The sequence below is a fragment of the Salvia splendens genome, chromosome 21 (genome assembly GCF_004379255.2).
Source record: "Salvia splendens isolate huo1 chromosome 21, SspV2, whole genome shotgun sequence".
Classification (NCBI taxonomy): domain Eukaryota; kingdom Viridiplantae; phylum Streptophyta; class Magnoliopsida; order Lamiales; family Lamiaceae; genus Salvia; species Salvia splendens.
Window position 1 is genome coordinate 14,382,315 of NC_056052.1, and position 72,089 is coordinate 14,454,403.

General features: G+C 35.5%; 1 protein-coding gene across 1 annotated transcript; it reads right to left on the reverse strand.

Annotated features, from left to right (window-relative positions):
* Nucleotides 1-39,000: 39,000 nt before the first annotated feature.
* LOC121784262 lies at nt 39,001-54,174 on the reverse strand. The gene is made up of 6 exons (XM_042182427.1): nt 53,649-54,174; nt 53,465-53,561; nt 53,148-53,367; nt 51,568-53,105; nt 39,539-40,138; nt 39,001-39,457 (listed from the first exon to the last, which is right to left on the reverse strand). Exons 1-6 carry the CDS (start codon nt 54,172-54,174, stop codon nt 39,001-39,003), a joined length of 3,438 nt encoding a protein of 1,145 aa, XP_042038361.1.
* Nucleotides 54,175-72,089: the final 17,915 nt, after the last annotated feature.

Consider the following 72,089-nt stretch of genomic DNA (forward strand, 5'->3'; position numbering starts at 1 on the left):
AGTTTTTAGGGTATTCTTCGCACTCATAAATATCGATTTCTTTGTTTTGATTATATTTTTCAGAAAATGGATTACGGCCAATTCACTAGTTTCATTTTAATTCCTTTAGAGTTTTTAGTGTTTTCAAAACTTTTTTAAAAAGGCCATTGATATGACTACGTTTTTTGGATAATGGACTCTGGCCATTTCACATTGTACACGAAAAAAATAATTTAATTTATTGTGGCAAAATTTTAAATTTTCTAGTTTTCATTTTTTGTTCCATTTTAGTTTTAAGGATTTTCTGAACACTTATAAATCGCGATGTCCGTGTTAGGGCCTAGGATTTACGGTTTAGGGTTTAGGATTTTTAGACGTTGTATTTCGGTCGAAAAACACATTTTACTATTTTTTGGGGCTTAATTTTTATTTTCATAGCTTTCATTATATTTCCTTTCGAGTTTTTAATTTTTAATAGCAATTTTGGTGATAATTTTTATTTTCTAGTTTTTCATTTTTTTCCTACTGAAATTTTAGGGTATTCTAAACACTTATAATTATCGATTTCTTTTATTTAACTATACTTTTCATACAATGGATTACGACCAATTTTCTAGTTTTCAATTTATTTCCTTTAGAGTTTTTAAGGTTTTCTAAATTCTATTAAAAAGTGTTGTTCTTGGTTTTACTACATTTTTTGGATAATGAATTTTGACTATTTCACATCATATAGGGAATAAAATTAATTTACTATTTTGTGATTATTTTTAATTTTCTAGTTTTCATTTTATTTCCTTTTGAGTTTTTAGGGTTTTCTAAACACTTATAAATAGTGATGTTCTTGTTTAAGGTCTAGGGTTTAGGGTTTTTCTATAAAAAAAAACTCATGTATAAAGGAGGAACTTAGTAATGATATCAAGAGGGCTCGAACTCGGCACCTCAAAATAATAATGTTTAAGCTCCATGCCGCTAGGACAAAGGCTCTGGATGGGTTTGGGTTTTGGGTTAGAGATTAGGTTTAGGGTTTTTTGACGATGGATTTTAGCCGGAAAACACAATTAACTGTTTTTTGAAGCTTATTTTTAATTTCTTAGTTTACGTTTTGTTTCGTTTTGAGTTTTAAAATTTTAATAGCAATTTCGGGAATAAATTTTAACTTTCTGGTTTTCATTTTATTTCCTACTGTGTTTTTAGGGTATTCTAAACAATTATAAATATAGTGATTTCCTTGAGTTTTGACTATAATATTTAGACAATGGACTAAGGCCAATTTTCTAGCCTTTATTTTATTTTCTATTGAGTATTTAGGGTTTTCTAAACTCTTATAAATAGTGTTGTCCTTGTTTTGAATACTGTTTTGGACAATGAATTTTGGCCATTTGACATCATATATGGAAAAAAATTATTTTACATTATTTTTGGATTATTATTTTTAATATTCTAGTTTTCGTTTCATTTCCTTGTGAGTTTTCGGGATTTTCGTAACACTTATAAACAACGATGTCCTTGTTTAGGGTTTTGGATATGTGGTTTAGGGACAAGGTTTATGGTCTAGAGTTTAGGATTTTTGGACAATGGATTTTGGCCGAATAACACAATTTACTGTATTTGGGGCCCAATTTTAATTTTACTAGTTTTCGTTTTATTTCATAATGAGTTTTTAGGGTATTCTTCGCACTCATAAATATCGATTTCTTTGTTTTGATTATATTTTTCAGAAAATGGATTACGGCCAATTCACTAGTTTCATTTTAATTCCTTTAGAGTTTTTAGTGTTTTCAAAACTTTTTTAAAAAGGCCATTGATATGACTACGTTTTTTGGATAATGGACTCTGGCCATTTCACATTGTACACGAAAAAAATAATTTAATTTATTGTGGCAAAATTTTAAATTTTCTAGTTTTCATTTTTTGTTCCATTTTAGTTTTAAGGATTTTCTGAACACTTATAAATCGCGATGTCCGTGTTAGGGCCTAGGATTTACGGTTTAGGGTTTAGGATTTTTAGACGTTGTATTTCGGTCGAAAAACACATTTTACTATTTTTTGGGGCTTAATTTTTATTTTCATAGCTTTCATTATATTTCCTTTCGAGTTTTTAATTTTTAATAGCAATTTTGGTGATAATTTTTATTTTCTAGTTTTTCATTTTTTCCTACTGAAATTTTAGGGTATTCTAAACACTTATAATTATCGATTTCTTTATTTAACTATACTTTTCATACAATGGATTACGACCAATTTTCTAGTTTTCAATTTATTTCCTTTAGAGTTTTTAAGGTTTTCTAAATTCTATTAAAAAGTGTTGTTCTTGGTTTTACTACATTTTTTGGATAATGAATTTTGACTATTTCACATCATATAGGGAATAAAATTAATTTACTATTTTGTGATTATTTTTAATTTTCTAGATTTCATTTTATTTCCTTTTTCATTTTTTAGGATTTTCTAAACACTTATAAATAGTGATGTTCTTGTTTAAGGTCTAGGGTTTAGGGTTTTTCTATAAAAAAAAACTCATGTATAAAGGAGGAACTTAGTAATGATATCAAGAGGGCTCGAACTCGGCACCTCAAAATAATAATGTTTAAGCTCCATGCCGCTAGGACAAAGGCTCTGGATGGGTTTGGGTTTTGGGTTAGAGATTAGGTTTAGGGTTTTTTGACGATGGATTTTAGCCGGAAAACACAATTAACTGTTTTTTGAAGCTTATTTTTAATTTCTTAGTTTACGTTTTGTTTCGTTTTGAGTTTTAAAATTTTAATAGCAATTTCGGGAATAAATTTTAACTTTCTGGTTTTCATTTTATTTCCTACTGTGTTTTTAGGGTATTCTAAACAATTATAAATATAGTGATTTCCTTGAGTTTTGACTATAATATTTAGACAATGGACTAAGGCCAATTTTCTAGCCTTTATTTTATTTTCTATTGAGTATTTAGGGTTTTCTAAACTCTTATAAATAGTGTTGTCCTTGTTTTGAATACTGTTTTGGACAATGAATTTTGGCCATTTGACATCATATATGGAAAAAAATTATTTTACATTATTTTTGGATTATTATTTTTAATATTCTAGTTTTCGTTTCATTTCCTTGTGAGTTTTCGGGATTTTCGTAACACTTATAAACAACGATGTCCTTGTTTAGGGTTTTGGATATGTGGTTTAGGGACAAGGTTTATGGTCTAGAGTTTAGGATTTTTGGACAATGGATTTTGGCCGAATAACACAATTTACTGTATTTGGGGCCCAATTTTAATTTTACTAGTTTTCGTTTTATTTCATAATGAGTTTTTAGGGTATTCTTCGCACTCATAAATATCGATTTCTTTGTTTTGATTATATTTTTCAGAAAATGGATTACGGCCAATTCACTAGTTTCATTTTAATTCCTTTAGAGTTTTTAGTGTTTTCAAAACTTTTTTAAAAAGGCCATTGATATGACTACGTTTTTTGGATAATGGACTCTGGCCATTTCACATTGTACACGAAAAAAATAATTTAATTTATTGTGGCAAAATTTTAAATTTTCTAGTTTTCATTTTTTGTTCCATTTTAGTTTTAAGGATTTTCTGAACACTTATAAATCGCGATGTCCGTGTTAGGGCCTAGGATTTACGGTTTAGGGTTTAGGATTTTTAGACGTTGTATTTCGGTCGAAAAACACATTTTACTATTTTTTGGGGCTTAATTTTTATTTTCATAGCTTTCATTATATTTCCTTTCGAGTTTTTAATTTTTAATAGCAATTTTGGTGATAATTTTTATTTTCTAGTTTTTCATTTTTTTCCTACTGAAATTTTAGGGTATTCTAAACACTTATAATTATCGATTTCTTTTATTTAACTATACTTTTCATACAATGGATTACGACCAATTTTCTAGTTTTCAATTTATTTCCTTTAGAGTTTTTAAGGTTTTCTAAATTCTATTAAAAAGTGTTGTTCTTGGTTTTACTACATTTTTTGGATAATGAATTTTGACTATTTCACATCATATAGGGAATAAAATTAATTTACTATTTTGTGATTATTTTTAATTTTCTAGATTTCATTTTATTTCCTTTTTCATTTTTTAGGATTTTCTAAACACTTATAAATAGTGATGTTCTTGTTTAAGGTCTAGGGTTTAGGGTTTTTCTATAAAAAAAAACTCATGTATAAAGGAGGAACTTAGTAATGATATCAAGAGGGCTCGAACTCGGCACCTCAAAATAATAATGTTTAAGCTCCATGCCGCTAGGACAAAGGCTCTGGATGGGTTTGGGTTTTGGGTTAGAGATTAGGTTTAGGGTTTTTTGACGATGGATTTTAGCCGGAAAACACAATTAACTGTTTTTTGAAGCTTATTTTTAATTTCTTAGTTTACGTTTTGTTTCGTTTTGAGTTTTAAAATTTTAATAGCAATTTCGGGAATAAATTTTAACTTTCTGGTTTTCATTTTATTTCCTACTGTGTTTTTAGGGTATTCTAAACAATTATAAATATAGTGATTTCCTTGAGTTTTGACTATAATATTTAGACAATGGACTAAGGCCAATTTTCTAGCCTTTATTTTATTTTCTATTGAGTATTTAGGGTTTTCTAAACTCTTATAAATAGTGTTGTCCTTGTTTTGAATACTGTTTTGGACAATGAATTTTGGCCATTTGACATCATATATGGAAAAAAATTATTTTACATTATTTTTGGATTATTATTTTTAATATTCTAGTTTTCGTTTCATTTCCTTGTGAGTTTTCGGGATTTTCGTAACACTTATAAACAACGATGTCCTTGTTTAGGGTTTTGGATATGTGGTTTAGGGACAAGGTTTATGGTCTAGAGTTTAGGATTTTTGGACAATGGATTTTGGCCGAATAACACAATTTACTGTATTTGGGGCCCAATTTTAATTTTACTAGTTTTCGTTTTATTTCATAATGAGTTTTTAGGGTATTCTTCGCACTCATAAATATCGATTTCTTTGTTTTGATTATATTTTTCAGAAAATGGATTACGGCCAATTCACTAGTTTCATTTTAATTCCTTTAGAGTTTTTAGTGTTTTCAAAACTTTTTTAAAAAGGCCATTGATATGACTACGTTTTTTGGATAATGGACTCTGGCCATTTCACATTGTACACGAAAAAAATAATTTAATTTATTGTGGCAAAATTTTAAATTTTCTAGTTTTCATTTTTTGTTCCATTTTAGTTTTAAGGATTTTCTGAACACTTATAAATCGCGATGTCCGTGTTAGGGCCTAGGATTTACGGTTTAGGGTTTAGGATTTTTAGACGTTGTATTTCGGTCGAAAAACACATTTTACTATTTTTTGGGGCTTAATTTTTATTTTCATAGCTTTCATTATATTTCCTTTCGAGTTTTTAATTTTTAATAGCAATTTTGGTGATAATTTTTATTTTCTAGTTTTTCATTTTTTTCCTACTGAAATTTTAGGGTATTCTAAACACTTATAATTATCGATTTCTTTTATTTAACTATACTTTTCATACAATGGATTACGACCAATTTTCTAGTTTTCAATTTATTTCCTTTAGAGTTTTTAAGGTTTTCTAAATTCTATTAAAAAGTGTTGTTCTTGGTTTTACTACATTTTTTGGATAATGAATTTTGACTATTTCACATCATATAGGGAATAAAATTAATTTACTATTTTGTGATTATTTTTAATTTTCTAGATTTCATTTTATTTCCTTTTTCATTTTTTAGGATTTTCTAAACACTTATAAATAGTGATGTTCTTGTTTAAGGTCTAGGGTTTAGGGTTTTTCTATAAAAAAAAACTCATGTATAAAGGAGGAACTTAGTAATGATATCAAGAGGGCTCGAACTCGGCACCTCAAAATAATAATGTTTAAGCTCCATGCCGCTAGGACAAAGGCTCTGGATGGGTTTGGGTTTTGGGTTAGAGATTAGGTTTAGGGTTTTTTGACGATGGATTTTAGCCGGAAAACACAATTAACTGTTTTTTGAAGCTTATTTTTAATTTCTTAGTTTACGTTTTGTTTCGTTTTGAGTTTTAAAATTTTAATAGCAATTTCGGGAATAAATTTTAACTTTCTGGTTTTCATTTTATTTCCTACTGTGTTTTTAGGGTATTCTAAACAATTATAAATATAGTGATTTCCTTGAGTTTTGACTATAATATTTAGACAATGGACTAAGGCCAATTTTCTAGCCTTTATTTTATTTTCTATTGAGTATTTAGGGTTTTCTAAACTCTTATAAATAGTGTTGTCCTTGTTTTGAATACTGTTTTGGACAATGAATTTTGGCCATTTGACATCATATATGGAAAAAAATTATTTTACATTATTTTTGGATTATTATTTTTAATATTCTAGTTTTCGTTTCATTTCCTTGTGAGTTTTCGGGATTTTCGTAACACTTATAAACAACGATGTCCTTGTTTAGGGTTTTGGATATGTGGTTTAGGGACAAGGTTTATGGTCTAGAGTTTAGGATTTTTGGACAATGGATTTTGGCCGAATAACACAATTTACTGTATTTGGGGCCCAATTTTAATTTTACTAGTTTTCGTTTTATTTCATAATGAGTTTTTAGGGTATTCTTCGCACTCATAAATATCGATTTCTTTGTTTTGATTATATTTTTCAGAAAATGGATTACGGCCAATTCACTAGTTTCATTTTAATTCCTTTAGAGTTTTTAGTGTTTTCAAAACTTTTTTAAAAAGGCCATTGATATGACTACGTTTTTTGGATAATGGACTCTGGCCATTTCACATTGTACACGAAAAAAATAATTTAATTTATTGTGGCAAAATTTTAAATTTTCTAGTTTTCATTTTTTGTTCCATTTTAGTTTTAAGGATTTTCTGAACACTTATAAATCGCGATGTCCGTGTTAGGGCCTAGGATTTACGGTTTAGGGTTTAGGATTTTTAGACGTTGTATTTCGGTCGAAAAACACATTTTACTATTTTTTGGGGCTTAATTTTTATTTTCATAGCTTTCATTATATTTCCTTTCGAGTTTTTAATTTTTAATAGCAATTTTGGTGATAATTTTTATTTTCTAGTTTTTCATTTTTTTCCTACTGAAATTTTAGGGTATTCTAAACACTTATAATTATCGATTTCTTTTATTTAACTATACTTTTCATACAATGGATTACGACCAATTTTCTAGTTTTCAATTTATTTCCTTTAGAGTTTTTAAGGTTTTCTAAATTCTATTAAAAAGTGTTGTTCTTGGTTTTACTACATTTTTTGGATAATGAATTTTGACTATTTCACATCATATAGGGAATAAAATTAATTTACTATTTTGTGATTATTTTTAATTTTCTAGATTTCATTTTATTTCCTTTTTCATTTTTTAGGATTTTCTAAACACTTATAAATAGTGATGTTCTTGTTTAAGGTCTAGGGTTTAGGGTTTTTCTATAAAAAAAAACTCATGTATAAAGGAGGAACTTAGTAATGATATCAAGAGGGCTCGAACTCGGCACCTCAAAATAATAATGTTTAAGCTCCATGCCGCTAGGACAAAGGCTCTGGATGGGTTTGGGTTTTGGGTTAGAGATTAGGTTTAGGGTTTTTTGACGATGGATTTTAGCCGGAAAACACAATTAACTGTTTTTTGAAGCTTATTTTTAATTTCTTAGTTTACGTTTTGTTTCGTTTTGAGTTTTAAAATTTTAATAGCAATTTCGGGAATAAATTTTAACTTTCTGGTTTTCATTTTATTTCCTACTGTGTTTTTAGGGTATTCTAAACAATTATAAATATAGTGATTTCCTTGAGTTTTGACTATAATATTTAGACAATGGACTAAGGCCAATTTTCTAGCCTTTATTTTATTTTCTATTGAGTATTTAGGGTTTTCTAAACTCTTATAAATAGTGTTGTCCTTGTTTTGAATACTGTTTTGGACAATGAATTTTGGCCATTTGACATCATATATGGAAAAAAATTATTTTACATTATTTTTGGATTATTATTTTTAATATTCTAGTTTTCGTTTCATTTCCTTGTGAGTTTTCGGGATTTTCGTAACACTTATAAACAACGATGTCCTTGTTTAGGGTTTTGGATATGTGGTTTAGGGACAAGGTTTATGGTCTAGAGTTTAGGATTTTTGGACAATGGATTTTGGCCGAATAACACAATTTACTGTATTTGGGGCCCAATTTTAATTTTACTAGTTTTCGTTTTATTTCATAATGAGTTTTTAGGGTATTCTTCGCACTCATAAATATCGATTTCTTTGTTTTGATTATATTTTTCAGAAAATGGATTACGGCCAATTCACTAGTTTCATTTTAATTCCTTTAGAGTTTTTAGTGTTTTCAAAACTTTTTTAAAAAGGCCATTGATATGACTACGTTTTTTGGATAATGGACTCTGGCCATTTCACATTGTACACGAAAAAAATAATTTAATTTATTGTGGCAAAATTTTAAATTTTCTAGTTTTCATTTTTGTTCCATTTTAGTTTTAAGGATTTTCTGAACACTTATAAATCGCGATGTCCGTGTTAGGGCCTAGGATTTACGGTTTAGGGTTTAGGATTTTTAGACGTTGTATTTCGGTCGAAAAACACATTTTACTATTTTTTGGGGCTTAATTTTTATTTTCATAGCTTTCATTATATTTCCTTTCGAGTTTTTAATTTTTAATAGCAATTTTGGTGATAATTTTTATTTTCTAGTTTTTCATTTTTTTCCTACTGAAATTTTAGGGTATTCTAAACACTTATAATTATCGATTTCTTTTATTTAACTATACTTTTCATACAATGGATTACGACCAATTTTCTAGTTTTCAATTTATTTCCTTTAGAGTTTTTAAGGTTTTCTAAATTCTATTAAAAAGTGTTGTTCTTGGTTTTACTACATTTTTTGGATAATGAATTTTGACTATTTCACATCATATAGGGAATAAAATTAATTTACTATTTTGTGATTATTTTTAATTTTCTAGATTTCATTTTATTTCCTTTTTCATTTTTAGGATTTTCTAAACACTTATAAATAGTGATGTTCTTGTTTAAGGTCTAGGGTTTAGGGTTTTTCTATAAAAAAAAACTCATGTATAAAGGAGGAACTTAGTAATGATATCAAGAGGGCTCGAACTCGGCACCTCAAAATAATAATGTTTAAGCTCCATGCCGCTAGGACAAAGGCTCTGGATGGGTTTGGGTTTTGGGTTAGAGATTAGGTTTAGGGTTTTTTGACGATGGATTTTAGCCGGAAAACACAATTAACTGTTTTTTGAAGCTTATTTTTAATTTCTTAGTTTACGTTTTGTTTCGTTTTGAGTTTTAAAATTTTAATAGCAATTTCGGGAATAAATTTTAACTTTCTGGTTTTCATTTTATTTCCTACTGTGTTTTTAGGGTATTCTAAACAATTATAAATATAGTGATTTCCTTGAGTTTTGACTATAATATTTAGACAATGGACTAAGGCCAATTTTCTAGCCTTTATTTTATTTTCTATTGAGTATTTAGGGTTTTCTAAACTCTTATAAATAGTGTTGTCCTTGTTTTGAATACTGTTTTGGACAATGAATTTTGGCCATTTGACATCATATATGGAAAAAAATTATTTTACATTATTTTTGGATTATTATTTTTAATATTCTAGTTTTCGTTTCATTTCCTTGTGAGTTTTCGGGATTTTCGTAACACTTATAAACAACGATGTCCTTGTTTAGGGTTTTGGATATGTGGTTTAGGGACAAGGTTTATGGTCTAGAGTTTAGGATTTTTGGACAATGGATTTTGGCCGAATAACACAATTTACTGTATTTGGGGCCCAATTTTAATTTTACTAGTTTTCGTTTTATTTCATAATGAGTTTTTAGGGTATTCTTCGCACTCATAAATATCGATTTCTTTGTTTTGATTATATTTTTCAGAAAATGGATTACGGCCAATTCACTAGTTTCATTTTAATTCCTTTAGAGTTTTTAGTGTTTTCAAAACTTTTTTAAAAAGGCCATTGATATGACTACGTTTTTTGGATAATGGACTCTGGCCATTTCACATTGTACACGAAAAAAATAATTTAATTTATTGTGGCAAAATTTTAAATTTTCTAGTTTTCATTTTTTGTTCCATTTTAGTTTTAAGGATTTTCTGAACACTTATAAATCGCGATGTCCGTGTTAGGGCCTAGGATTTACGGTTTAGGGTTTAGGATTTTTAGACGTTGTATTTCGGTCGAAAAACACATTTTACTATTTTTTGGGGCTTAATTTTTATTTTCATAGCTTTCATTATATTTCCTTTCGAGTTTTTAATTTTTAATAGCAATTTTGGTGATAATTTTTATTTTCTAGTTTTTCATTTTTTTCCTACTGAAATTTTAGGGTATTCTAAACACTTATAATTATCGATTTCTTTTATTTAACTATACTTTTCATACAATGGATTACGACCAATTTTCTAGTTTTCAATTTATTTCCTTTAGAGTTTTTAAGGTTTTCTAAATTCTATTAAAAAGTGTTGTTCTTGGTTTTACTACATTTTTTGGATAATGAATTTTGACTATTTCACATCATATAGGGAATAAAATTAATTTACTATTTTGTGATTATTTTTAATTTTCTAGATTTCATTTTATTTCCTTTTTCATTTTTTAGGATTTTCTAAACACTTATAAATAGTGATGTTCTTGTTTAAGGTCTAGGGTTTAGGGTTTTTCTATAAAAAAAAACTCATGTATAAAGGAGGAACTTAGTAATGATATCAAGAGGGCTCGAACTCGGCACCTCAAAATAATAATGTTTAAGCTCCATGCCGCTAGGACAAAGGCTCTGGATGGGTTTGGGTTTTGGGTTAGAGATTAGGTTTAGGGTTTTTTGACGATGGATTTTAGCCGGAAAACACAATTAACTGTTTTTTGAAGCTTATTTTTAATTTCTTAGTTTACGTTTTGTTTCGTTTTGAGTTTTAAAATTTTAATAGCAATTTCGGGAATAAATTTTAACTTTCTGGTTTTCATTTTATTTCCTACTGTGTTTTTAGGGTATTCTAAACAATTATAAATATAGTGATTTCCTTGAGTTTTGACTATAATATTTAGACAATGGACTAAGGCCAATTTTCTAGCCTTTATTTTATTTTCTATTGAGTATTTAGGGTTTTCTAAACTCTTATAAATAGTGTTGTCCTTGTTTTGAATACTGTTTTGGACAATGAATTTTGGCCATTTGACATCATATATGGAAAAAAATTATTTTACATTATTTTTGGATTATTATTTTTAATATTCTAGTTTTCGTTTCATTTCCTTGTGAGTTTTCGGGATTTTCGTAACACTTATAAACAACGATGTCCTTGTTTAGGGTTTTGGATATGTGGTTTAGGGACAAGGTTTATGGTCTAGAGTTTAGGATTTTTGGACAATGGATTTTGGCCGAATAACACAATTTACTGTATTTGGGGCCCAATTTTAATTTTACTAGTTTTCGTTTTATTTCATAATGAGTTTTTAGGGTATTCTTCGCACTCATAAATATCGATTTCTTTGTTTTGATTATATTTTTCAGAAAATGGATTACGGCCAATTCACTAGTTTCATTTTAATTCCTTTAGAGTTTTTAGTGTTTTCAAAACTTTTTTAAAAAGGCCATTGATATGACTACGTTTTTTGGATAATGGACTCTGGCCATTTCACATTGTACACGAAAAAAATAATTTAATTTATTGTGGCAAAATTTTAAATTTTCTAGTTTTCATTTTTTGTTCCATTTTAGTTTTAAGGATTTTCTGAACACTTATAAATCGCGATGTCCGTGTTAGGGCCTAGGATTTACGGTTTAGGGTTTAGGATTTTTAGACGTTGTATTTCGGTCGAAAAACACATTTTACTATTTTTTGGGGCTTAATTTTTATTTTCATAGCTTTCATTATATTTCCTTTCGAGTTTTTAATTTTTAATAGCAATTTTGGTGATAATTTTTATTTTCTAGTTTTTCATTTTTTTCCTACTGAAATTTTAGGGTATTCTAAACACTTATAATTATCGATTTCTTTTATTTAACTATACTTTTCATACAATGGATTACGACCAATTTTCTAGTTTTCAATTTATTTCCTTTAGAGTTTTTAAGGTTTTCTAAATTCTATTAAAAAGTGTTGTTCTTGGTTTTACTACATTTTTTGGATAATGAATTTTGACTATTTCACATCATATAGGGAATAAAATTAATTTACTATTTTGTGATTATTTTTAATTTTCTAGATTTCATTTTATTTCCTTTTTCATTTTTTAGGATTTTCTAAACACTTATAAATAGTGATGTTCTTGTTTAAGGTCTAGGGTTTAGGGTTTTTCTATAAAAAAAAACTCATGTATAAAGGAGGAACTTAGTAATGATATCAAGAGGGCTCGAACTCGGCACCTCAAAATAATAATGTTTAAGCTCCATGCCGCTAGGACAAAGGCTCTGGATGGGTTTGGGTTTTGGGTTAGAGATTAGGTTTAGGGTTTTTTGACGATGGATTTTAGCCGGAAAACACAATTAACTGTTTTTTGAAGCTTATTTTTAATTTCTTAGTTTACGTTTTGTTTCGTTTTGAGTTTTAAAATTTTAATAGCAATTTCGGGAATAAATTTTAACTTTCTGGTTTTCATTTTATTTCCTACTGTGTTTTTAGGGTATTCTAAACAATTATAAATATAGTGATTTCCTTGAGTTTTGACTATAATATTTAGACAATGGACTAAGGCCAATTTTCTAGCCTTTATTTTATTTTCTATTGAGTATTTAGGGTTTTCTAAACTCTTATAAATAGTGTTGTCCTTGTTTTGAATACTGTTTTGGACAATGAATTTTGGCCATTTGACATCATATATGGAAAAAAATTATTTTACATTATTTTTGGATTATTATTTTTAATATTCTAGTTTTCGTTTCATTTCCTTGTGAGTTTTCGGGATTTTCGTAACACTTATAAACAACGATGTCCTTGTTTAGGGTTTTGGATATGTGGTTTAGGGACAAGGTTTATGGTCTAGAGTTTAGGATTTTTGGACAATGGATTTTGGCCGAATAACACAATTTACTGTATTTGGGGCCCAATTTTAATTTTACTAGTTTTCGTTTTATTTCATAATGAGTTTTTAGGGTATTCTTCGCACTCATAAATATCGATTTCTTTGTTTTGATTATATTTTTCAGAAAATGGATTACGGCCAATTCACTAGTTTCATTTTAATTCCTTTAGAGTTTTTAGTGTTTTCAAAACTTTTTAAAAAGGCCATTGATATGACTACGTTTTTTGGATAATGGACTCTGGCCATTTCACATTGTACACGAAAAAAATAATTTAATTTATTGTGGCAAAATTTTAAATTTTCTAGTTTTCATTTTTTGTTCCATTTTAGTTTTAAGGATTTTCTGAACACTTATAAATCGCGATGTCCGTGTTAGGGCCTAGGATTTACGGTTTAGGGTTTAGGATTTTTAGACGTTGTATTTCGGTCGAAAAACACATTTTACTATTTTTGGGGCTTAATTTTATTTTCATAGCTTTCATTATATTTCCTTTCGAGTTTTTAATTTTTAATAGCAATTTTGGTGATAATTTTTATTTTCTAGTTTTTCATTTTTTTCCTACTGAAATTTTAGGGTATTCTAAACACTTATAATTATCGATTTCTTTTATTTAACTATACTTTTCATACAATGGATTACGACCAATTTTCTAGTTTTCAATTTATTTCCTTTAGAGTTTTTAAGGTTTTCTAAATTCTATTAAAAAGTGTTGTTCTTGGTTTTACTACATTTTTTGGATAATGAATTTTGACTATTTCACATCATATAGGGAATAAAATTAATTTACTATTTTGTGATTATTTTTAATTTTCTAGATTTCATTTTATTTCCTTTTTCATTTTTTAGGATTTTCTAAACACTTATAAATAGTGATGTTCTTGTTTAAGGTCTAGGGTTTAGGGTTTTTCTATAAAAAAAAACTCATGTATAAAGGAGGAACTTAGTAATGATATCAAGAGGGCTCGAACTCGGCACCTCAAAATAATAATGTTTAAGCTCCATGCCGCTAGGACAAAGGCTCTGGATGGGTTTGGGTTTTGGGTTAGAGATTAGGTTTAGGGTTTTTTGACGATGGATTTTAGCCGGAAAACACAATTAACTGTTTTTTGAAGCTTATTTTTAATTTCTTAGTTTACGTTTTGTTTCGTTTTGAGTTTTAAAATTTTAATAGCAATTTCGGGAATAAATTTTAACTTTCTGGTTTTCATTTTATTTCCTACTGTGTTTTTAGGGTATTCTAAACAATTATAAATATAGTGATTTCCTTGAGTTTTGACTATAATATTTAGACAATGGACTAAGGCCAATTTTCTAGCCTTTATTTTATTTTCTATTGAGTATTTAGGGTTTTCTAAACTCTTATAAATAGTGTTGTCCTTGTTTTGAATACTGTTTTGGACAATGAATTTTGGCCATTTGACATCATATATGGAAAAAAATTATTTTACATTATTTTTGGATTATTATTTTTAATATTCTAGTTTTCGTTTCATTTCCTTGTGAGTTTTCGGGATTTTCGTAACACTTATAAACAACGATGTCCTTGTTTAGGGTTTTGGATATGTGGTTTAGGGACAAGGTTTATGGTCTAGAGTTTAGGATTTTTGGACAATGGATTTTGGCCGAATAACACAATTTACTGTATTTGGGGCCCAATTTTAATTTTACTAGTTTTCGTTTTATTTCATAATGAGTTTTTAGGGTATTCTTCGCACTCATAAATATCGATTTCTTTGTTTTGATTATATTTTTCAGAAAATGGATTACGGCCAATTCACTAGTTTCATTTTAATTCCTTTAGAGTTTTTAGTGTTTTCAAAACTTTTTTAAAAAGGCCATTGATATGACTACGTTTTTTGGACAATGGACTCTGGCCATTTCACATTGTACACGAAAAAAATAATTTAATTTATTGTGGCAATATTTTCAATTTTCTTGTTTTCATTTTTTGTTCCTTTTCAGTTTTAAGGCTTTTCTGAACACTTATAAATCACGATGTCCGTGTTAGAGCCTAGGATTTACGGTTTAGGGTTTGGGTTTAGGATTTATAGACGTTGGATTTCGGTCGAAAAACACATTTTACTGTTTTTTGGGTCTTAATTTTTATTTTCGTAGCTTTCGTTGTATTTCCTTTCGAGTTTTTAATATTTAATAGCAATTATGGTGATAATTTTTATTTTCTAGTTTTTCGTTTTTTTCCTACTGAAATTTTAGGGTATTCTAAACACTTATAATTATCGATTTCTTTGATTTAACTGTACTTTTCATACAATGGATTACGACCAATTTTAGGTTTAGGGTTTAGGTGTTAAGGTTTATGGTTAGGGACTAGGTTTAGGGGTTATTAGACGATGGATTTTTGCCGGAAAACACAATTATCTAATTTTTGGAGCTTATTTTTAATTTCTTAGTCTTCGTTTTGTTTCGTTTTGGGTTTAAAAATTTTAATAGCAATTTTGGGAATAAATTTTAACTTCTAGTTTTCATTTTATTTCCTACTGTGTTTTTAGGGTATTCTAAACAATTATAAATACAGTGATTTCCTTTAGTTTTGACTATAGCTTATAAGACGGTTGGTAAGCCTTATGTTTAGGTGTTCCACGCATAGTGTTCCCCTGCGACCAGTTTCTTCCATCTAAACCAACTCCTAATTTAATTTTTCCTATCCCTCTTTTAAACATGGCCAGTAAGTTTAGAAGTCTCTTAAGATCCAATGCAAAAAACAATAAAAAGGATAAAAATATTGTTTCAAGTAGTGAAACTCATGCCCCTATAGATTATTCTAATTGGAGCATCCCTAATGAAAAAATTGAAAACTACTATGATATAGGACTTATTGATTTCAAAACTGCCTTTTCTATAAGGACTCATGAAGAAACTAGAAGCATATTGCAAAAATCGGAAAGCTTTCCTCTTCTTAATGGAAGATCAATAAAAAGATATATGGAACAGAAATATAGATATGCACATTTTGGTCTTGCCCAAATTGCTGTCAAACCCTTGGTCCACATAGGAGTTGATACTCCCATTTTGCTTGTTCTAAGAGATAAAAGACTCAAGAATTACCAAACTTCTATATTAGCCATGGTTCAAACAAACATATGTAATGGTCCCATCTACTTTAACTGCTGTCCAAATTTCTCTGTCGATCTCACAGATCCCATGATCCTTGAATCTCTCATCCTTGATGTACAAATTCAAGGGGATGAGTTTCATGTATGTAAAAACTTTGCTGTCATGTTTAGAGTCTATCTTAGACTATTGACGTCTAATCTGAATCCTAAATTCAGTAAGAATCCCTTTTCAAAAGGAGAAACTATCCTTCTGCAGGTTGATGTTGAGCAGTCCTCAACCTATACTCCTAAAAGACTAAAATGGGATGAAATTACTATCCCAAGTCAGTTTACTATAATAGAACCTCAGGCTCCTAGAAACTTAGAAAAAACAGAACCATCTCAGATCATTGAAGAACCAAATGGCACTATAACTGTCAAATTTGATAGAACAAATTCTTTCTCAACTTTTAGAAACAATAGGAGTTTCAACAATGAAAGTAGTAGAGCCTCTTGTTCTGACATGCCTAGCACATCTGAAAGAAATTGGACCTTCAAAACTCCCATACCTCGACCAAATTCTCCTACGGAACAAAACATAGATGACCCTTACTCACCTACTAGGAGTACTATGGTCATAACTACTAATAAACAATTTGAACCTGACATGGATTATCTTAAGAAAGAATTAAGCAATCCTATTTAAAAAGAAAAAGAAAGATGGTTCAATGAATTAAATGATAAAATTAAGAGTGAAATAAAAGAGAAATGGATGAGAGAAATGAAAAAAATCAAATCAAATTTCCTTTTTTATGATTTCATAGCAATTCATCTATCATCTGAAGGATGGTATAATTGTTTCAAAAAACCTGCCATAGAAGTTGGATCAAGCCTTATGAAAAGGTGGTATTCTTCTGAAAAAAATATAGTTATTTCAGCTGTCCATCCCCCTCTTCAAGCTCTGAAAATTCAAACTTCTAAAGGAGAGATTATTGCTGACCCTTTCAAACGAACTAATTTACTGACCCTGAGGAAAACAGAGAATTCCGGAAAATTATCCAACAAAGTAATTTTTCAAACCAAATCCTTGGTACCATTGCAGAACAACTAGATACTATTTCATCAAAATTATTTACTGTTAATAAACAAAGCATCCTTAACGATACTTCCAAACCTTTTTTCAAAAGCAATGATAATTTGAAAAATAAGAATATTTCCTTCAATTAAAAAACAGAGGAAATTCTTAATAAGATCTCTGGAAATCTTGCTGGGCCAAGCAAGTCAACTACGAATGTTATTCAACATTGCCACGAGTCTAGTACTGAACAGTCAAGTTACTCTTCCTCTGAAAAGGAAGATAATTTTGTTGAAAAACTAGAAGATGTTTTCAAAGAGTCTAGTAACTCCCCTCTTAAAATAAATAAAATTTTCAAGGGAAAAAGATTTAACAGTAATAAACCTTAATATAGTAGGCCTTCGCCAGCAGATTTGCTGTATGAAGAAAGAGGTCAATTTCATAGGTCCAGTTATGATGGAACCTCAATTACTGAATGGAATATTGATGGAAAACCTGAATATGAAATTCTCAATACTTTACAAGAAATGGGAATGGCAAAAATGGCATTTAGATATGCTGGTATTTCTGAAAAAGAAGCTTGTGTCCTCCTTGTTAATGGTTTTACAGGCCAACTTAAAAATTGGTGGGATAATGCGTTAAGCCTAGAAAGCAAGGAAGAAATTCTTAATCATATTGTTAATACCGAAGATCAAGATGGTGAAATACATGAAGCAAGCGATGCTTGTGATTTCCTTATTATTACCATCTCCATGTATTTTGTCGGAAACCCTAGGGAAGAATATAATAGCTCCTCTATGGTTTTAAATAATCTGAGATGCCCTTCCTTATCCGATTACAGATGGTATAAAGATGTCTTCATAACTCATGTCCTCAAAAGAAATGATTGTAATCAAGCCTTTTGGAAAGAAAGATTCATAGCAGGATTACCCAAACTGTTTAGTGAAAGAACAATACAAAAACTTAAAGATGACATTGATTCTGAAAATATCCCTTTTGAAAATATAACTTTTGGTCAATTATTTGCTTTTATCAAAAAAAGAAGGATTAGCCCTTTGTATGGAAATAAAAATACAAAACAAATATAGAAAGGACAAACAAAATGCCAAAAACGAATTAGGGTGTTTCTGTGAAATGTTTGGAATAGAAAAAATTGAGGCTCCTTCGTCTAAGAGCAAAAAGAAAATTAGAAGATTCAAGAAAGATACTCAAAAGCATGATTATTACAGAACGTCACGAAGTAATTTTACAAAATCAAAAAGAAAATTCAAACCAACTAAGGATAAAGACAGGGATAAGATAAAATGTGAATATTGCAAAAAGGTGGGTCTCACAGAAGAACGATGTTGGAAGAAAAGAAATAAAAACATTAGGTTACTAAGTAAACAGATTAATAACCTTTTAAGAGAAGAAAATAGTTCCTCCAGTTCTGAAAGTGAGTCAGAAATTGAAGAAATTCAAAACACCTCTGGAAGTAGTAATTACCATAGTAGTAATGAAAATGAAAAAGATATTTGCAAAATTTGCATCAATACCATTTCTAAAGAAAAGAAGGAAGCTATTCTTGATCTCCTTCACCAAATCACTGACACTGAAACTAGGGATGATTATCTTAATAAGTTAAAGGACTTAATTCTTGAAGAGCCATCTACTTCTAAGAAGATTAGTATAAAGGAAGAGTTCAGCCTAAACAAACTTTGGGAAAATGGGATCAGAGCTTTCTTATTAAGATATTATAACCACTTCTAAGAAGATTAGTATAATTATATCGACTATAAGAATGCTTGGTTCAGAGCTTTCTTATTAAGATATTATAACCACTCCTGGTTCATGGCCTTTCACCATAATTGTGAAAAACAATTTCCAATTTGGTTTCCAGATTGGTGGAGGAAAATGGGATCTTCTATCCAAATTCTTCCCCTTGAAGTTCAAAAGGGTTTCCACGCCTTTGCGGAATACTCTACCCTCAAAAACTTTAAAAAATTTATCATGTTCCATGCTGAGTTCAAAGTACCTTGGATTTTTTCCTGGGATTTCAACTTTGAGAAAATCTATTCGGACCCTTCTCCTTACTCCTTGACAAGGGTTTACAAAGTTAAATGGTGGGCTAAGTTCCAAAATCATATTGGAGATGAATCTGCTGTCAAACAATTTTTTTCCACTGGTGAAAAAGTGATTTTCAAAAAGGATAACAAAGAGAAAAGCAAAGCAGAAAGAACAAAGAAGGCCAGTTCCTCGGAGCCAAATGATTTTCTGAAAAACCTTCCAGAACATATCAAAAGAGACTTCTTTGAATTTATGGCCCAAAAGTCTGCCTCTTCAAAGTCTGAAGAATCGGTCTCTTCTGATCCTATTGGGGGTCAAGACCCCTTTGATTTCTGATGACAGGTTTCTTTAGAAGGAAGAATACTGAAGCCTATTCTAGGTTTCTCATTGATAATATCAAAATTGATACCGAAATGGTTACCTCCCTCTCAGAAATTGCAAAGATTGTTCTTGAAGCCCCTCCTGAAGAAGTGGATTTTCCATTTCTTAGAGAAACCATTGATGACATTTTTCATAGAATCAATAGAATCAAACGGATGAAGAGAACGCTCAAAATCATTAATATTATCACCGCAGCCTAATCCTGTTCGCATTATACCAGGATGCCTCCTTTTTGGTTCTTTCGCATTGGTGATAAAATAAGAAGATTAGAACAAGCTATCAAAGATGAAGAAGAAAGCCTCCAAGTCATGTATGACGTCAGATTTCGAAGAAGTAGACATATGGATTACTACTACGACGATGAAGAATGGAGACATTGTCAATATATCAAAAGATGCAGAAATAAAATCAATAGGCTCCACATCATCATGGCAGCCTAGTGTGAATTTGATTTCAAAGTCAGAAATGACGGTCACCTTCTTTTATAGTTATTGTAAAAATGTTTGAATAGTGAATAGTGAATAGTGAATAGTAACTTTTTGTAATAGTACTATGTAAATTAGTGTGATTTTCGTCACTGCTTACGTATTTGTAAAATACTGTACTCCTATGTAGCTAGGGTTGTTGGCTATAAATAAGAGGTTTTCTAGGAAGAGAAGTACACCGAGTTCTGATCTCAGACTCATTGCTCTTCTCCCTCCTTCCCTCTGCTACCTTGAAGCTTTAATCCAAAGTTAGTTTTCAAAATCTCTTTACTTTCATTCTGCTTTCTTTCTTTATGCAAAATATTTTCAATATGTCTTTCATACTGTTTGATAACGGAATAATTTATCATAACATTCCAATCACAAACCTTACGGTTCTGACCAATACGTTATTACACAATAAGGCTTCTGCCAATACGTGTTCTAACAACAAGGTTTTAACCAATAAGTTTGATGATTCAAAACTATCAAAATATAACCTGGGTGCAAATAGTATCAGAGCCATTTTAATGGCGGTAATGGATGTTAATAGACCTATAAATTTAACCAGCTTTAAGTTTAAACACTTATAATAGTGATGTTTTTGTTTAAGGTCTACGGTTTAGGGTTTTTCTATAAAAAAAACTCATGTATAAAGGAGGAACTTAGAAATGATATCAAGAGGGCTCGAACTCGGCACCTCAAAACAATAATGTTTAAGCTCCATGCCGCTAGGACAAAGGATCTGGATGAGTTTGGGTTTTGGGTTAGAGATTAGGTTTAGGGTTTTTTGACGATGGATTTTAGCCGGAAAACACAATTAATTGTTTTTTGAAGCTTATTTTTAATTTCTTAGTTTACGTTTTGTTTCGTTTTTAGTTTTAAAATTTTAATGGCAATTTTGGGAATAAATTTTAACTTTCTGGTTTTCATTTTATTTCCTACTGTGTTTTTAGGGTATTCTAAACAATTATAAATATAGTGATTTCCTTGAGTTTTGACTATAATATTTAGACAATGGACTAAGGCCAATTTTCTAGCCTTTATTTTATTTTCTATTGAGTATTTAGGGTTTTCTAAACACTTATAAATAGTGATGTCCTTGTTTAAGGTTTAGGGTTTAGGGTTAAGGGTTTTTTTATAAAAAAAACTCCTGTAAAAAGAATAAAATTTAAAATGATATCAAGATGGCTCGAACTCGGAACCTCAAATAATAATGTCTAAGCTCAATGCCGCTAGGGCAAAGGCTCTAGACGGGTTTAGAGTATAGGGTTTAGGGTTAAGGGGTTAAAGTTTATGGTTAGGGATTAGGTTTAGGGTTTTTTAGACGATGGATTTTTGCCGAAAAACACAATTAACTAATTTTTGGAGCTTATTTTTAATTTCTTAGTTTTCGTTTTGTTTCGTTTTGAGTTTAAAAATATTAATAGCAATTTTGGGAATAAATTTGAACTTCTAGTTTTCATTTTATTTTCTACTGTGTTTTTAGAGTATTCTAAACAATTATAAATACACTGATTTCCTTTAGTTTTGACTATAATATTTAGACAATGGACTAAGGCCAATTTTCTAGTCTTTATTTTCTTTTCTTTAGAGTATTTAGGGTTTTCTAAACTCTTATAAATAGTGTTTTCCTTGTTTTGAATACTGTTTTGGACAATGACTTTTGGACATTTCACATCGTATAAGGAAAAAAATTAATTTACATTATTTTTGGATTATTATTTTTAATATTCTAGTTTTCGTTTTTTTTCCTTGTGAGTTTTCGGGATTTTCGTAGCACTTATAAATAGTGATGTACTTGTTTAGGGTTTAGGATTTGTGGTTTAGGGACAAGGTTTATGGTCTAGAGTTTAGGGTTTTGGATTTGGCCGAATAACACAATTTACTGTATTTGGGGCCTAATTTTAATTTTATTAGTTTTCGTTTTATTTCATAATGTGTTTTTAGGGTATTCTACACACTCATAAATATCGATTTCTTTGTTTTGACTATATTTTTCAGAAAATGGATTACGGCCAATTCTCTAGTTTTCATTTTAATTCCTTTAGAGTTTTTAGGGTTTTCAAAACTTTTTTAAAAAGGCCATTGATATGACTACGTTTTTTGGACAATGGACTCTGGCCATTTCACATTGTACACGAAAAATATAATTTAATTTATTGTGGCAAAATTTTAAATTTTCTAGTTTTCATTTTTTGTTCCTTTTCAGTTTTAAGGATTTTCTGAACACTTATAAATCGCGATGTCCGTGTTAGGGCCTAGGATTTACATTTAAGGGTTTGGGTTTAAGATTTTTAGACGTTGGATTTCGGTTGAAAAACACATTTTACTATTTTTTGGGGCTTCATTTTTATTTTCGTAGCTTTCGTTGTATTTCCTTTCAAGTTTTTAATTTTTAATAGCAATTTTGGTGATAATTTTTATTTTCCAGTTTTTTGTTTTTTTCCTACTGAAATATAAGGGTATTCTAAACACTTATAATTATCGATTTCTTTGATTTAACTATACTTTTCATACAATGGATTACGACCAATTTTCTAGTTTTCAACTTATTTCCTTTAGAGTTTTTAAGGTTTTCTAAATTCTATTAAAAAGTGTTGTTCTTGGTTTTACTAATAATGAATTTTGACTATTTCACATCATATAGGGAATAAAATTAATTTATTATTTTGTGATTATTTCTAATTTTCTAGATTTCATTTTATTTCCTTTTTCATTTTTTAGGATTTTCTAAACAATTATAATAGTGATTTTTTGTTTAAGGTCTAGGGTTTAGGGTTTTTCTATAAAAAAAACTCATGTATAAAGGAGGAACTTAGAAATGATATCAAGAGGGCTCGAACTCGGCACCTCAAAACAATAATGTTTAAGCTCCATACCGCTAGGACAAAGGCTCTGGATGAGTTTGGGTTTTGGGTTAGAGATTAGGTTTAGGGTTTTTTGACGATGGATTTTAGCCGGAAAACACAATTAACTATTTTTTGAAGCTTATTTTTAATTTCTTAGTTTACGTTTTGTTTCGTTTTGAGTTTTAAAATTTTAATAGCAATTTTGGGAATAAATTTTAACTTTCTGGTTTTCATTTTATTTCATACTGTGTTTTTAGGGTATTCTAAACAATTATAAATATAGTGATTTCCTTGAGTTTTGTCTATAATATTTAGACAATGGACTAAGGCCAATTTTCTAGCCTTTATTTTATTTTCTATTGAGTATTTAGGGTTTTCTATACACTTATAAATAGTGATGTCCTTATTTTTTTTTTTTTAAAATAACTCCTATACGAAGGAGAAAATTACAAATAAACTCCTATACTATAGAAAGGAGGAAATTACAATTGATAAAGAGGGCTCGAACTCGGCACCTCATACAATAATGTCTAAGCTCCTTGCCGCTAGGACTTAGGGTTTAGGGTTTAGGGTTTTTTTATAAAAAAACTCCTGTATAAAGGAGAAAATTTAAAATGATATCAAGATGGCTTGAACTCGGCACCTCAAATAATAATGTCTAAGTTCAATGCCGCTAGGGCAAAGGCTTTAGACGGGTTTAGCATATAGGGTTTAGGGTTTAGGGGTTAAGGTTTATGGTTAGGGATTAGGTTTAGGGTTTTTTAGACGATGGATTTTTGCCGGAAAACACAATTAACTAATTTTTGGAGCTTATTTTTAATTTCTTAATTTTCGTTTTGTTTCTTTTTGAGTTTAAAAATTTTAATAGCAATTTTGGGAATAAATTTGAACTTCTAGTTTTCATTTTATTTCCTACTGTATTTTAGAGTATTCTAAACAATTATAAATAGAGTGATTTCCTTTAGTTTTGACTATAATATTTAGACAATGGACTAAGGCCATTTTCTAGTCTTTATTTTCTTTTCTTTAGAGTATTTAGGGTTTTCTAAACTCTTATAAATAGTGTTGTCCTTGTTTTGAATACTGTTTTGGACAATGAATTTTGGACATTTCACATCATATAAGGAAAAAAATTAATTTACATTATTTTCGGATTATTAGTTTTAATATTCTAGTTTTCGTTTCATTTCCTTGTGAGTTTTCGGGATTTTCGTAACACTTATAAATAGGGATGTCCTTGTTTAGGGTTTAGGATTTGTGGTTTAGGGACAAGGTTTATGGTCTAGAGTTTAGGATTTTTGGACAATGGATTTTGGCCGAATAACACAATTTACTGTATTTGGGGCCCAATTTTAATTTTACTAGTTTTCGTTTTATTTCATAATGAGTTTTTAGGGTATTCTACGCACTCATAAATATCGATTTCTTTGTTTTGATTATATTTTTCAGAAAATGGATTACGGCCAATTCACTAGTTTCATTTTAATTCCTTTAGAGTTTTTAGTGTTTTCAAAACTTTTTTCAAAAGGCCATTGATATGACTACGTTTTTTGGACAATGGACTCTGGCCATTTCACATTGTACACGAAAAAAATAATTTAATTTATTGTGGCAAAATTTTCAATTTTCTTGTTTTAATTTTTTGTTCCTTTTCAGTTTTAAGGCTTTTCTGAACACTTATAAATCACGATGTCCGTGTTAGAGCCTAGGATTTACGGTTTAGGGTTTGGGTTTAGGATTTTTAGACGTTGGATTTCGGTCGAAAAACACATTTTACTGTTTTTTGGGTCTTAATTTTTATTTTCGTAGCTTTCGTTGTATTTCCTTTCGAGTTTTTAATATTTAATAGCAATTATGGTGATAATTTTTATTTTCTAGTTTTTCGTTTTTTTCCTACTGAAATTTTAGGGTATTCTAAACACTTATAATTATCGATTTCTTTGATTTAACTATACTTTTCATACAATGGATTACGACCAATTTTAGGTTTAGGGTTTAGGGGTTAAGGTTTATGGTTAGGGATTAGGTCTAGGGGTTTTTAGACGATGGATTTTTGCCGGAAAACACAATTATCTAATTTTTGGAGCTTATTTTTAATTTCTTAGTCTTCGTTTTGTTTCGTTTTGGGTTTAAAAATTTTAATAGCAATTTTGGGAATAAATTTTAACTTCTAGTTTTCATTTTATTTCCTACTGTGTTTTTAGGGTATTCTAAACAATTATAAATACAGTGATTTCCTTTAGTTTTGACTATAGCTTATAAGACGGTTGGTAAGCCTTATGTTTAGGTGTTCCACGCATAGTGTTCCCCTGCGACCAGTTTCTTCCATCTAAACCAACTCCTAATTTAATTTTTCCTATCCCTCTTTTAAACATGGCCAGTAAGTTTAGAAGTCTCTTAAGATCCAATACAAAAAACAATAAAAAGGATAAAAATATTGTTTCAAGTAGTGAAACTCATGCCCCTATAGATTATTCTAATTGGAGCATCCCTAATGAAAAAATTGAAAACTACTATGATATAGGACTTATTGATTTCAAAACTGCCTTTTCTATAAGGACTCATGAAGAAACTAGAAGCATATTGCAAAAATCGGAAAGCTTTCCTCTTCTTAATGGAAGATCAATAAAAAGATATATGGAACAGAAATATAGATATGCACATTTTGGTCTTGCCCAAATTGCTGTCAAACCCTTGGTCCACATAGGAGTTGATACTCCCATTTTACTTGTTCTAAGAGATAAAAGACTCAAGAATTACAAAACTTCTATATTAGCCATGGTTCAAACAAACATATGTAATGGTCCCATCTACTTTAACTGCTGTCCAAATTTCTCTGTCGATCTCACAGATCCCATGATCCTTGAATCTCTCATCCATGATGTACAAATTCAAAGGGATGAGTTTCATGTATGTAAAAACTTTGCTGTCATGTTTAGAGTCTATCTTAGACTAATGACGTCTAATCTGAATCCTAAATTCAGTAAGAATCCCTTTTCAAAAGGAGAAACTATCCTTCTGCAGGTTGATGCTGAGCAGTCCTCAACCTATACTCCTAAAAGACTAAAATGGGATGAAATTACTATCCCAAGTCAGTTTACTATAATAGAACCTCAGGCTCCTAGAAACTTAGAAAAAACAGAACCATCTCAGATCATTGAAGAACCAAATGGCACTATAACTGTCAAATTTGATAGAACAAATTCTTTCTCAACTTTTAGAAACAATAGGAGTTTCAACTATGAAAGTAGTAGAGCCTCTTGTTCTGACATGCCTAGCACATCTGAAAGAAATTGGACCTTCAAAACTCCCATACCTCGACCAAATTCTCCTACGGAACAAAACATAGATGACCCTTACTCACCTACTAGGAGTACTATGGTCATAACTACTAATAAAGAATTTGAACCTGACATGGATTATCTTAAGAAAGAATTAAGCAATCCTATTTACAAAGAAAAAGAAAGATGGTTCAATGAATTAAATGATAAAATTAAGAGTGAAATAAAAGAGAAATGGATGAGAGAAATGAAAAAAATCAAATCAAATTTCTTTTTTTATGATTTCATAGCAATTCATCTATCCTCTGAAGGATGGTATAATTGTTTCAAAAAACCTGCCATAGAAGTTGGATCAAGCCTTATGAAAAGGTGGTATTCTTCTGAAAAAAATATAGTTATTTCAGCTGTCCATCCCCCTCTTCAAGCTCTGAAAATTCAAACTTCTAAAGGAGAGATTATTGCTGACCCTTTCAAACGAACTAATGTTACTGACCCTGAGGAAAACAGAGAATTCCGGAAAATTATCCAACAAAGTAATTTTTCAAACCAAATCCTTGGTACCATTGCAGAACAACTAGATACTATTTCATCAAAATTATTTACTGTTAATAAACAAAGCATCCTTAACGATACTTCCAAACCTTTTTTCAAAAGCAATGATAATTTGAAAAATAAGAATATTTCCTTCAATTCAAAAACAGAGGAAATTCTTAATAAGATCTCTGGAAATCTTGCTGGGCCAAGCAAGTCAACTACGAATGTTATTCAACATTGCCACGAGTCTAGTACTGAACAGTCAAGTTACTCTTCCTCTGAAAAGGAAGATAATTTTGTTGAAAAACTAGAAGATGTTTTCAAAGAGTCTAGTAACTCCCCTCTTAAAATAAATAAAATTTTCAAGGGAAAAAGATTTAACAGTAATAAACCTTAATATAGTAGGCCTTCGCCAGCAGATTTGCTGTATGAAGAAAGAGGTCAATTTCATAGGTCCAGTTATGATGGAACCTCAATTACTGAATGGAATATTGATGGAAAACCTGAATATGAAATTCTCACTACTTTACAAGAAATGGGAATGGCAAAAATGGCATTTAGATATGCTGGTATTTCTGAAAAAGAAGCTTGTGTCCTCCTTGTTAATGGTTTTACAGGCCAACTTAAAAATTGGTGGGATAATGCGTTAAGCCTAGAAAGCAAGGAAGAAATTCTTAATCATATTGTTAATACCGAAGATCAAGATGGTGAAATACATGAAGCAAGCGATGCTTGTGATTTCCTTATTATTACCATCTCCATGTATTTTGTCGGAAACCCTAGGGAAGAATATAATAGCTCCTCTATGGTTTTAAATAATCTGAGATGCCCTTCCTTATCCGATTACAGATGGTATAAAGATGTCTTCATAACTCATGTCCTCAAAAGAAATGATTGTAATCAAGCCTTTTGGAAAGAAAGATTCATAGCAGGATTACCCAAACTGTTTAGTGAAAGAATAATACAAAAACTTAAAGATGACATTGATTCTGAAAATATCCCTTTTGAAAATATAACTTTTGGTCAATTATTTACTTTTATCAAAAAAGAAGGATTAGCCCTTTGTATGGAAATAAAAATACAAAACAAATATAGAAAGGACAAACAAAATGCCAAAAAATGAATTAGGGTGTTTCTGTGAAATGTTTGGAATAGAAAAAATTGAGGCTCCTTCGTCTAAGAGCAAAAAGAAAATTAGAAGATTCAAGAAAGATACTCAAAAGCATGATTATTACAGAACGTCACGAAGTAATTTTACAAAATCAAAAAGAAAATTCAAACCAACTAAGGATAAAGACAGGGATAAGATAAAATGTGAATATTGCAAAAAGGTGGGTCACACAGAAGAACGATGTTGGAAGAAAAGAAATAAAAACATTAGGTTACTAAGTAAACAGATTAATAACCTTTTAAGAGAAGAAAATAGTTCCTCCAATTCTGAAAGTGAGTCAGAAATTGAAGAAATTCAAAACACCTCTGGAAGTAGTAATTACCATAGTAGTAATGAAAATGAAAAAGATATTTGCAAAATTTGCATCAATACCATTTCTAAAGAAAAGAAGGAAGCTATTCTACTCAGAAATTGAAGAAATTCAAAACACCTCTGAAAGGACTTAATTCTTGAAGAGCCATCTACTTCTAAGAAGATTAGTATAAAGGAAGAGTTCAGCCTAAACAAACTTTGGGAAAAATATCATTATCAAAGTATATCAAAACAAATAACTACAAAAGACCTTCAGAGTGAAATTAATAATCTTAAAAAACAAATTAATGAAGAATTTTATAGACTTAAAGAAAAGGATTTTGAATTAGAAACAAGACTTTCTATTATTGAAAATAATACAGAAGTTAATAATTGGGAAAATCCGGAACAAAATTCAGAAAATAATTCCATAAAAGTCATCCAAGAAATGAATTATAAAAAATGGCATGTTAATGTAACTCTGGTTATCAGTGACTTCAAAACCAACATAATGGCGTTAGTTGATTCGGGTGCTGACCAGAATATTATTAGAGAAGGAGTTGTTCCTACTAAATATTGTGATAAAACAAAAGAAAAACTTTACACAGCCAATAATAACCCTTTAAGAACTATCCAAGGCCCATATCTGTAATAATGGTTATTGTTTCAGAAATATTTTTACAATTGTTGAAGATATCACCTACAATATGATTCTAGGAACACCTTTCCTAACTCAAATCTATCCTTTTAGTGTTGATGATAGTGGCATTACTACCAATATCAAAGGAAGAAAATTAAAATTTAATTTCATCTCCCCCATTTTGAAACAAGAAATCCTTAACCTTCAAAGAAGTTCTATCTTTAAACAAATCAATAAGATAACCCAAAAACAAAAACAAATAAGTTATCTTAAAGAAGAAATTCCTTTCCAAAAAATTGAAGAGCAACTAAAAAATCCTAGGTTTGTTTCAAAAATTAAAGAAATAGAAAATAGTTTTATCAAAAGGGTTTGTAATGAAGTCCACAATGCTTTCTGGGAAAGAAAGCATCATGTGATTAATTTACCTTATGAAGAAGATTTCCACGAAAGTAAAATCCCTACGAAGTCAAGACCCATTCAAATGAATCAGGAACTTCTTGAAGTTTGTAAAAAAGAAATTAAAGACTTACTTGATAAGAAACTTATTAGACCCTCAAATTCTCCCTGGAGCTGTTCTGCTTTCTATGTCATGAAACAGGCAGAATTAGAAAGGGGAACTCCCAGACTTGTTATTAATTATAAACCCCTCAATAATGTTTTACAATGGATTAGGCATCCAATCCCTAATAAAAGAGATCTGATAAACAGGCTTTACAATGCAAAAATATTTTCCAAATTCGATCTTAAATCTGGATTTTGGCAAATTCAAATTGCTGAGAAGGATAGATATAAAACAGCCTTCACAGTTCCCTTTGGACATTATGAATGGAATGTAATGCCTTTCGGTCTAAAAAATGCTCCTTCAGAATTTCAAAAAATTATGAATGATATCTTAAATCCTCACAGTCAATTTAGCATTGTCTACATAGATGATGTTCTGATCTTTTCCCACGATCTTGATCAACATATAAAACATTTAGGAATTTTCTTAAGAACCATTGAGAGAAATGGATTAGTTATTTCTACTCCAAAAATGAAACTTTTCCAAACTAATATAAGATTCTTAGGGCATGAGATTTAAAAGGGAGCTTTCAGACCCATCAGTAGATCCATATCCTTCACAGACAAATTTCCTGATGAGATAAAAGATAAGAATCAATTACAAAGATTGTTAGGATGTCTAAATTACATCTCAGATTTCTTTCCTAACCTTAGGGAGACTTGTAAACCTCTCTATCAAAGACTTAGGAAAAATCCTTCAAATTGGACAGAAGAACATACCAATGTGGTTAAAACCATAAAATAACAGGTCAAAACTCTACCTTGCTTAGGTATTCCTAATCCAAAAGCCTTCATGATTATTGAAACGGATGCTTCGAACATAGGCTATGGGGGGATATTAAAACAAAAACTGGATTCAAAAGAACAACTGGTAAGATACCATTCTGGTATCTGGAATAATGCGCAAATGAATTATTCTGTTATTAAAAAGAAATTTTATCCATAGTTTTATGCATTCAAAAATTTCAAGATGACCTTTATAACAAAAGGTTTTTAATCAGAATTGATTGCAAATCTGCAAAAGAAGTCCTTACAAAAGATGTTCAAAATATTGTCTCAAAACAAATCTTTGCCAGATGGCAAGCCATTTTATCTGTCTTTGATTTTGAAATTGAGTTCATAAAAGGAGAAAATAATTCTCTACCTGATTTTCTAACCAGAGAGTTTTTACAAGGTCGCAATGACGGACTCTAGGATGTCCAAGAAACAAAGTGTCAAAGATTATGAGATCTTCCCCTCAAATAAAACCTCAAAGGCCTTGGTTTCATCCTCGGCTCCTCTCACTCCTCAAAAACCCAATCAAAGACACTTTTCAAATCAAATTATTTCAAACAGATTTTCCCCACTTCAAAATACTCCCGAAATCCCTTATAATACTGTCCTTACCTCAAATATTCCAAAGTCCACTAATATTCAAATCCCTAATGCTCCTGAAGAATTCAAGTATTTTCCAAAACAATGGCATGAAGATTGTGGGATGACCCCTTTCACTGATTTTCCAGCCAAACTCTCTCAAACTGACTTCATAAGAAACCGCTTTCCAAACTCTTCCCAACTCTGGGAATCGGATGATTGCCTAAAGGATCAAACGTATTATGAGTTTATTCTTGTTGATTCTGATTCAGTTGAAATAACTCATAACTACAACAGATCCAAAGAAATTGAGTATTCAAAATGCATTATCAAAAAGGTCCATACTACGACCACCTTTGGTGGCCTCAGTGAATTCAAAACTAATTATATCGACTATAAGAATGCTTGGTTCAGAGCTTTCTTATTAAGATATTATAACCACTCCTGGTTCATGGCCTTTCACCATAATTGTGAAAAACAATTTTCAATTTGGTTTCCAGATTGGTGGAGGAAAATGGGATCTTCTATCCAAATTCTTCCCCTTGAAGTTCAAAAGGGTTTCCACGCCTTTGCGGAATACTCTACCCTCAAAAACTTTAAAAAATTTATCATGTTCCATGCTGAGTTCAAAGTACCTTGGATTTTTTCCTGGGATTTCAACTTTGAGAAAATCTATTCGGACCCTTCTCCTTACTCCTTGACAAGGGTTTACAAAGTTAAATGGTGGGCTAAGTTCCAAAATCATATTGGAGTTGAATCTGCTGTCAAACAATTTTTTTCCACTGGTGAAAAAGTGATTTTCAAAATGGATAACAAAGAGAAAAGCAAAGCAGAAAGAACAAAGAAGGCCAGTTCCTCGGAGCCAAATGATTTTCTGAAAAACCTTCCAGAACATATCAAAAGAGACTTCTTTGAATTTATGGCCCAAAAGTCTACCTCTTCAAAGTCTGAAGAATCGGTCTCTTCTGATCCTATTGGGGGTCAAGACCCCTTTGATTTCTGATGACAGGTTTCTTTAGAAGGAAGAATACTGAAGCCTATTCTAGGTTTCTCATTGATAATATCAAAATTGATACCGAAATGGTTACCTCCCTCTCAGAAATTGCAAAGATTGTTCTTGAAGCCCCTCCTGAAGAAGTGGATTTTCCATTTCTTAGAGAAACCATTGATGACATTTTTCATAGAATCAATAGAATCAAACGGATGAAGAGAACGCTCAAAATCATTAATATTATCACCGCAGCCTAATCCTGTTCGCATTATACTAGGATGCCTCCTTTTTGGTTCTTTCGCATTGGTGATAAAATAAGAAGATTAGAACAAGCTATCAAAGATGAAGAAGAAAGCCTCCAAGTCATGTATGACGTCAGATTTCGAAGAAGTAGACATATGGATTACTACTACGACGATGAAGAATGGAGACATTGTCAATATATCAAAAGATGCAGAAATAAAATCAATAGGCTCCACATCATCATGGCAGCCTAGTGTGAATTTGATTTCAAAGTCAGAAATGACGGCCACCTTCTTTTATAGTTATTGTAAAAATGTTTGAATAGTGAATAGTGAAAAGTAACTTTTTGTAATAGTACTATGTAAATTAGTGTGATTTTCGTCACTGCTTACGTATTTGTAAAATACTGTACTCCTATGTAGCTAGGGTTGTTGACTATAAATAAGAGGTTTTCTAGGAAGAGAAGTACACCGAGTTCTGATCTCAGACTCATTGCTCTTCTCCCTCCTTCCCTCTGCTACCTTGAAGCTTTAATCCAAAGTTAGTTTTCAAAATCTCTTTACTTTCATTCTGCTTTCTTTCTTTATGCAAAATATTTTCAATATGTCTTTCATACTGTTTGATAACGGAATAATTTATCATAACATTCCAATCACAAACCTTACGGTTCTGACCAATACGTTATTACACAATAAGGCTTCTGCCAATACGTGTTCTAACAACAAGGTTTTAACCAATAAGTTTGATGATTCAAAACTATCAAAATATAACCTGGGTGCAAATGGTATCAGAGCCATTTTAATGGCGGTAATGGATGTTAATAGACCTATAAATTTAACCAGCTTTAAGTTTAAACACTTATAATAGTGATGTTTTTGTTTAAGGTCTAGGGTTTAGGGTTTTTCTATAAAAAAACTCATGTATAAAGGAGGAACTTAGAAATGATATCAAGAGGGCTCGAACTCGGCACCTCAAAACAATAATGTTTAAGCTCCATGCCGCTAGGACAAAGGCTCTGGATGAGTTTGGGTTTTGGGTTAGAGATTAGGTTTAGGGTTTTTTGACGATGGATTTTAGCCGAAAACACAATTAACTGTTTTTTGAAGCTTATTTTTAATTTCTTAGTTTACGTTTTGTTTCGTTTTGAGTTTTAAAATTTTAATGGCAATTTTGGGAATAAATTTTAACTTTCTGGTTTTCATTTTATTTCCTACTGTGTTTTTAGGGTATTCTAAACAATTATAAATATAGTGATTTCCTTGAGTTTTGACTATAATATTTAGACAATGGACTAAGGCCAATTTTCTAGCCTTTATTTTATTTTCTATTGAGTATTTAGGGTTTTCTAAACACTTATAAATAGTGATGTCCTTGTTTAAGGTTTAGGGTTTAGGGTTAAGGGTTTTTTTATAAAAAAAACTCATGTATAAAGGAGAAAATTTAAAATGATATCAAGATGGCTCGAACTCGGAACCTCAAATAATAATGTCTAAGCTCAATGCCGCTAGGGCAAAGGCTCTAGACGGGTTTAGAGTATAGGGTTTAGGGTTTAGGGGTTAAGGTTTATGGTTAGGGATTAGGTTTAGGGTTTTTTAGACGATGGATTTTTGCCGAAAAACACAATTAACTAATTTTTGGAGCTTATTTTTAATTTCTTAGTTTTCGTTTTGTTTCGTTTTGAGTTTAAAAATATTAATAGCAATTTTGGGAATAAATTTGAACTTCTAGTTTTCATTTTATTTTCTACTGTGTTTTTAGAGTATTCTAAACAATTATAAATACACTGATTTCCTTTAGTTTTGACTATAATATTTAGACAATGGACTAAGGCCAATTTTCTAGTCTTTATTTTCTTTTCTTTAGAGTATTTAGGGTTTTCTAAACTCTTATAAATAGTGTTGTCCTTGTTTTGAATACTGTTTTGGACAATGACTTTTGGACATTTCACATCGTATAAGGAAAAAAATTAATTTACATTATTTTTGGATTATTATTTTTAATGTTCTAGTTTTCGTTTTATTTCCTTGTGAGTTTTCGGGATTTTCGTAGCACTTATAAATACTGATGTACTTGTTTAGGGTTTAGGATTTGTGGTTTAGGGACAAGGTTTATGGTCTAGAGTTTAGGGTTTTGGATTTGGCCGAATAACACAATTTACTGTATTTGGGGCCTAATTTTAATTTTACTAGTTTTCGTTTTATTTCATAATGAGTTTTTAGGGTATTCTACGCACTCATAAATATCGATTTCTTTGTTTTGACTATATTTTTCAGAAAATGGATTACGGCCAATTCTCTAGTTTTCATTTTAATTCCTTTAGAGTTTTTAGGGTTTTCAAAACTTTTTTAAAAAGGCCATTGATATGACTACGTTTTTTGGACAATGGACTCTGGCCATTTCACATTGTACACGAAAAATATAATTTAATTTATTGTGGCAAAATTTAAATTTTCTAGTTTTCATTTTTTGTTCCTTTTCAGTTTTAAGGATTTTCTAAGCACTTATAAATCGCGATGTCCGTGTTAGGGCCTAGGATTTACATTTAAGGGTTTGGGTTTAAGATTTTTAGACGTTGGATTTCGGTTGAAAAACACATTTTACTATTTTTTGGGGCTTCATTTTTATTTTCGTAGCTTTCGTTGTATTTCCTTTCGAGTTTTTAATTTTTAATAGCAATTTTGGTGATAATTTTTATTTTCTAGTTTTTCGTTTTTTTCCTACTGAAATATAAGGGTATTCTAAACACTTATAATTATCGATTTCTTTGATTTAACTATACTTTTCATACAATGGATTACGACCAATTTTCTAGTTTTCAACTTATTTCCTTTAGAGTTTTTAAGGTTTTCTAAATTCTATTAAAAAGTGTTGTTCTTGGTTTTACTACATTTTTTGGATAATGAATTTTGACTATTTCACATCATATAGGGAATAAAATTAATTTATTATTTTGTGATTATTTATAATTTTCTAGATTTCATTTTATTTCCTTTTTCATTTTTTAGGATTTTCTAAACAATTATAATAGTGATTTTTTGTTTAAGGTCTAGGGTTTAGGGTTTTTCTATAAAAAAAACTCATGTATAAAGGAGGAACTTAGAAATGATATCAAGAGGGCTCGAACTCGGCACCTCAAAACAATAATGTTTAAGCTCCATACCGCTAGGACAAAGGCTCTGGATGAGTTTGGGTTTTGGGTTAGAGATTAGGTTTAGGGTTTTTTGACGATGGATTTTAGCCGGAAAACACAATTAACTGTTTTTTGAAGCTTATTTTTAATTTCTTAGTTTACGTTTTGTTTCGTTTTGAGTTTTAAAATTTTAATAGCAATTTTGGGAATAAATTTTAACTTTCTGGTTTTCATTTTATTTCATACTGTGTTTTTAGGGTATTCTAAACAATTATAAATATAGTGATTTCCTTGAGTTTTGTCTATAATATTTAGACAATGGACTAAGGCCAATTTTCTAGCCTTTATTTTATTTTCTATTGAGTATTTAGGGTTTTCTATACACTTATAAATAGTGATGTCCTTGTTTTTTTTTTTAAAAATAACTCCTATACGAAGGAGAAAATTACAAATAAACTCCTATACTATAGAAAGGAGGAAATTACAATTGATAAAGAGGGCTCGAACTCGGCACCTCATACAATAATGTCTAAGCTCCTTGCCGCTAGGACTTAGGGTTTAGGGTTTAGGGTTTTTTTATAAAAAAACTCCTGTATAAAGGAGAAAATTTAAAATGATATCAAGATGGCTTGAACTCGGCACCTCAAATAATAATGTCTGAGCTCAATGCCGCTAGGGTAAAGGCTTTAGACGGGTTTAGCATATAGGGTTTAGGGTTTAGGGGTTAAGGTTTTTGGTTAGGGATTAGGTTTAGGGTTTTTTAGACGATGGATTTTTGCCGGAAAACACAATTAACTAATTTTCGGAGCTTATTTTTAATTTCTTAATTTTCGTTTTGTTTCGTTTTGAGTTTAAAAATTTTAATAGCAATTTTGGGAATAAATTTGAACTTCTAGTTTTCATTTTATTTCCTACTGTATTTTAGAGTATTCTAAACAATTATAAATAGAGTGATTTCCTTTAGTTTTGACTATAATATTTAGACAATGGACTAAGGCCATTTTCTAGTCTTTATTTTCTTTTCTTTAGAGTATTTAGGGTTTTCTGAACTCTTATAAATAGTGTTGTCCTTGTTTTGAATACTGTTTTGGACAATGAATTTTGGACATTTCACATCATATAAGGAAAAAAATTAATTTACATTATTTTTGGATTATTAGTTTTAATATTCTAGTTTTCGTTTCATTTCCTTGTGAGTTTTCGGGATTTTCGTAACACTTATAAATAGGGATGTCCTTGTTTAGGGTTTAGGATTTGTGGTTTAGGGACATAGTTTATGGTCTAGAGTTTAGGGTTTTGGACAATGTATTTTGGCCGAATAATACAATTTACTGTATTTGGGGCCTAATTTTAATTTTACTAGTTTTCGTTTTATTTCATAATGAGTTTTTAGGGTATTCTACGCACTCATAAATATCGATTTCTTTGTTTTCACTATATTTTTCAGAAAATGGATTACGGCCAATTCTCTAGTTTTCATTTTAATTCCTTTAGAGTTTTTAGGGTTTTCAAAACTTTTTTAAAAAGGCCATTGATGTGACTACGTTTTTTGGACAATGGACTCTGGCCATTTCACATTGTACACGAAAAAAATAATTTAATTTATTGTGGCAAAATTTTAAATTTTCTAGTTTTTTTTTGTTCCTTTTCAGTTTTAAGGATTTTCTAAACACTTATAAATCGCGATGTTCGTGTTAGGGCCTAGCATTTACGGTTTAGGGTTTGGGTTTAAAATTTTTAGACATTGGATTTCGGTTGAAAAACACATTTTACTGTTTTTTGGGGCTTCATTTTTATTTTCGTAGCTTTCGTTGTATTTCCTTTCGAGTTTTTAATTTTTAATAGCAATTTTGGTGATAATTTTTATTTTCTAGTTTTTCGTTTTTTCCTACTGAAATTTAAGGGTATTCTAAACACATATAATTATCGATTTCTTTGATTTAACTATACTTTTCATACAATGGATTACGACCAATTTTCTAGTTTTCAATTTATTTCCTTTAGAGTTTTTAAGGTTTTCTAAATTCTATTAAAAAGTGTTGTTCTTGGTTTTACTACATTTTTTGGATAATGAATTTTGACTATTTCACATCATATAGGGAATAAAATTAATTTATTATTTTGTGATTATTTCTAATTTTCTAGATTTCATTTTATTTCCTTTTTCATTTTTTAGGATTTTCTAAACACTTATAATAGTGATGTTTTTGTTTAAGATCTAGGGTTTAGGGTTTTTCTATAAAAAAACTTATGTATAAAGGAGGAACTTAGAAATGATATCAAGAGGGCTCGAACTCGGCACCTCAAAACAATAATGTTTAAGCTCCATGCCGCTAGGACAAAGGCTCTGGATGGGTTTGGGTTTTGGGTTAGAGATTAGGTTTAGGGTTTTTTGACGATGGATTTTAGCCGGAAAACACAATTAACTGTTTTTTGAAACTTATTTTTAATTTCTTAGTTTATGTTTTGTTTCGTTTTGAGTTTTAAAATTTTAATAGCAATTTTGGGAATAAATTTTAACTTTCTGGTTTTCATTTTATTTCCTACTGTGTTTTTAGGGTATTCTAAACAATTATAAATATAGTAATTTCCTTGAGTTTTGACTATAATATTTAGACAATGGGCTAAGGCCAATTTTCTAGCCTTTATTTTATTTTCTATTGAGTATTTAGGGTTTTCTAAACGCTTATAAATAGTGATGTCCTTGTTATTTTTTCCTAAAACACCATCACGGCGGGGGGTTAAGGCGGACCCCCAACGTGTATATATCAAAAATCACCAAAAGAACATACATCAGTCAAGCCCAAAAGTGACTCGGTCCGCACGAGAGATACAAATCCCAAGAGCTAACAAAGCTACTATGGTATCCCCACAGACCGGGTACTAACCATCTAACAAAAGAGAGAATAAACATAACAAAGCTATACATCATAAAAAGAACAAGGATGATGGCCAAATGTTGGCCAAATCCAAAGGAAAACAAAAAACCATAGATCAAAACCACGAACCAAGTGAAGTAGTCATCCATCTTAATATCTGAATCTGAAGTTCGGATAACCTAACTGGTCCATCCTGACGAGCGACTTTGGGTTTAGGGTTAAGGGTTTTTTAAAAAAAAAACTCCTGTATAAAGGAGAAAATTTAAAATGATATCAAGATGGCTCGAACTCGGCACCTCAAATAATAATGTCTAAGCTCAATGCCGCTAGGGCAAAGGCTCTAGACGGGGTTTTTTTTTATGTCAAGAGGGTTCGAACTCGGCACCTCATGTAATAATGTCTAAGCTTCTTGCCGCTAGGACAAATGCTCTGGACGGTTTTTTTTTTCCTCAAACACCTTAGCGGTGGGGGGTTAGGCATACCCCCAACCTGTCCATATCATCCAAAATGGTAAAAGTCATAAACATACATAGTCCAAGCCCGAAAGTGACTTGAACTTGAAAATCAAGCTAAGACAGCCCCACAAGTTGGGTGCTATCTATCAATCAATCTAGCAAAAAGCTATGTAAAAAAGGAACCAAAACATACGTGCCCATGGCTGGCCCAAAAGTGACCAACTCATAAGGAAGAAAAAAGTTAGGCAAATCAAAAACTAAAAACCAAGTCGATCATCTATCTCGGTACCTGAATCTGAAGTTCGGATAGCCCAACTGGTCCATCCTCACAAGTGCCTTCAAGTACCGAGGTGTTGTATCCGCATCGAAGAATGTGAGGGCAGTGGTCTGGACCCCCCTACCTGCTAAAAAATCCGCTGCTCGATTGGCCTCCCGATGGATGTGAGAGAAGCGCGTCTGCAGCTGTGAGAGCAAAAGACGAATGCTAACCATGTGGTGTCGCACGTCCGCTGCTCCCCTACGATCTGAAGTGAACACCGCGACCACTGCTGCTGCATCCAACTCAACCCAGACCTGTGATGAGAACTACATAGCCATCCTCAGACCATGATGAAGAGCAAGAAGCTCCGCCTCAAAGCCCGACGCGGCTACAAGGGGCGTGCAAAAGGCCCTCAGGAGAGAACCGTCTGAACCACGAACCACTCCCCTACCACCAGCCTGTCCAGTCGAGGTAGAAAATGCCCCGTATGTGTTCAGCTTCACCCAAGGAGCATAAGGTGGATGCCAAAGAACACTCAAGGACCTCAGAACTCGCCGGCGAGGAGGAGCCATGGGCATGAAATCGACAGCCAGGGTGCAACCACGCCATTGAAGGGGGACTAGCACACCCGCCGCCACCAAAGTCCGCAACTGATGTACAACCTGCCAAATCACATGGGAAGCACGAAATGAAATGCCGCGATGCTTACAGCTATTTCTCTCCGTCCAAATGAACCAGTAGACCAAGCAAGGAATAATGAAGCTGATGTGCAAGGTGGGAGCCCTGTGAGAGGACCTCCACCAGAAACCTAATCTAAGTGCAATATCAGTGCACGTGTGAATGTGTGTGCGTATATCAGGAAACCAGCCATCAAAGTAGTCCCGAACAGACCTCGCCGACTGAATAGACACAAACAAATGCTGTAAAGACTCGACAGAAGAAGAAGAGACACAACACAGACACTTGGAAGCAAGGGAAATACCATGGGACTGCACATGACAATCAACAGGGATCTTCTGAAGGAGGAGGCGCCAGATGAACACGGAGGTAGTCGGGGTCAGCCCAGCATTCCACACCATGCGAAGGTCGAAGTGTCTAGGGGACCGAGTCCGGATGAGCTCCCAAGCTGAGGCCGTCGAGAACTCGCCATCACCAGTCAGACTCCATCGCATCACATCCCTACCGCCCACCTCAATCGGCACAGCCCTGATAACATCCAAAACATGCGCAGGCAAAGCATACCGAACAAGCAATTCATGCAGTTTATCATCATGCCAAGCACCATCACTCAAGAAACAAGAAACCTTGTCGGGTGGGAAAGCAGTCCCAGGCTGACAATAGGTCCGAAGGGGACGATCCCTGACCCACACGTCATCCCAGAAGCTGATCTTCCCCTCGCCAAGGGACCATCTAATGAAACAATGCACATGCTGCCTAATGACAGTGAGACGACGCCAAATAGGACTATCATGCGAAGCACAAGGAGCAACAAAGGCACGTCCACGATGATTACATTACTTACTCAAAGTGTATTGCGCCCACAAGGAATCCTGTGAGAGGAATGTAATACCCGAAAATTTGTGGAATTTTATTCTTTTAATTAAGGATGAAATTCTTTTCTATGTTTTTGTGTTTAAAATTTGGTGTGGAAAATATTTTGTGTTTATTTGATTGTTGTGGATGTGGTATTTTTCTACCTAGGCAAATTAAATGTAATTAAATAATTAATTAAGCCATGTTTTTAAAAATCCTAATTAAAATTAAATCTCTCTCTCTCTCTCTCTCTCTCTCTCGGTTTCTCACCCCCTCCCCACTAATTTCTCAACCTCCCCCACTCCCTCTTAACCGATACATCTTTCCCTTTCCAATCTCTCCCCACATCGTTTTCTCTCCTTTCTCTCTTGCAATTGCTCTCAACACCGGTAAGCTCCCTCTCTCCTTCTCCCTCTCGGTTCTCATCTTTTTCATTCACTCCCTCTCATCATCGTCTTGAATTCCTCAAGGTGATACCCTCCTTCGTCGTGAATCGGAGTCGGAAAAGGAAGTAAAGCTTTTGCGTTTCGTTTGAACCATCCGGGGAAGGTAACCCCTAACCCTTGTTTAATTCGAAAACTCATGCATATAGGACGTTTTGGATGGGTTAGATGTTGAGTAGGATTTGTGGCTATGTGCTTGTGTTGAGCATGTTTTCGGTGATAACTGACAGTGGGTTCCGACCCCTTTTTGACTGAGCAAACGACCTCCTTTTGGTACGATTTTTTTAACTGTATAAACTTTGGTGTGTCTTCTGTGTGGTGTGTAATTTTCAGCCTCTTTGGATGTCGTATGAATTTATTATGATTTTTGCAAGTAAACTGCGCAGTTCTGCGTGTTGTATGTTTTGGGAGATGTTTTCATGTGCTTTTGGCGTGATTCTGAGTGATATGTTTTTGTGATGAATGTGGGTGTGTTTGGCCAAGAGATGGCCCGGGAAAATCTGTGTTTGGCTCAAGGGCTTTGTGTGGGTTGGCCGAGAGATCTAGGGTCCGGCCTAGGGCAGGCTGGTGGGAAGTTTTGAAGGGACGATCCCAGGTGTTTGGGTGTGTTTTGGGACGTAGAATGCGTGGTGGGAATGTCGTATAGGGTTTGAGAATCGGAAGTTGAAGGAATATGAGTGTACACGGAACCAGCGGCCGAGGTGCCGAACAGATGGCCGGCACCCGAGACGGTCGGTCGAGGTGCCGAGCCGGACGGCCGAGATGGTCGGCCGAGGTGCCGAACAGGCGGCCGAGACGGTCTGCCGAGGTGCCGAGCCGGACGGCCGAGATGGTCGGCCGAGGTGCCGAGCTGTGCCGAGACAGGTGCCGAGCTGTGCCGAGATAGGTGCCGAGCTATGCCGAGACAAGTGCCGAGCTGTGCCGAGACAGGTGCCGAGCTGTGCCGAGACAGGCGGCCGAGGTGCCGAGCCAGGCGGCCGAGACGGTCGGCCGAGGTGCCGAGCCAGGCGGCCGAGGTGCCGAGCCAGGCGGCCGAGATGGTCGGCCGAGGTGCCGAGCCAGGCGGCCGAGACGGTCGGCCGAGGTGCCGAGCCAGGCGGCCGAGACACCGAGCCAGGCCGAGACGCCGATCCTTTTTCCGAGCTTTTTCCGAACCTTTTCCGAGCCAAGTGAGCCGTTGCACAGTAAGGGTATGCCAGGACTTGGAGTGCTGTGTTCGGGTGTCGTGTGCGCGTTTTGGGTACGTCGTTTGCGCGCGGGGTGTGTTTCGAACGTGTGACTTTGTGTGTTTGTTTTGTAATATGTTGTTAAGTGTATGTACGTGTAACGTGCTAGATGTTGAAGTCGTCCACGTAGGAATCATGCATTGTCGTTTAAACCTCGTTTACCCTGACTCTAATCATGATATTATTTATCTTTCAAAAGGGTGATCTTTTTCGAGGAAAGTGTGGTTGAAGGGAACTGTTTTAAAAGCTAAGCAATCGAGGTGGGCTTTTCTACCCTACTTTTATGTGGGTTATCTTTAAATACGGACTTCGTTCCGGAAATGTTTATGGAGGTGAACTGTTTGTCTTGCCAATTATTTCGTTTTGAAACCTATCTGAAGTGGTTTACCACATATGTTTAATCGAATTCGGGTCTGTTGGGCTGCGAACCCTCAGGCTAGTGTACACGAGACTGGGTGCCATCTGAGAGCAAGTTGGCCGGTCTAGATGACCTGGGGTGTGGCCACGCCCCTTGTCATGGTTTGGATCAGATAGTGTATGATTGAGGGAATAAGGGTGGCAATATCGGAAAATGACTGCGCAGTCGAATTTATGAAATGTATTTTTGTGTACTTGGGTTATTTTCATTACACTCAAAACCCCAATGTTACACTGTTATGGCATGACAAACTATGTTTTTGGCGTGTGTCCACTGAGTGCAATAAGTACTCAGCCCTGCATGTTGTTTTCTTAATGTGCAGGTTGAGCGGCGATGGGGAGGACGGATGTTGAGCAGTTAAAGCCAAAGTGTGTTTTTATCTTTCGGATGGTGTCGTGTCGTCATACCCGGCATCATCTGTCTTTTGGGTCTTTTCCGCTGCTTGTAAACCGTCACGATGTTTTCATTTCAAACTCTGAATACTTTAACTCAAGAATGTCGTCACAGTACTTTGTTTTGAATTGAATTTCCTTTTATTAAATGTTTTCGAGTCAAATATTCTTGTTACCCCCTTTCTTCCCCGCTTCTTTATTCCCCCCCCTAGTCGCGGTCCACCGTACTTCCTATCCTTAGGAAATGCGGGCGTGACAGAGTGGTATCAGAGCCTAGGTTTTCTCTTTCTGCTCTGGACCCAAAAAAAAAAAATCTTTTTCTGACTGGGGTAAGTTTTCAAAAGTGTCATTGGCTCAACATCCGACTCATCGCACTCAACCAGAAATGAGGTAATGAAAATTTCGAAATTTTGGAAAGTATATGGAAGTGGAGGAAATTGTGATTTTGGTGTTGAAAATGTTTTATGTAAAGTTTAAGTAAATGTTGAGACTTGTGGAAGGGTACAACGTGATGTGGAAAAGTTGGAAATTATTTGAGTTATGAACTGTTATGGTGTTATGAACTGTTGATGTATGATGAACTTATATGAAAGCATGTGGCTGATGTGTGATGATATGATGACGTGAATGTTGATGTGAGCTTTTATGTGAGTATGTGTTGGCCTTTTGAATGTTTGAACTTAGACGTGATAGAATTTCACTAGTGCTTCTTGGACCTATGATAGATAAGAGCTTTTGGCCTTTGAACACCAGCGGGTTTGGGTTAGAACAGCGATACGTGCATACACTCTCTCTCTCTCTCTTCTTCGGTTATGCACTCTGTTTTTATACGCGAGGCGGTTGTTTCTGTTTTTCTATAGATGGCGCGTATGTTCCGAACCCCGCGACGGAGTGATCGCGATAGACTTAGGGCACAGAGGGTGCTCAGAGATTATAGAGTGTACCGGAAGAAGGATCACGTACCGTTGATCGAGTTCGTGGCACACTTCGACACCCTCTGGAGGGCAGCTCAGGAGTTCGGAGTGACAGAGCATGACGGCATTGAGAAGCTAATAGATTTGCTTCCCGATAGCTGGAAGGAGTGGGCCGAAAGAACGGCGATGAGGTACACGTGGCATGAGCCCGCTACCGATGACATGGTGGGTGACATGGCTGGCTTTCGGAAAGCCGTGTATTGTGCACTGGTGGACTCTCGAGAGGAGCAGCCCCCACAGGAGGTGGAAGAGAGGGTCGTGTATCAGGACAAGTATGTGAGCATGTACGAGGGTGAACAAGGGTATGAAGATGTTTATGAGGAGGCTCTGCCAGGGAACTCCGAGGAGGACGACGACGAAGACCCGGAGGAAGGGCCTATGGATGAGGATGATAGAGTCGTAGTCTAGAATTAGAATAGTTCGTTGTCTTTTCAGTTTTTGCTTTCTGTACGATCTGCTCTTGGGAACAATGTTGGCCTTCTTTCTTTTAATGAGAATTTTGATTTTGATATATATATCCTATGTGTTGCATCTTATACTACATGAAGGTTTTATAAGAAAATTTTGAGAAAGTGGTAATTTTGGATGAGAATTGTAGTAACACTCTTTGGATATTGAATCAGAATGCCGCCAAGACGTGCACGCCAACCACGACAAGAACCCCACGTGGAGGCACCACCTCCACCACCACCGCCACCACCACCTCCACCCCCGCCTCAACAAGAAAGATTCATAGTTACGTTCTCAAGGCAGAATCCCCCGAAATTTGACGGACAGGGAGACCCATCCAAAGCGGAAGAGTGGATACGCGGCCTCGAGCGTATCTTCAGGGTCATGGAGTGCACAGATAGGGAGCGCATTGCTGGTGCTACCTTTCAACTGTTAGGTGCTGCCGATTACTGGTGGGAGACTCGGCAGAGAACTATGGATCCTGCCCGCCTGGAGGCGCTGACATGGGAGGAGTTTAAAGTAGAGATCGATAACAAGTATGTTCCAAAGACGTACAGACGGGCCAAGGTGGTAGAGTTCCACACACTAAGCCAAGGCCGAATGACTGTAACCGAGTATGACCGAGCCCTCGCGCAGATGGCACGATATGCGCCCGAGTTGATGGACACCGATGAGAAATGGGCGGTGAAGTTCCGGGCCGGGCTCAGAGATGAGATAAAGGCTGCATTGGCCTGTCGAGGAGAACTCTCCTACTCGGAGATCTTGACTTGTGCACTGGACGTGGAAGATGCACTCCCTAAGCCAAGAGTTGTGGCAACAACAAACGCGACACCTCTACAAGCTCAGCCGGGCCACCAAGAGAAGCGGAGGTGGGATGGTGACCAGGCTCAGTATGGTGGTAAGAGGCCACAACACATGAGGAACCCACCCTACAATGGCGGGAGACAGAATACTTTCCAACCGAGGGCAAACTTTCCGCCGAGGAACCCTCAATGTGGAAGGTGCTTCAAGTACCACGCCGGGGAGTGTCGAGACCCTAGGTGCTTCAACTGTGGTGGGAGTGGCCACTACATCCGAAATTGCCCAAACAAGCACATGGGAACGGGAATGAGACAGAACCAGCTAGGTTTCCGTCCACAATCCCAGGCACTACCTGCACCTCCACCGCAACAACGCCGCCAAGGATTACCATCGCAAGCAAGGGCCTACGCCTTGAAGGGGAAACAGCCGGCAAACGGGAAAGAAACCTTTGAGCAAGGAAACTTGGCAGGTATGGGCACACTTCTAAATATGCCTATAGTTGTCTTGTTTGATACGGGTGCGTCGCATTCCTTTATATCAACGTCTTGTGTGGATACTTTGGAATTACCTACTGTTAAGACCGAACCCACTATGAGTGTGACCTCACCGGTAGGCGGGGCTATAGATATATCCCGATCTTGTGCATGTGTGAACTTTGGAATAGGTGAACTCAGTTTAGTGGCTTATAATTTGCAAGTAATGACGATGGGTAGCGTAGACATAATCTTGGGTATGGATTGGTTAGCGGAGAACCACGTTACCCTTCATTGTAGAGAAAGGAAAATTTCGTTTGAAACCCCCGGAAAAGAGCCGATGAAGTTTCACGGAGTCCCAATGAGCCGACGCAAGTCCATTATCTCTGCGCTGCAAGCCACTACAATGATGAGGAAGGGATGTCCAGCGTACCTTGTTTATTTGAATGGGGAGGAGAAGAAAGACAGGAAGATAGAAGATGTGGCGATAGTGAGTGAATATCCCGACGTCTTCCCCGATGCGTTGCCAGGACCCCCACCCGACAGACAGGTAGAATTCACGATCGATCTGGAGCCCGGATCGGCACCAATATCCAAAGCACCTTATAGAATGGCGCCAAAAGAGTTGGAGGAGCTTAAGGTGCAACTGCAAGAGCTACTGGAATTGGGATTCATTAGACCTAGCGTGTCACCATGGGGAGCACCAGTGTTGTTCGTAAAGAAGAAGGATGGAACGATGAGGATGTGCATCGACTACCGGGAGCTAAACAAACTAACGCTGAAGAACAAGTATCCACTACCAAGGATAGACGACTTGTTTGACCAACTTCGAGGGGCAGGAGTCTTCTCTAAGATGGATTTGAGGTCTGGGTACCATCAGCTGAGGGTTCGGCGAGAAGATGTACCCAAGACAGCTTTTCGAACAAGATATGGTCATTATGAGTTCGTTGTAATGCCTTTTGGACTGACGAACGCCCCGGCAGTGTTCATGGACCTTATGAACCGCGTGTTCCATCCATTTCTGGATCGGTTTGTCCTGGTTTTCATCGATGACGTGCTTGTTTACTCAAAGAACGAGGAGGAGCACAAAGAGCACTTGAGAACCGTCCTAGCAACTCTAAGGGACGAGAAACTATATGCCAAGTTCAGTAAATGCGAGTTTTGGCTCAAGGAAGTAAATTTTCTTGGACATGTAGTAACTTCAGATGGAATTCGTGTAGATCCGGCCAAGGTAGAAGCGGTGCAGGAGTGGAAGTCACCTTCTACACAAAACGAAATCCGAAGCTTTTTAGGACTGGCGGGCTATTATCGAAGATTCATCGAGGGATTCTCGAAGATAGCAAGGCCAATGACGCAACAACTGAAAAAGGGAGTCAAGATGATTTGGACGCCAGAATGTGAGGCGAGCTTTCAGTTGTTGAAGGAGAAATTGACCACCGCACCAATCCTAGCTGTGCCGGAGCCAGAGACTGACTATGCGGTATATACGGATGCGTCGAAGGTGGGACTGGGATGTGTGCTTATGCAGAAGGGGAAAGTGATTGCATATGCATCGAGACAATTGAAGCCCCATGAACTGAACTATCCGACGCATGACTTGGAACTGGCAGCTGTGGTACATGCTTTGAAGATCTGGAGACATCATCTTTATGGAGTCCGTTGTGAGATATACACGGACCATAAGAGTCTAAAGTACTTCTTTGAGCAAAAGGAGTTGAACATGCGCCAACGTAGGTGGCTCGAGTTGGTGAAGGACTACGATTGTGGTATAAATTACCATCCGGGAAAAGCAAACGTAGTGGCCGATGCTCTTAGTAGGAAGTCTCAATCTCAGCTGGCCACCTTTCTTACTATCGAGGAAAGTATAATCCAAGAGTTCAGTAAGATGCGCTTGGAAGTGGTGAGAATGCCCGAGACTGTGGAAGGGATAGTAGCCACGTTGGTGATGGAACCCGACTTAAGAGCCAGAATTGTAGAAGCTCAACGGCGAGATACGTTACTAGAAAAGATTCGCTCAGAAGTGAGGACGGGTGAACTCGGAAATTTTCGTGAGGCAGCGGATAATGGTCTCACATACAAGGGAAGGTTGTGTGTGCCCAAGGATGAAGGCCTGAGGATGGAAATCATGAGAGAAGCACATGAAACCCCATACGCTGCTCATCCAGGGAGCACCAAAATGTATCAAGACTTGAAAAGACAGTTTTGGTGGAACGGTATGAAAAAGCATGTTGCGGCATTTGTGGAGAGATGCCTAGCATGTCAACAAGTAAAGGCGCTACACCAACGGCCCTATGGGAAATTGCAACCCCTCGAGATTCCGGAATGGAAGTGGGAACATATTGCAATGGACTTTGTGGTAGGACTGCCAAAATCCCAGCGAGGGAACACGGTGATTTGGGTGATTATAGATCGCCTCACCAAATCTGCCCATTTTGTGCCGGTTCGTGCCACTTATGGATCCGATCAGTTGGCTAAGGTATATGTACGGGAAATTATACGCTTGCATGGAGTTCCAGCGACAATCACATCTGATCGTGATGCTAAATTCACTTCTAGATTTTGGACAAGCCTGCAGCGCGAGTTGGGGACTAAGTTGAATTTCAGTACAGCGTTCCACCCGCAAACCGACGGGCAGTCGGAGAGAACGATACAAGCATTGGAGGACATGCTACGAGCCGTGGTGCTAGATCGAGGCGTAGGTTGGGAAGAAGTGTTGCCCTTGGTAGAGTTCGCTTACAATAATAGTTACCAGGCGACTATCAAGATGGCTCCATATGAGGCCTTGTATGGAAAGAAGTGTAGATCGCCACTTTATTGGGATGAAGTGGGTGAGAGAAGAATTCTCGGACCAGACTCTGTAGAAGAGATGATAGAGATTGTCCGACAAATCCGTGGGAGGATCAAGGAGGCACAGGATCGACAGAAATCTTATGCGGATGTTCGAAGGACCGATTTACAATTCGAGGTCGGAGAAAAGGTCTTTCTGAAAGTTTCCCCTTCTAAGGGAATAACTCGTTTTGGAGTGAAGGGAAAGCTGAGACCCCGATTTATTGGTCCATACGAGATTTTGGATAGAGTCGGCGTGGTAGCATACAGATTGGCCCTACCACCAAGCTTCGGAAATGTGCACAACGTTTTCCATGTGTCACAATTGAGGAAGTATGTGTATGACCCCACACACATCGTTCACCAAGAAGAAATGATGGTCCTAAATCCCGATCTAAGCTATGAGGAGAAGCCCGAGGCCATTGTGGATCGAAGAGTGCAAGAATTGAGGAATAAGTCAGTTGTTTCGGTGAAGGTACGGTGGAGGAATCATGGAGTCGAGGAGGCAACATGGGAATCAGAAGATAAGATGAGAGAGAAGTTTCCAGAACTGTTTGAGTGATCTAACAAATTTCGGGACGAAATTTTTGTTAAGGTGGGAGGAATGTAATACCCGAAAATTTGTGGAATTTTATTCTTTTAATTAAGGATGAAATTCTTTTCTATGTTTTTGTGTTTAAAATTTGGTGTGGAAAATATTTTGTGTTTATTTGATTGTTGTGGATGTGGTATTTTTCTACCTAGGCAAATTAAATGTAATTAAATAATTAATTAAGCCATGTTTTTAAAAATCCTAATTAAAATTAAATCTCTCTCTCTCTCTCTCTCTCTCTCGGTTTCTCACCCCCTCCCCACTAATTTCTCAACCTCCCCCACTCCCTCTTAACCGATACATCTTTCCCTTTCCAATCTCTCCCCACATCGTTTTCTCTCCTTTCTCTCTTGCAATTGCTCTCAACACCGGTAAGCTCCCTCTCTCCTTCTCCCTCTCGGTTCTCATCTTTTTCATTCACTCCCTCTCATCATCGTCTTGAATTCCTCAAGGTGATACCCTCCTTCGTCGTGAATCGGAGTCGGAAAAGGAAGTAAAGCTTTTGCGTTTCGTTTGAACCATCCGGGGAAGGTAACCCCTAACCCTTGTTTAATTCGAAAACTCATGCATATAGGACGTTTTTGGATGGGTTAGATGTTGAGTAGGATTTGTGGCTATGTGCTTGTGTTGAGCATGTTTTCGGTGATAACTGACAGTGGGTTCCGACCCCTTTTTGACTGAGCAAACGACCTCCTTTTGGTACGATTTTTTTAACTGTATAAACTTTGGTGTGTCTTCTGTGTGGTGTGTAATTTTCAGCCTCTTTGGATGTCGTATGAATTTATTATGATTTTTGCAAGTAAACTGCGCAGTTCTGCGTGTTGTATGTTTTGGGAGATGTTTTCATGTGCTTTTGGCGTGATTCTGAGTGATATGTTTTTGTGATGAATGTGGGTGTGTTTGGCCAAGAGATGGCTCGGGAAAATCTGTGTTTGGCTCAAGGGCTTTGTGTGGGTTGGCCGAGAGATCTAGGGTCCGGCCTAGGGCAGGCTGGTGGGAAGTTTTGAAGGGACGATCCCAGGTGTTTGGGTGTGTTTTGGGACGTAGAATGCGTGGTGGGAATGTCGTATAGGGTTTGAGAATCGGAAGTTGAAGGAAAGTGAGTGTACACGGAACCAGCGGCCGAGGTGCCGAACAGATGGCCGAGGTGCCGAACAGACGGCCGAGGTGCCGAGCATAAGATGCCGAGGTGCCGAGCAGGCGGCCGAGACGGTCGGTCGAGGTGCCGAGCCGGACGGCCGAGATGGTCGGCCGAGGTGCCGAACAGGCGGCCGAGACGGTCTGCCGAGGTGCCGAGCCGGACGGCCGAGATGGTCGGCCGAGGTGCCGAGCTGTGCCGAGACAGGTGCCGAGCTGTGCCGAGATAGGTGCCGAGCTATGCCGAGACAAGTGCCGAGCTGTGCCGAGACAGGCGGCCGAGGTGCCGAGCCAGGCGGCCGAGACGGTAGGCCGAGGTGCCGAGCCAGGCGGCCGAGGTGCCGAGCCAGGCGGCCGAGATGGTCGGCCGAGGTGCCGAGCCAGGCGGCCGAGACGGTCGGCCGAGGTGCCGAGCCAGGCGGCCGAGACACCGAGCCAGGCCGAGACGCCGATCCTTTTTCCGAGCTTTTTCCGAACCTTTTCCGAGCCAAGTGAGCCGTTGCACAGTAAGGGTATGCCAGGACTTGGAGTGCTGTGTTCGGGTGTCGTGTGCGCGTTTTGGGTACGTCGTTTGCGCGCGGGGTGTGTTTCGAACGTGTGACTTTGTGTGTTTGTTTTGTAATATGTTGTTAAGTGTATGTACGTGTAACGTGCTAGATGTTGAAGTCGTCCACGTAGGAATCATGCATTGTCGTTTAAACCTCGTTTACCCTGACTCTAATCATGATATTATTTATCTTTCAAAAGGGTGATCTTTTTCGAGGAAAGTGTGGTTGAAGGGAACTGTTTTAAAAGCTAAGCAATCGAGGTGGGCTTTTCTACCCTACTTTTATGTGGGTTATCTTTAAATACGGACTTCGTTCCGGAAATGTTTATGGAGGTGAACTGTTTGTCTTGCCAATTATTTCGTTTTGAAACCTATCTGAAGTGGTTTACCACATATGTTTAATCGAATTCGGGTCTGTTGGGCTGCGAACCCTCAGGCTAGTGTACACGAGACTGGGTGCCATCTGAGAGCAAGTTGGCCGGTCTAGATGACCTGGGGTGTGGCCACGCCCCTTGTCATGGTTTGGATCAGATAGTGTATGATTGAGGGAATAAGGGTGGCAATATCGGAAAATGACTGCGCAGTCGAATTTATGAAATGTATTTTTGTGTACTTGGGTTATTTTCATTACACTCAAAACCCCAATGTTACACTGTTATGGCATGACAAACTATGTTTTTGGCGTGTGTCCACTGAGTGCAATAAGTACTCAGCCCTGCATGTTGTTTTCTTAATGTGCAGGTTGAGCGGCGATGGGGAGGACGGATGTTGAGCAGTTAAAGCCAAAGTGTGTTTTTATCTTTCGGATGGTGTCGTGTCGTCATACCCGGCATCATCTGTCTTTTGGGTCTTTTCCGCTGCTTGTAAACCGTCACGATGTTTTCATTTCAAACTCTGAATACTTTAACTCAAGAATGTCGTCACAGTACTTTGTTTTGAATTGAATTTCCTTTTATTAAATGTTTTCGAGTCAAATATTCTTGTTACCCCCTTTCTTCCCCGCTTCTTTATTCCCCCCCCTAGTCGCGGTCCACCGTACTTCCTATCCTTAGGAAATGCGGGCGTGACAAGGAATCTCCACCAGAGCTTAATGCTGAAAGCGGTGACCAGCTCGGGGAGGCGACGGATGCCAAGGCCTCCCTCATCCAACGGCAAACGGATCTTATTCTTCCAATTGACCCAGGGAATCTTTTTCTGTTGTCCAACGGTGCCCCAAAAGAATCTGGCCATAATCTGCTCCAGCTCCCTCAACCAGTACCCATAGGGCTCCATGACCTGAAGGATGTGGAGCGGGATAGTCATCAGGGTGCTCTTGATCAGAGCAAGACGGCCCCCGAGAGAGAGATGTCTGTGGGACCAGTTGTGGATCCGGTCCACCATCTTCTGTCGGATGTCGAGGAGGAAGTCAGCCTTCAGGTTGCCTTTATAGATGGGCACCCCGAGGTATGTGAAAGGGAACGAGCCCATCTGGAAGCCTCCGACCTCCGCCACCGTATCTGCCCATGATTCAAACCTCGGGAGCAAGAAGAAGTGACTCTTTCCCCGGTTCACCATCTGACCAGACACTGCCGAATAGTGGTCAAGGCAGTGCGTGAGTCTCTCAACCGCCTCCCTATGCGCCCTGGTGAAGATGATGATGTCATCAGCATAGGAGAGGTGGGAGATGGTGGGCGATGATCTAACAGCTCTGTACGCCATGTCTGGATGGGAATCAACCAGCCTGTCCAAGCTCCTAGACAGGTAGTCTGCTGCGAGGACAAAGAGAGATGGGGAGAGAGGATCTCCCTGGCGAAGACCCCGCGTCGACTGGAAGAAGCCCGCAGGGGACCCATTCACCAGAACTGAGAACCAGCACGAGGAGATGCACCGTCTGATCATACTCACCCAACCCGACGGGAATCCCATCCTCTCAAGCACCATGAGGAGAAAAGGCCACTGCACTCTATCATACGCCTTTGCCATGTCCAGCTTGAGTGCTAGATTAGGCGATGGGGCCCTCTTGAGGATCTTCCTCCCGATGTCGTGAATCATCTCCTTAGCCAAAAGAACATTATCGCAAAGCAAGCGACCCTTCACGAAACCACTCTGGTTTGGCGCCAGCACAAGAGGCAACAGCGGCGCCAAACGCGCGGTCAAGATCTTGGTGATGATCTTGTTGGTCACGTTGCAAAGGCTAATAGGCCTGTACTCCGCCCAAGTCTCTGGGTTGGCCTTCTTCGGCAGGAGAATGATCGTCGTGGCTGTAAAACTGCGAGGCATAGGGGCACCCAGGAAGAAGTCCTCGACTGTGGCGACCACATCTGCACCCACAATGTCCCAACAACGCTGGAAGAACAGGGACGAGAAGCCATCCGGACCTGAAGCACTGTCTCCACTGATGCCAAAAACTGCTGCTCTGACCTCATCTGAATCTGGCACTGCACAAAGACCCGGGCGGTCCACTGAGTCTGGCAAGCTGTGCAGGATGTCAAGATCGGGCTGTCCCAGCTGCTCGATGTCTGACGTGAGGAGCTGCTGAAAGAACCCAACCGCTGACTGTCTGATCTCCTCCTCTGAGGTGAGGCTCTGGCCGCCTGCCTGAATCACGTGAATCCTGGACTTCACCCTCTTCTGTCGGACCTACCCATGAAAGAACTTAGAATTCCGCTCGCCCTCTGTCGCCCATCGAATGGCAGCTTTCTGCTTCCAAAAATCCTCTTCCATCCTAGTGCGGACGACATACTCTGCGGTGCACCTATTGAGCTCAGCCCTGTGCGTGGGTGTGGGATCCCCATCATATGCCGCCTGGGCCAAGGTGACCGCCTCCTCTGCCTCTCTCAAGCTCTCAAAGATGTTCCCGAAGACGTCTCTTGAGGAAACCTTTAACCCGATTGAGCTTGAACTGAAGATTAATCATACCAAAGAACCCCGTGTCTGCCTCCCATGCCCTGGCAATCTCCTCCGTGAAAGTATGATGTCGGGTCCACATGTTCTGAAACCTGAAAGACGGCCTCGGAATCTGTAAAGAAGCCTGGCACCTGACCAGGAGGGGAGCGTGATCTGAAGATATCCTAGGCAGATGAGTGACCCGAGTAGCTGCAAAAACCGTCGTCCAATGCTCCCCAAGCAAAACTCTATCGAGTCTCTCCCAAACCCCGTTCCGTGTCTAAGTGAAATCAGGACCATCGAAGCCAGGATCAAAAAGCTGACACTCTGCAATCGCATCTGCAAAATCCATCATCTCACCGTGTCTCTCTGATGTGCCACCCCGTCGCTCATCCTCCGTGAGGAAGATGTTGAAGTCACCTCCAACGAGCCAAGGTGATCCATCTGTCAACAGGGAAATCTCTCTGAGCTTGTCCCACAAGCTATATCTGCCCACCCTCGTGCACTTGGCATACACAATCGAGAGGTGAATGGGAACGGGAAAGATGGCGGCCGTAACTCTCACATGCAGGACCTGATCCGAGTCGTAGACCACCTCAATATCCCAGTCTCTATGTGCAAAAATCCAAATCTTGCCGCTGATATTCGCACATCCAAACTGAAGGCCAAACCGCCTACTGTAAAAAGAAGGCCGGGGATCGGTCTGAGGCTCGATCACAGCTGCAAACATCACACTGTACATATCAATCATATTCTTCAGAGTACCCTGGGTGCGAGAATTCGCAATGCCCTGGGCATTCCAAATCACGAAGTGGCTAGACATGAGGAGATCAGTGGGACCCTGAAGCCCCAAGCTTCGCCTTCTTCAATCTACCCTCAGAAGGAGGGGAAGTGTGTCCCCTCCTACTATGTTTTTAGGTTATTCTAAACAATTATAAATACAGTGATTTCCTTTAGTTTTGACTATAATATTTGGACAATGGACTAAGGCCAATTTTCTAGTCTTTATTTTCTTTTCTTTAGAGTATTTAGGGTTTTCTAAACTCTTATAAATAGTGTTGTCCTTGTTTTGAATACTATTTTGGACAATGAATTTTGGACATTTCACATCATATAAGGAAAAAAATTAATTTACATTATTTTTGGATTATTATTTTTAATATTCTAGTTTTCGTTTCATTTCCTTGTGAGTTTTCGGGATTTTCGTAACACTTATAAATAGGGATGTCCTTGTTTAGGGTTTAGGATTTGTGGTTTAGGGACAAGGTTTATGGTCTAGAGTTTAGGGTTTTGGACAATGGATTTTGGCCGAATAACACAATTTACTGTATTTGGGGCCTAATTTTAATTTTACTAGTTTTCGTTTTAATTTTAATTTTACTAGTTTTCGTTTTATTTTGGTCTACGTTTTATTTTAAATATCGATTTCTTTATTTTGACTATATTTTTCAGAAAATGGATTACGGCCTATTCTTTAGTTTTCATTTTAATTCCTTTAGAGTTTTTAGGGTTTTCAAAACTTTTTTAAAAAGGCCAATGATATGACTACGTTTTTTGGACAATGGACTCTGGCCATTTCACATTGTACACGAAAAAAATAATTTAATTTATTGTGGCAAAATTTTAAATTTTCTAGTTTTCATTTTTTGTTCCTTTTTAGTTTTAAGGATTTTCTGAACACTTATGAATCGCGATGTCCGTGTTAGGGCCTAGGATTTACGGTTTAGGGTTTGTGTATAAGATTTTTAGACGTTGGATTTCGGTTGAAAAACACATTTTACTGTTTTTTGGGGCTTCATTTTTATTTTCGTAGCATTCGTTGTATTTCCTTTCGAGTTTTTAATTTTTAATAACAATTTTGGTGATAATTTTTATTTTCTAGTTTTTTTGTTTTTTCCTACTGAAATTTAAGGGTATTCTAAACACTTATAATTATCGATTTCTTTGATTTAACTATACTTTTCATACAATGGATTACGACCAATTTAACTATACTTTTCATACAATGGATAATGAATTTTGACTATTTCACATCATATAGGGAATAAAATTAATTTATTATTTTGTGATTATTTCTAATTTTCTAGATTTCATTTTATTTCCTTTTTCATTTTTTAGGATTTTCTAAACAATTATAATAGTGATGTTTTTGTTTAAGGTCTAGGGTTTAGGGTTTTTCAATAAAAAAAACTCATGTATAAAGGAGGAACTTAGAAATGATATCAAGAGGGCTCGAACTCGGCACCTCAAAACAATAATGTTTAAGCTCCATGCCGCTAGGACAAAGGCTCTGGATGAGTTTGGGTTTTGGGTTAGAGATTAGGTTTAGGGTTTTTTTACGATGGATTTTAGCCGGAAAACACAATTAACTGTTTTTTGAAGCTTATTTTTAATTTCTTAGTTTACGTTTTGTTTCGTTTTGAGTTTTAAAATTTTAATAGCAATTTTGGGAATAAATTTTAACTTTCTGGTTTTCATTTTATTTCCTACTGTGTTTTTAGGGTATTTTAAACAATTATAAATATATTGATTTCCTTGAGTTTTGACTATAATATTTAGACAATGGACTAAGGCCAATTTTCTAGCCTTTATTTTATTTTCTATTGACTATTTAGGGTTTTCTAAACACTTATAAATAGTGATGTCCTTGTTTAAGGTTTAGGGTTTAGGGTTTAGGGTTTAGGGTTAAGGGTTTTTTTATAAAAAAAAACTCTTGTATAAATGAGTAAATTTAAAATGATATCAAGATGGCTCGAACTCGGCACCTCAAATAATAATGTCTGAGCTCAATGCCGCTAGGGCAAAGGCTCTAGACGGTTTAGAGTATAGGGTTTAGGGTTTAGGGGTTAAGGTTTATGGTTAGGGATTAGGTTTAGGGTTTTTTAGACGATGGATTTTTCTCGGAAAACACAATTAACTAATTTTTGGAGCTTATTTTTAATTTCTTAGTTTTCGTTTTGTTTCGTTTTGAGTTAAAAAACTTTAATAGCAATTTTGGGAATAAATTTGAACTTCTAGTTTTCATTTTATTTCCTACTGTGTTTTTAAATTATTCTTAACAATTATAAATATAGTGATTTCCTTTAGTTTTGACTATAAAATTTAGACAATGGACTAAGGCCAATTTTCTAGTCTTTATTTTCTTTTCTTTAGAGTATTTAGGGTTTTCTAAACTCTTATAAATAGTGTTGTCCTTGTTTTGAATACTGTTTTGGACAATGAATTTTGGACATTTCACATCATATAAGGAAAAAAATTAATTTACATTATTTTGGATTATTATTTTTAATATTCTAGTTTTCGTTTCATTTCCTTGTGAGTTTTCGGGATTTTCGTAACACTTATAAATAGCGATGTACTTGTTTAGGGTTTAGGATTTATGGTTTAGGGACAAGGTTTATGGTCTAGAGTTTAGGGTTTTGGACAATGGATTTTGGCCGAATAACACAATTTACTGTATTTGGGGCCTAATTTTAATTTTACTAGTTTTCGTTTTATTTCATAATGAGTTTTTAGGGTATTCTACGCACTCATAAATATCGATTTCTTTGTTTTGACTATATTTTTCAGAAAATGGATTACGGCCAATTTTCTAGTTTTCATTTTAATTCCTTTAGAGTTTTTAGGGTTTTCAAAACTTTTTTAAAAAGGCCATTGATATGACTACGTTTTTTGGACAATGGACTCTGGCCATTTCACATTGTACACGAAAAAAATAATTTAATTTATTGTGGCAAAATTTTCAATTTTCTTGTTTTCATTTTTTGTTCCTTTTCAGTTTTAAGGCTTTTCTGAACACTTATAAATCACGATGTCCGTGTTAGAGCCTAGGATTTACGGTTTAGGGTTTGGGTTTAGGATTTTTAGACGTTGGATTTCGGTCGAAAAACACATTTTACTATTTTTTGGGTCTTAATTTTTATTTTTGTAGCTTTCGTTGTATTTCCTTTCGAGTTTTTAATATTTAATAGCAATTATGGTGATAATTTTTATTTTCTAGTTTTTCATTTTTTTCCTACTGAAATTTTAGGGTATTCTAAACACTTATAATTATCGATTTCTTTGATTTAACTATACTTTTCATACAATGGATTACGACCAATTTTAGGTTTAGGGTTTAGGGGTTAAGGTTTATGGTCAGGGATTAGGTTTAGGGGTTTTTAGACGATGGATTTTTGCCGGAAAACACAATTATCTAATTTTTGGAGCTTATTTTTAATTTCTTAGTCTTCGTTTTGTTTCGTTTTGGGTTTAAAAATTTTAATAGCAATTTTGGGAATAAATTTTAACTTCTAGTTTTCATTTTATTTCCTACTGTGTTTTTAGGGTATTCTAAACAATTATAAATACAGTGATTTCCTTTAGTTTTGACTATAATATTTAGACAATGAACTAAGGCCAATTTTCTAGTCTTTGTTTTCTTTTCTTTAGAATATTTAGGGTTTTCTAAACTCTTATAAATAGTGTTGTCCTTGTTTTGAATATTGTTTTGGACAATGAATTTTGGCCATTTCACATCATATAAGGAAAAAAAATTAATTTACATTATTTTAGGATTATTATTTTTAATATTCTAGTTTTCTTTTCATTTCCTTGTGTGTTTTCGGGATTTTCGTAACACTTATAAATAGCTATGTCCTTGTTTAGGGTTTAGGATTTGTGGTTTAGGGACAAGGTTTTTTTTTTCCTCAAACACCATCACGGCGGGGGGTTAAGGCGGACCCCCAACCTGTATATATCAAAAATCACCAAAAGAACATACATCAACCAAGCCTGAAAGTGACTCGGTCTGCACGAGAGATACAAATCACAAGAGCTAACAAAGCTACTATCGTATCCCCATAGACCGGGTACTAAGCATCTAACAAACGAGAAAACAAACATAACAAAGTTATACCTCAAAATAATAATAACAAGGGTGATGGCCAAATGTTGACCATACTCACCCACCCCGGCGGGAATCCCATCCTCTCAAGCACTAGGAGGAGCAAAGGCCACTGCACTCGATCATAGGCCTTAGCCATATCTAGCTTGAGGGCCAGATTAGGCAAGTTTGCCTTCTTAATGAGCGACGTTTAGGGTTTTTGGACAATGGATTTTGGCCGAATAACACAATTTACTGTATTTAGGGCCTAATTTTAATTTTACTAGTTTTCGTTTTATTTCATAATGAGTTTTTAGGGTATTCTACGCACTCATAAATATCGATTTCTTTGTTTTGACTATATTTTTCAGAAAATGGATTACGACCAATTGTCTAGTTTTCATTTTAATTCCTTTAGAGTTTTTAGGGTTTTCAAAACTTTTTTAAAAAGGCCATTGATATGACTACGTTTTTTGGACTATGGACTCTGGCCATTTCACATTGTACAAGAAAAAAATAATTTAATTTATTGTGGCAAAATTTTAAATTTTCTAGGTTTCATTTTTTGTTCCTTTTTAGTTTTAAGGATTTTCTGAACACTTATAAATCGCGATGTCCATGTTAGGGCCTAGGATATACGGTTTAGGGTTTAGGATTTTTAGACGTTGGATTTCAGTCGAAAAACACATTTTACTGTTTTTTGGGGCTTAATTTTTATTTTCGAAGCTTTCATTATATTTCCTTTCGAGTTTTTAATTTTTAATAGCAATTTTGGTGATAATTTTTTTTTTCTAGTATTTCATTTTTTTCCTACTGAAATTTTAGGGTATTCTAAACACTTATAATTATCGATTTCTTTGATTTAACTATACTTTTCATACAATGGATTACGACCAATTTTTTAGTTTTCAATTTATTTCCTTTAGAGTTTTTAAGGGTTTCTAAATTCTATTAAAAAGTATTGTTCTTGGTTTTTCTACATTACTTGGATAATGAATTTTGACTATTTCACATCATATAGGGAATAAAATTAATTTACTATTTTGTGATTATTTTTAATTTTCTAGATTTCATTTTATTTCCTTTTTCATTTTTTAGGATTTTCTAAACACTTATAAATAGTGATGTTCTTGTTTAAGGTTTGAGGTTTAGGATTTTTCTATAAAAAAAACTCATGTATAAAGGAGGAACTTAGTAATGATATCAAGAGGGCTCGAACTCGGCACCTCAAAACAATAATGTTTAAGCTCCATGCCGCTCGGACAAAGGCTCTGGATGGGTTTGGGTTTGGGTTTTGGGTTAGAGATTAGGTTTAGGGTTTTTTTACGATGGATTTTAGCCGGAAAACACAATTAACTGTTTTTTGAAGCTTATTTTTAATTTCTTAGTTTACGTTTTGTTTCGTTTTGAGTTTTAAAATTTTAATAGCAATTTTGGGAATAAATTTTAACTTTCTGGTTTTCATTTTATTTCCTACTGTGTTTTTAGGGTATTCTAAACAATTATAAATATAGTGATTTCCTTGAGTTTTGACTATAATATTTAGACAATGGACTAAGGCCAATTTTCTAGCCTTTATTTTATTTTCTATTGAGTATTTAGGGTTTTCTAAACTCTTATAAATAGTGTTGTCCTTGTTTTGAATACTGTTTTGGACAATGAATTTTGGCCATTTGACATCATATATGGAAAAAAATTATTTTACATTATTTTTGGATTATTATTTTTAATATTCTAGTTTTCGTTTCATTTCCTTGTGAGTTTTCGGGATTTTCGTAACACTTATAAACAGCGTTGTCCTTGTTTAGGGTTTAGGATATGTGGTTTAGGGACAAGGTTTATGGTCTAGAGTTTAGGATTTTTGGACAATGGATTTTGGCCGAATAACACAATTTATTGTATTTGGGGCCCAATTTTAATTTTACTAGTTTTCGTTTTATTTCATAATGAGTTTTTAGGGTATTCTACGCACTCATAAATATCGATTTCTTTGTTTTGATTATATTTTTCAGAAAATGGATTACGGCCAATTCACTAGTTTTCATTTTAATTCCTTTAGAGTTTTTAGTGTTTTCAAAATTTTTATAAAAAGGCCATTGATATGACTACGTTTTTTGGACAATGGACTCTGGCCATTTCACATTGTACACGAAAAAAATAATTTAATTTATTGTGGCAAAATTTTCAATTTTCTTGTTTTCATTTTTTGTTCCTTTTCAGTTTTAAGGCTTTTCTGAACACTTACAAATCACGATGTCCGTGTTAGAGCCTAGGATTTACGGTTTAGGGTTTGGGTTTAGGATTTTTAGACGTTGGATTTCGGTCGAAAAACACATTTACTATTTTTTGGGTCTTAATTTTTATTTTCGTAGCTTTCGTTGTATTTCCTTTCGAGTTTTTAATATTTAATAGCAATTATGGTGATAATTTTTGTTTTCTAGTTTTTCATTTTTTTCCTACTGAAATTTTAGGGTATTCTAAACACTTATAATTATCGATTTCTTTGATTTAACTATACTTTTCATACAATGGATTACGACCAATTTTAGGTTTAGGGTTTATGGGTTAAGGTTTATGGTCAGGGATTAGGTTTAGGGGTTTTTAGACGATGGATTTTTGCCGGAAAACACAATTATCTAATTTTTGGAGCTTATTTTTAATTTCTTAGTCTTCGTTTTGTTTCGTTTTGGGTTTAAAAATTTTAATAGCAATTTTGGGAATAAATTTTAACTTCTAGTTTTCATTTTATTTCCTACTGTGTTTTTAGGGTATTCTAAACAATTATAAATACAGTGATTTCCTTTAGTTTTGACTATAATATTTAGACAATGAACTAAGGCCAATTTTCTAGTCTTTGTTTTCTTTTCTTTAGAATATTTAGGGTTTTCTAAACTCTTATAAATAGTGTTGTCCTTGTTTTGAATACTGTTTTGGACAATGAATTTTGGCCATTTCACAACATATAAGGAAAAAAAATTAATTTACATTATTTTAGGATTATTATTTTTAATATTCTAGTTTTATTTTCATTTCCTTGTGTATTTTCGGGATTTTCGTAACACTTATAAATAGCTACGTCCTTGTTTAGGGTTTAGGATTTGTGGTTTAGGGACAAGGTTTTTTTTTTCCTCAAACACCATCACGGCGGGGGGTTAAGGCGGACCCCCAACCTGTATATATCAAAAATCACCAAAAGAACATACATCAACCAAGCCCGAAAGTGACTCGGTCTGCACGAGAGATACAAATCACAAGAGCTAACAAAGCTACTATCGTATCCCCATAGACCGGGTACTAAGCATCTAACTAACGAGAAAACAAACATAACAAAGTTATACATCAAAATAATAATAACAAGGGTGATGGCCAAATGTTGACCATACTCACCCACCCCGGCGGGAATCCCATCCTCTCAAGCACTAGGAGGAGCAAAGGCCACTGCACTCGATCATAGGCCTTAGCCATATCTAGCTTGAGGGCCAGATTAGGCAAGTTTGCCTTCTTAATGAGCGACGTTTAGGGTTTTTGGACAATGGATTTTGGCTGAATAACACAATTTACTGTATTTAGGGCCTAATTTTAATTTTACTAGTTTTCGTTTTATTTCATAATGAGTTTTTAGGGTATTCTACGCACTCATAAATATCGATTTCTTTGTTTTGACTATATTTTTCAGAAAATGGATTACGACCAATTGTCTAGTTTTCATTTTAATTCCTTTAGAGTTTTTAGGGTTTTCAAAACTTTTTTAAAAAGGCCATTGATATGACTACGTTTTTTGGACTATGGACTCTGGCAATTTCACATTGTACAAGAAAAAAATAATTTAATTTATTGTGGCAAAATTTTAAATTTTCTAGGTTTCATTTTTTGTTCCTTTTTAGTTTTAAGGATTTTCTGAACACTTATAAATCGCGATGTCCGTGTTAGGGCCTAGGATATACGGTTTAGGGTTTAGGATTTTTAGACGTTGGATTTCAGTCGAAAAACACATTTTACTGTTTTTTGGGGCTTAATTTTTATTTTCGAAGCTTTCATTATATTTCCTTTCGAGTTTTTAATTTTTAATAGCAATTTTGGTGATAATTTTTATTTTCTAGTTTTTCATTTTTTTCCTACTGAAATTTTAGGGTATTCTAAACACTTATAATTATCGATTTCTTTGATTTAACTATACTTTTCATACAAAGGATTACGACCAATTTTTTAGTTTTCAATTTATTTCCTTTAGAGTTTTTAAGGGTTTCTAAATTCTATTAAAAAGTATTGTTCTTGGTTTTTCTACATTATTTGGATAATGAATTTTGACTATTTCACATCATATAGGGAATAAAATTTATTTACTATTTTGTGATTATTTTTAATTTTCTTGATTTCATTTTATTTCCTTTTTCATTTTTTAGGATTTTCTAAACACTTATAAATAGTGATGTTCTTGTTTAAGGTCTAGGGTTTAGGGTTTTTCTATAAAAAAAACTCATGTATAAAGGAGGAACTTAGAAATGATATCAAAAGGGCTCGAACTGGCACCTCAAAACAATAATGTTTAAGCTCCATGCCGCTAGGACAAAGGCTCTGGATGGGTTTGGGTTTTGGGTTAGAGATTAGGTTTAGGGTTTTTTGACGATGGATTTTAGCCGGAAAACACAATTAACAGTTTTTTGAAGCTTATTTTTAATTTCTTAGTTTACGTTTTGTTTCGTTTTGAGTTTTTAAATTTTAATAGCAATTTTGGGAATAAATTTTAACTTTCTGGTTTTCATTTTATTTCCTACTGTGTTTTTAGGGTATTCTAAACAATTATAAATATAGTGATTTCCTTGAGTTTTGACTATAATATTTAGACAATGGACTAAGGCCAATTTTCTAGCCTTTATTTTATTTTCTATTGAGTATTTAGGGTTTTCTAAACACTTATAAATAGTGATATCCTTGTTTAAGGTTTAGGGTTTAGGGTTTAGGTTTTTTTTTATAAAAAAACTCCTGTATAAAGGAGGAAATTTAAAATGATATCAAGATGGCTCGAACTCGGCACCTCAGATAATAATGTCTAAACTAAATGCCGCTAGGACAAAGGCTATAGACGGGTTTAGGGTATAGGGTTTAGGGTTTAGGGGTTAAGGTTTATGGTTAGGGATTAGGTTTAGGGTTTTTTAGACGATGGATTTTTGCCGGAAAACACAATTAACTAATTTTTGGAGCTTATTTTTAATTTCTTAGTTTTCGTTTTGTTTCGTTTTGAGTTTAAAAATTTTAATAACAATTTTGAGAATAAATTTTAACTTCTAGTTTTCATTTTATTTCCTACTGTGTTTTTAGGGTATTCTAAACAATTATAAATACAGTGATTTCCTTTAGTTTTGACTATAATATTTAGACAATGGACTAAGGCCAATTTTATAGTCTTTATTTTCTTTTCTTTAGAGTATTTAGGGTTTTCTAAACTCTTATAAATAGTGTTGTCCTTGTTTCGAATACTGTTTTGGGAAATGAATTTTGGCCATTTCACATTTTGTGATTATTTTCAATTTTCTAGATTTCATTTTATTTCCTTTTTAAGTTTTTAGGATTTTCTAAACACTTATAAATAGTGATGTCCTTGTTTAAGGTCTAGGGTTTAGGGTTTTTCTATAAAAAAAACTCATGTATAAAGGAGGAACTTAGAAATGATATCAAGAGGGCTCGAACTCGGCACCTCAAAACAATAATGTTTAAGCTCCATGCCGCTAGGACAAAGGCTCTGGATGAGTTTGGGTTTTGGGTTAGAGATTAGGTTTAGGGTTTTTTGACGATGGATTTTAGCCGGAAAACACAATTAACTGTTTTTTGAAGCTTATTTTTAATTTCTTAGTTTACGTTTTGTTTCGTTTTGAGTTTTTAAATTTTAATAGCAATTTTGGGAATAAATTTTAACTTTCTGGTTTTCATTTTATTTCCTATTGTGTTTTTAGGGTATTCTAAACAATTATAAATATAGTGATTTCCTTGAGTTTTGGCTATAATATTTAGACAATGGACTAAGGCCAATTTTCTAGCCTTTATTTTATTTTCTATTGAGTATTTAGGGTTTTCTAAACACTTATAAATAGTGATATCCTTGTTTTTTTTTTTTTTTTTTTTTTAAAAAATTAACTTCATATATTTATATCATATATATGAAGGAGGAAATTACAAATCAACTCCTATAACAAGGAGGAAAGACAAATTACGCCACCCAGGGTTCGAACTCGAGACCTCCAGGATGGACGCGGTATCCAGCACCCTTTACCGCTAGGCCAAGGGGCTTGGATAGTGATATCCTTGTTTAAGGTTTAGGGTTTAGGGTTTAGGTTTTTTTTTTATAAAAAAACTCCTGTATAAAGGAGGAAATTTAAAATGATATCAAGATAGCTCGAACTCGGCACCTCAGATAATAATGTCTAAACTAAATGCCGCTAGGACAAAGGCTATAGACGGGTTTAGGGTATAGGGTTTAGGGTTTAGGGGTTAAGGTTTATGGTTAGGGATTAGGTTTAGGGTTTTTAGACGATGGATTTTTGCCGGAAAACACAATTAACTAATTTTTGGAGCTTATTTTTAATTTCTTAGTTTTCGTTTTGTTTCGTTTTGAGTTTAAAAATTTTAATAACAATTTTGGGAATAAATTTTAACATCTAGTTTTCATTTTATTTCCTACTGTGTTTTTAGGGTATTCTAAACAATTATAAATACAGTGATTTCCTTTAGTTTTGACTATAATATTTAGACAATGGACTAAGGCCAATTTTATAGTCTTTATTTTCTTTTCTTTAGAGTATTTAGGGTTTTCTAAACTCTTATAAATAGTGTTGTCCTTGTTTTGAATACTGTTTTGGGAAATGAATTTTGGCCATTTCACATTTTGTGATTATTTTCAATTTTCTAGATTTCATTTTATTTCCTTTTTAAGTTTTTAGGATTTTCTAAACACTTATAAATAGTGATGTCCTTGTTTAAGGTCTAGGGTTTAGGGTTTTTCTATAAAAAAAACTCATGTATAAAGGAGGAACTTATAAATGATATCAAGAGGGCTCGAACTCGGCACCTCAAAACAATAAGGTTAAACTCCATGCCGCTAGGACAAAGGCTCTGGATGGGTTTGGGTTTAGGGTTAGAGATTAGGTTTAGGGTTTTTTGACGATGGATTTTAGCCGGAAAACACAATTAACTATTTTTTAAGCTTATTTTTAATTTCTTAGTTTACTTTTTGTTTCGTTTTGAGTTTTAAAATTTTAATAGCAATTTTGGGAATAAATTTTAACTTTCTGGTTTTCATTTTATTTCCAACTGTGTTTTTAGGGTATTCTAAACAATTATAAATATAGTGATTTCCTTGAGTTTTGACTATTATATTTAGACAATGGACTAAGGCCAATTTTCTAGCCTTTATTTTATTTTCTATTGAGTATTTAGGGTTTAAACACTTATAAATAGTGATGTCCTTGTTTAAGGTTTAGGGTTTAGGGTTAAGGGTTTTTAAAAAAAAAACTCCTATATAAAGGAGGAAATTTAAAATGATATCAAGATGGCTCGAACTCGGCACCTCAAATAATAATGTCTAGCTCAATGCCGCTAGGACAAAGGCTCTAGACGGGTTTAGGGTATAGGGTATAGGGTTTAGGGTTTAAGGGTTAAGGTTTATGGTTAGGGATTAGGTTTAGGATTTTTTAGACAATGGATTTTTTCCGGAAAACACAATTAACTAATTTTTGGAGCTTATTTTTATTTCTTAGTTTTCGTTTTGTTTCGTTTTGAGTTTAAAAATGTTAATAGCAATTTTGGGAATAAGTTTTAACTTCTAGTTTTCATTTTATTTCCTACTGTGTTTTTAGGGTATTCTAAACAATTATAAATACAGTGATTTCCTTTAGTTTTGACTATAATATTTAGACAATGGACTTAGGCAATTTTCTTGTCTTTATTTTCTTTTCTTTAGAGTATTTAGGGTTTTCTAAACTCTTATAAATAGTGTTGTCCTTGTTTTGAATACTACGTTGGACAATGAATTTTGGTCTTTTCACATCATATAAGGAAAAAAATTAATTTACATTATTTTTGGATTATTATTTTTAATATTCTAGTTTTCGTTTCATTTCCTTGTGTGTTTTCGGGATTTCCGTAACACTTATAAATAGCTATGTCCTTGTTTAGGGTTTAGGATTTGTGGTTTAGGGACAAGGTTTATGGTCTAGGGTTTAGGGTTTTTGGACAATGGATTTTGGCCGAATAACACAATTTACTGTATTTGGGGCCTAATTTTAATTTTACTAGTTTTCGTTTTATTTCATAATGAGTTTTTAGGGTATTCTACGCACTCATAAACATCGATTTCTTTGTTTTGACTATATTTTTCAGAAAATGGATTACGGCCAATTCTCTAGTTTTCATTTTAATTCCTTTAGAGTTTTTAGGGTTTTCAAAACTTTTTAAAAAAGTCCATTGATTTGACTACATTTTTTGGACAATGGACTCTGGCCATTTCACATTGTGCACGAAAAAAATACTTTAATTTATTATTGCAAAATTTTAAATTTTCTAGTTTTCATTTTTTGTTCCTTTTGAGTTTTAAGGATTTTCTTAACTCTTATAAATCGCGATGTCCGTGTTAGGGCCCAGGATATCCGGTTTAGGGTTTGTGTTTAGGATTTTTAGACGTTGGATTTTGGTCGAAAAACACATTTTACTGTTTTTGGGGCTTAATTTTTATTTTCGTAGCTTTCGTTGTATTTTCTTTCGAGTTTTTAATTTTTAATAGCAATTTTGGTGATAATTTTTATTTTCTAGTTTTTGTTTTTTTTCCTACTGAAATTTTAGGGTATTCTAAACACTTATAAATATCGATTTCTTTAGTTTAACTATACTTTTCATACAATGGATTACGACCAATTTTCTAGTTTTCAATTTATTTCCTTTAGAGTTTTTAAGGTTTTCTAAATTCTATTAAAAACAAGGCAGGGAATGATAAAACTGATGTACAAGGTAGGAGCCCTGTGAGAGTACCTCCACCAAAAACCTAATCTAAGTGCAATGTCATTGCACATGTGAATGTGTGTGCTAATGTATGGGAACCAGCCATCGAAGTAATCCCAAACAGATCTCGCCAACGGACTCGACACAAACAAATGCTGAAACGACTCGACTGAAAAAGAAGAGACGCAACACAGACACTTGGAAGCGAGAGAGATACCGCGAGTCTGAACATAACACTCAATAGGGACTTTCTGGAGGAGGAGGCGCCAGATGAAGATAGAGATGGTCGGGGTCAGCCCAGCATTCCAAACCATGCGAAGTCTGAAATGTCTAGGGGACCATGTCCGGATGAGCTCCCAAGGTGAGGCCGTTGAGAACTCGCCATCACCAGTCAGGCTCCATTGCATAGCATCCCGTCTGCCCGCCTCAATCGGAACAACCCCGATAACGTCCAACACATACAAAGGCACACCATACAAAGCCAAATAATCATGCAATTTTTCAACATGCCAAGTATGATCACACCAAAACCGAGAGACCGCAGCAACCGGAAGATCAGTCCTAGGCGACAATAGGTCCTAAGGGAGCGATCCCCGACCCACACATCGTCCCAGAAACTAATCCGCCCTTCACCGAGGGACCATCTAATGAGACCATGCACCTGACCCCTAATATCAGTGAGATGATGCCAGATAGGACTATCATGCGGAGAGTAAGGAGAAATAAAAGCACGACCAGCATGGAAACAACACTTGCGCATGGTGAACTGTGCCCATAAAGAATCTTGTGCGAGAAATCTCCACCAGAGCTTGATGCTGAAAGCTTTGACGAGCTCACGAAAACGACGGATGCCAAGGCCTCCCTCATCTAACGGAAAACAAATCTTCTTCTTCCAGCTAACCCAGTGAATCTTCCTCTGCTCCCCAACCGTGCCCCAGAAGAACCTGGCCATGACCTGCTCCAAATCCCTCATCCAGTACTCATACGGCTTCAGGACCTGGAAGATGTGAAGGGGGATAGTGACTAGGGTGCTCTTGATCAGAGCAAGGCGGCCTCCAAGAGAAAGATGTGTATGAGACCAGCTGTGAATCCGGTCCACCATCTTCTGTCGGATCTCTAAAAGGTAGTCGGCCTTCAGCCCCCCCTATAGATAGGCACTCCAAGGTATGTGAAAGAGAGGAGGCCCTGCTGGAATCCAATCACCTCTGCCACCTTAGCCGCCCAAGAGTCGAACTTCTGAAAGAGATAGAAGTGACTCTTTCCCTTGTTCACCATCTACCCGACACGGCAGAATAGTGCTCAAGGCAATGTACCAGCCATTCCACGGACTGTCTGTGCGCCCTGAAAAAAATTGACAATGTCATGGCTCACGTCGAGCGCATCTATACGCCATGTCAGGATGTGTCCACAAGCCTGTACAAGCTCATCGAAAGATAGTCTGCTGCAAGCACAAACAACGAAGGCGATAACGGGTCTCCCTGGAGAAAAGGCCACTGCACTCGATCATAGGCCTTTGCCATATCTAACTTTACAGCCAGATTAGGGGAGTTTGCCTTCGGAATGAGCGACCTACTGATATCATGAACCATTTCCTGGGCCAGGAGCACATTATCGCTAAGCAAACGACCCTTGACAAAACCGCTCTGGTTTGGCGCCAACGCTAGAGGAAGCAGCGGCGCCAAACGCGATGTGAAGATCTTGGTGATGATCTTGTTGGTCACATTGCAAAGGCTAATCGGCCTGTACTCCGCCCAGGTCGCCGGGCTTGCCTTCTAACGCAAGAGAATGATGGTCGTGGCTGTGAAGCTGCGGGGCATAGGCGTTCCTAAGAAGAAGTCCTCCACTGCTGCACCACCTCTACTCCCACGATGTCCCAACAGTGCTGGAAGAAAAGAGACGAGTAACCATCTGGTCCTGAAGCGCTGTCCCCACTGATGCCAAAGACCACCGCTCTCACCTTATCTGAGTCGGGGACTGTACAAAGGCCGTCGCGGTCCACTGACTCTGGAAGACTACACAAGAGATCTAGGTCTGGCTACTCCAAGTACTCAACATCTGTCGTGAGTAGCTGCTGGAAGAAGCTAACCACCGACTATCTAATGTCCTCCTCTGACGTGAGAGTCTGGTCGCCTACCTGAATGGCATGAATCTGTGACTTCACCCGCTTCTGTCGTACCCACTCATGGAAGAATTTAGAATTTCTTTCACCTTCTGCCGCCATCTAATGGTAGCCTTCTGCTTCCAGAAATCCTCTTCCATCCTAGTGCGGAGAACATAAAGAGCGGTGCACCGGCTAAGCTCACTCCTATGGGCTCCTGTGGGTTCCCGTCGTAAGGCGCCTATGCAATGGTAACTGCATCCTCTGTCTTCCTCAGCCTGTCGAAGATGTTCCATCCTTTGAGGAAACTCTCGACTCTGCTGAGTTTGAACTAAAGATTTAGCATACCGAAGAACCATGTGTCTGCCGCCCAGACTCTGGCGATCTCATCCCTGAAAGTGTGATGACGAACCCACATATTCTGAAACCTAAAGGAAGGTCTCAGAATCTATGTAGTGAGCTGGCACCGCACAAGCAAGGGGACATGATCTGAAGAGATCCTAGGCAAATGAGTCACCCTAGTAGCTGCAAAGACGGTCGTCCAATGCTCCCCAAGAAGGACTCTATCTAATCTATTACAGAGCCCACACCTCGTCCAGGTGAACTGTGGGCCATCGAAACCAAGGTCCAGAAGCTGGCAGTTTGCGACGTCGTCAACGAAGTCCATCAGTTCTCCGTGCATGTCTGTCGTGCTACCCTGTCTCTCCTCCCCAAGCAAGAAGATGTTGAAGTCTCCTCCAACAAGCTAGGGTACCCGTTAGTGGCTAAGGAGAGGTCCCTGAGCTTATTCCACAAATCATATCTCTTCTCCATCGAGCACTTAGCATACACTACGGAGAGATAGATTGAAAAAAGAATATAGCAGCAGTAACTCAGACATGTAGGACCTGCTCAGAGTCGTCAATAACCTCGACCTACCAATCTCTGTGAGAGAAAATCTAAATCTTGTCGTTTATGTTCGAACACCTAAACTGCAACCCAAAACGCCAAGTAAAGAAAGAAGGGTGGGGATCTGTCTGAGGCACAAGCACCGCGGCAAACAACACACTATACATGTCGACCATGTTCTTCAAAGTGCCTTGGGTAGTAGTGTTCGCTATCCCCTGCGAATTTACGATCATGAAGTGGGCAGACATGGGAAACTTAGTGAACTCCCGAGGCCGAAAGCCTCGCCCTCTTCGGTGTACACTCCGCGGGAGGGGAAGTGTGTCCTATGTACTGCACCGCTGGATCTGTAAATCGAATCCACCTGGTCGGGGCATCTACCATCATAGTATCATGGTGGGCATCAACCTCCTCCTCATTGTCATCTGAGGGGAAGTCCTCCAAGGCCCCGAACATGTTGTTGTCATGCAACACCATCACTAGAGGACCGAACCCTAAGCCAAGTCTAAGTGAAGGTGAGAGCAATCTAGATCCCCGCTCACTCTCTGATGAGGACTCATTCGCCTCAGCTCCCCGCTGTCCCTCTCCGTCTGACACTGTCCTCGCCGAGCTGGTGGCTGTCCGTCTCTTCGCCTGACGCCTCTCTCGCTGCCTCTCGCGACTAGCAACGCTCTTCGTCTTCTTCTTCTTCTTAGGCGCAGCGAAACCCTCATCCTTTGCAACATGTGCACCTTCTGCGGCTGCTGAAGAAGATCCGGGATGTAAGACATAGCTAAGGGCAGTCTCTCTAACCCTCATCTCCTGGTTGTGTCTCTCTTGGCGTGGTGGCTGTCTAGCTTCGGTGGAAGGCCTCTCTGTGGCCTGACTTACGGTAGGCCGCTGCCGTTGAGCTTGAGGCTGCTTACCAGCCGCAACACTTGCAGCTGGAGGCTGCTCTACATGACGCGACTCTCCCTCTCTGTTGGGAGTCGACCGGTTCTGTGGGGGTCGCCCGTGAGAATAATCCATCTTAGGAGGCATAGGCCGCTTCCCAGAAGCATAACGAGTCATCAACGAGTGGCCCACGTGCTTGCACTCCGAACAATATGATGGGATCTTATCCCATTTCACCTTCAATGTCCCCGCAATACTAATATCAATCTCCTCTGGATAGGCCGTGACAAATCTACTTCAACACAAATACGAGCAAAGGAAACACGAGATCTAGAAATAGTGGCACGATCAACTTGCACAGGCTTACCAAGCATCTCGCCAATAGCAATCAAAGAGGACTCCTCAAATAAGTGCGCAGGTAAAGCAAGAATGTTACACCAAATAGCAACGATAGGAATCTCAAAAAAAGGATCAAAAGCATGGGTCCATTTAAGCAGACGCATAGGATGATGCTCAACTGTTACGACCGCATTTCCTAAGGATAGGAAGCACGGAGAATCGTGACTATTGGGGAAATTAAGAAGCGGGGAAGAAGGGGGTAGCAATCAAGGGAATACGAAATATCGATCAAAAGATGAAATTTCATTAATCAAACAACGTTCAAATCCCGAAAATACATAATGTAAGTGACATAGTTTGAGAACTCAAAGGAAAGTAAAGAGATTCTTAAAAACGTAGAGTAGCAGAAGCAAATGAGAGTTTAGCTACTACTATGTATGAAGACACAATAGTAACCGGAACAATTATTGAATATGTTTCTTGAATCATCGCTCTACATCCTCCGCCTCCCGACCTCGCTCAACCTGCACATAGGGAAAACATATGCAGGGGCTGAGTACTTGATGCACCCAGTGAACTCATGCCCGAAATACATTTATCGCTAAGATATGTCAAGCCATCATAGAGTGAATCTCGGGTTTTACTTTAAAATAGCCGAGAAACACCAAAATCATTCCTTAAAAAAAATAGT

Bases quoted from the DNA above. Each gene is read 5' to 3' on its own strand.
- LOC121784262 (XM_042182427.1), bottom strand. From the start codon at position 54,174: ATGTCTAGCCACTTCGTGATTTGGAATGCCCAGGGCATTGCGAATTCT. The intron at 53,106-53,147 runs GCGACAGAGGGC...TTTCATGGGTAG, and splicing joins AGAAAGCTGCCATTCGATGG to GTCCGACAGAAGAGGGTGAA. The intron at 39,458-39,538 runs GTTTCCTGATAT...GTCCTCTCACAG, and splicing joins CGGGACTACTTTGATGGCTG to GGCTCCCACCTTGCACATCA.